This window comes from Mus caroli, unplaced genomic scaffold, assembly GCF_978045245.1.
Source record: "Mus caroli unplaced genomic scaffold, Mus_caroli_1 scaffold_18, whole genome shotgun sequence".
Lineage (NCBI taxonomy): Eukaryota > Metazoa > Chordata > Mammalia > Rodentia > Muridae > Mus > Mus caroli.
The window spans coordinates 59,492,208-59,560,767 of record NW_028227273.1 but is presented as its reverse complement, the minus strand read 5'-3'; the positions used below and the strand labels follow the sequence as shown (position 1 = coordinate 59,560,767).

Below are 68,560 nucleotides of genomic sequence, written 5' to 3'. Positions count from 1 at the left end.
TGACTTACGCTGTAAGGCTGAACAATGATATCTGGCTCTTTTCCGAAATAAGTCAATGCCTGCCTTCTTCCAGTGATAATCATCTGAGCCACTGCTTCGTGATATGGCAAGATATTACGTTTGGGAGAAATCCTTGAATGTATCCACATTATAGGGAATTTTTGCCATAGCAGTCCCGTAGGCACATGAGTTGTATTAAAAATTAACAGGTGCAGCGGCAGGGAGTAATCTATATAGGTAACGAATTGCTCTTCAATAGACTTTTCCACTAGTTGTAAGGCCAGCAATCCTTCTGAGGTTAGGGATCTAGGGGAAGTGGGATCAGAACTCCCTTTAAGAATATCAAATAAAGGTTTTAACTCCCCTGTAGTAAGCTTTAAATAGGGGCGAAGCCAATTAATATCACCCAACAATTTTTGAAAATCATTTAAGGTCTTTAAGTTATCTCTACGAATAACGATCTTTTGGGGAAAAACAGCTTGATCCGTGAGTCTAAAACCCAAATAATTATAAGGATCCTGAGTTTGTACCTTTTCAGAAGCAATTTGCAATCCCTTATCAGCTAGGGCTTTTTGTAAACCTTTATAACACAAAAGCAATTCTTGGGGGTCCTTTCCCGCCATCAAGACATCGTCTGTGAAATGAACGATGTAAATATTTGGCCATTGTTGTCTAACAGGCTGAATTGCTTTCGCCACAAACCTTTGACATAATGTGGGACTATTAGCCATCCCCTGCGGAAGGACTGTCCATTGATATCTTTTCATGGGTTCCTTGAAATTTACAGAAGGAACACTAAAAGCAAACCTCTCACAATCCTTTGGATGCAAAGGGATGGTAAAGAAACAATCTTTCAAATCTATAACAATCTTATAATATCCCTTAGGAATGGCCACTGGGGAGGGGAGCCCTGGTTGTAAGGTTCCCATAAGTACCATGGTCTCATTAACTTTTCTTAAATCTTGTAACAGTCTCCATTTTCCAGACTTCTTTCTGATAATGAAAATGGGTGTATTCCAGGGAGAGTGAGACTCTACCAAATGTCCTGCTTCTAACTGCTCCTGCACTAGCAAAGAAGCGGCCTCTATTTTCTCTTTAGGTAAAGACCACTGATCTACCCACACCGGAATATCATTACGCCATTGAATTTTTTCCGCGTGGGATGCAGGCAAGATAGTGGTCGCTATTGAAAATACTTTAAACCTCTCATGTTAGAGTGGGGTTTAAGATCCTTAAAGGTCTCAATTCCCTGTCCTTTTTTTACTAGTTCACGAGCAGGCAGGTGTCCCTGCCTGAATGTCTGTCCAGTCACCATCTCCTTAGAACTGCACAGAACAACACCCATCTGTGACAACAGATCTCTTCCCCACAGGGTCACAGGCAAATTTGACATAACATACGGCTGAATCTTTCCTGATTTCCCTTCCTCATCTCTCCAGGTTAGCAATTTGGAACTACGTTTTGGGTTACTGGCGTACCCAATTCCTTGAAGATGAGTCAAGGAAGCAGTCAAGGGCCAGTTTGAGGGCCAGTCCTGCCCTCTAATAATTGTTACGTCGGCCCCGGTATCTATTAATCCTTCAAAGCCTTTTCCATCAAGAGTCAATTTAAGGTTAGGTCTCTGATTTGTGATGGATTTCACCCAATTTATGCCAGAGGAGTCAAAATTATTTTGTCCTTCCTCACTTTTAAGGAATCTATACAGTAACTGGCGTAAAGGGATCAAAGTAAGTTGAGCAATTTTTTGATTAGCAGGTATAGTTATAACACCACGAGAGCAAGCGGCTATGATTTTAAGTTCTCCCTCATAATCATTATTTATAACACCTGGAAAAATCTGCAGGCCTTCTACAATAGAACTGCTTCGTCCCAAGAGAAAGCCACAGGTTTCTGTGGGCAGTGGTCCAAAGACTCCGGTAGGCAGAGTTTGGACTCCCATTTCTGGGGTTAATACTGCGTGGACAGTGGAACAGAGGTCCAGTCTTGCATTTCCTGGGTTTGACCTGACAAGTTCAAGAACTGATCTTGTTGGCTGGGCAGCAGATTTATGGCCCCATAAGCTGTCCTCTTTGAGTAACTCGGGGCCTGGGGCTGACCCCTTTCCTCGTTTCCCGGCACCGGGCGGCTCAAAACCCTTGGTTTATGCTTACAATCTTTTGCCCAGTGGCGGCCTTTCCCACACTTGGGACAAATTCCTGGGGTACGGCCTGTTTGTCTACCCTTGGCGCCCTTGTTCTTAGGACAATTACTTCTAAAATGATCCAAACCTCCACAATTAAAGCATGCATTATTTTCTCGTTTCCTCGAGAACATTGCTTGCGCGTGGGTTCCCTGCGAGAACTCGCAGGAAGGCCCGATGTCTGCGCAAAGACGGACATATCCCGCCAAATCTGTCTGTCCCTTATGCGGTTGAATTGCAGCTCGGCAAGCTGCGTTAGCATTCTCATAAGCCAGCTGCATAACAAAGGGACTACCTGTGTCTGGACTTCCAAGGATTCTACTAGCGGAAATCAACAGCCTGTCCACAAAGTCCTGATATGGTTCATCAGAACCCTGCCGAATGCTAGCTAAACTTCCACCAGCATCTCCTTTAACTGGCAACTTTCCCCAAGCACGGCGTGCGGCTGTCGCAACTTGCACGTACACTGCAACGGGAAAATCAATCTGATTTGTCTGTCCCTCATATGGACCCTCTCCTAAAAGCATGTTGGTATCCCAGTCTGGGTTACCAGCGTGAGCATTAGAAGCAGCAGTTTTCTTACTGGCGTCTCGCCATTCAGAATCCCAAAGCAAGAAATCTCCTCCTGACAGGGTAGCCTTGGACAGAGTCTTCCAATCTGAGGGGGTTAAGTTTGACTCCGCCACTGTGTCCAGTAATGCTTGAGTGAATGGGGCTGAAGGACCATATTGCACAACAGCTGCCTTTAACTCTTTTAACAACTTGAAATCCAAGATCTGGTAATGTCTGGTCCTAGCATCTTGCTGATCAACTGCCTCGACCACAGGAAAGGCCAGCGTATTAGACGAATTCTGTCCTTTCCCACGAGTCTGACTAACAACTCTTTCTAGCGGCACCTGGTGAAGTACAGAAGAGTTACTCTTCTCCGCTTCTGAGATCTTTTTTAGTTCCCGAAGCTCATTAGTCAGCCTCTGAAGCTTAATTTCAAATTCTAACTCAATTAGCCGTGTGTCCCTATGCGTAGCACCTCCCGAAGTGGTGACTGTGGGTGGAGCGGGAGATTCGCAAGAGAACCAATTCTCATTAGGGTAATGGGCCATTCCTCTATCTGAGTGATTTTTGTTAAAATTCAGTCCATCATCAGAGTTTCCACAATTATCAATTTTTGAGTTAAGAAGATCTTTTCCTGAGGAGGCCTTCTCTGATAGGCACTCCTCCTGAGATACCACAAGCTCCGCCTGAGGGCAATTTAGCCCTGGGGAAGTTGTATTTTTCATAGCATCATTTACAAGCGCCCAGAGACCTAGGGTAAAATTATCTGTCTGAGCGATATTCAGGGCCTCACCAACTTTTTCCCAGGTTCCACAATCTATCGTTTCTTCTTCTTTGAACCATGGACAACAGCTATCTATCTTATCTAAAAAATTTCTTACTAATTGTACTTCAAGCCTTACTCCTTTTTCCTTAAGCAACTCCTGAAAACTAAACACAATTGCCTGATCCATGTTTTAGAACCCTTCTTTCCTCCACCTAAGCAGTTTTCAAAAAAAACTGCGGCACACCGCCTGTCTCCGTATCTAGTTCCGATTTACGAACTGCTGAACCCAAGCAGAACCAGTGTTGGGTTAGCACTGCTTCAAACTTGCTTCGTATCCTACTGCATCCCCGCAACACTTTCAAAACTGAAATTTTTTTGGGCTAGCGCTAGCATGTGTACCTGTCCGTTGCTCCGATGCTCCTCCTCCGATACGAAGATTCTTTCCTTTCTTGTGGAGCTCCACACAGCAATCGTTTCTCTTAGCATCTCTCTGCCATTCTTCAGGTCCCAGTTCTGGCGCCAACTGTTGCGGCCCGCCCGCGGTCCACAACACGAACGGTTCAACTGAGAATGGCAGTTCCCTGCAAAGAGAGGAATCTAGACGGGGCGGAAGAAAAGAATGAAGCCAGGACAAACAGATTCTGATCGAGGCTCAATTTAATATTTCCAAACACTCAGTTTATAAAGGAAGGGGGAGGGAACCCAATTTCCCGCCAAGTAACTCAGGGTCCAGTAGCAGGACAAACACGTGTGTGCCTCCAGGCAGCAGAGTCAGGTTCCAGCAGTGGGCGTGGCAGGACGAATGAGCCGGTAGCTCCACCCTAGAGCAGGCAGGTTCCAAGCTGGGGGGAAGGGAGACCACACCTAGCAACAGATATCTAACATCTTCATGGTTACCTAGTAACAGATAACTAACATCAGGGCATGTTGCATTTCTGTTGCTGTGGGAAAACTTCTCAGATAAACAGATAGAGGGGGGAAAGATTTGGCTCACAGCTTGAGAGATTCCAGCTGAAGATCAACCATGGCTCTTGGCTTGAGGTGAGGGAGGGCATCATGGTGTGGAAGACATGGTGGGGCAAAACAGTTCCTATCATGGTAGGAGGAAGAGGCAGTCAGGAAGGGTGCCAGAACAAGATGAACCCCTCCGAGGCATGACCCCATGACCTACTCTCTCTAATAAGACCCACCTTCCCCTTTCCAATTAATGATGAGGTTCTGAGTCCATCAATGGATTAGCCCATTGATTAGATGTAATCACTTGTGAGCAATCATCCTTCATTGGATGGACCCAAGCCATCACACAGGGTCTATTTCCGTCAGTGAGGTCATTGAAGGGGGTGTCTGCCCTTCTGTTTGTGTTTCATATCTCAAGACCCAACTCCATCCTAGTAGTTGCCACACTTAGACATCAGAGAGCCTTTGTAAGGTTGTCCAGTCAATGGCTCCACAGCTTCATGGCCCCCAGTAGTAGAGTGAAGACTTGCTCCTCTTCCATGTCTGCGCTGGGTCTTAGGAGAGAAGTTCTCTTTTAAGGTGGATGCAGAAACAGCTACAGAGAAGGGTCAGGAGTTAAGAGTACATAATACTTCTCCAGAGGACCCAGGTTTGGCTCTGAGCACCCACATGGGGTGGCTCACAACTGCCTATCACTCTACCTCCAGGAGACTCAGCACTCTCTTCTGGGCATGCCAGGCACACAGATAAAAATAAGCCTTTAAATGGAAGAGCACCATAGAAACCTTTCATTCGTGTCTTGGGTTCAGATGAAGAACTTTAATCTTATTCCTTGCCTTCTGTTTGCTTTCCAGGGTAGTCAGAAGCAGGCAGAGGTTGGGACAAAACGTTCAACCCACTCACTCAACAGTGGCGTGGTTTCTGTCTCACCTAAGCACCTGTTCTGTCTGCATCCCTTGGATGTAGGAGTCTATCACCTGGGTGGTGATCCAGCTGGTAATACTCAGTTCATTCCTTCCCTTGGTATCTAAGCCATGCTTATCCTGAAGTTTTAGTAGAGCCCTGTGGTGGCTCATTTGGGGTCAGTTTGTCTGGGTCATGGCATTCACTTATTGGGCAATAGTCTAGACGTCTATGTGAAGGTGTGAGGTCTAATCTCAGCTGCCAACCTGGTGAGAACTGGAGTTACCTGGGAGACAGACCTCTAGGCATACTGGGGTGGTTATCCTGAGTTGTTCAGTTAAAGTGGAAATATCTGTTCACTATGGGTGACATCATTCGTAGAGTGGGGTTCTAGACTGTACAAAAACTCTCTTCTAGCTTTTGGAGCCATCTGGACTCACATGAATATAAGTTAAAATAAAATAAATCTTAAAATATAAGGAGAAACAATCTGAGCACAGGAATTCACTGTTCTCTTCTTCCTGACCCTTGGACATTATGTGAGCAGCTGAGTCAAAATTTCTGTTTCTTTGACTTTCCCACCATGACGACACATTACACTGTGAGCCAAAGGGAATGTCCCCACATTACCTCTGTCAGGGTGTCTTATCACAGCATCAGGAAAAGCAACGGAGACAGAAGGTTTTCTTAAAGTTAAAACCAATATTTAAAGCAGAAAATGTTTGAGAAAATCAGTCGCCCTCTTCTGGCTTCCATGGGTACTGCATGCATGTGGTGTACATACATGCAGATACACACATAAATAAAAATATATACATCTTTGGTTTTTAAAAAGGTATGTGGGAAGTGCCCCGCAGTGAGCTTCTGGGTAGGGTGGTAAAAAGGGAGATTATAGAATGAACTAGGGCTCTGGGTCCATCCTGTCCACACTGCCCCCTTTATACCCCCATCATCTCCCCTTTACCCCTGCCCCAGTTCTTTAGAGAAAGATTCTGGAATAGCATATGAAGGTGTTTGGCATGCTTCCTCTTCTGTCATTTCTCCCTTGTCCTAAGATGGTTTTTCTTAGCAAGGTCAATTGAAAGTTTTTGCTATCTCGACCAGTTCCCACTGGTCTGTAACTCATGGACTTATGCAAGATCATGGGGGGGGGGGGTGTCAGTGATCATGAGGGTGGAAGGAGGGGGAAAGAGTCTTTTCAAAGGTTTCTTTAAAAACCCTGGCAACAGTAAAGTTTATTAAGAAGCCTGGAGGCCCAGAAGGTTACAGTTGAGGGCCATGGCAGAAACAATAGGAATCCAGTTCCAATCGTGGAGAACTAAGGAGTCCTGGACCCCTCCTGTCAAGGGAACAGCGACCTTTGTGCACAAAGCCCTAAAGCAGATGAAACCCCTTAGTGGATTTACTTCATGATCCAGTAAAGGGCTGAAGTTAAACTTGTACACCAGGCCATGTACTGCCTGGTGTGGGTACAGAGAACTGAACTCCAATCCTTGGTGACAGTAGTCTGTGGTCTTCTTCTTCTTCTTCTTTTTTTTTAAGATTTATTAATTTTATGTGGATGAGTGTTTTGCCTGTTTGAATATATGTGCATCATGTGCATGCAGTGCCCGAGGAAGCCAAAGAGGGTGCAGGATCCCCTGGAACTGGAGTCACAGATGGTTGTAAGCCATCATGCGGGTGCTGGGAATTGAACGTGGATCCTCTGCAAAAGCAAGATGTGCTTTTAACGTCTGAGCCATCTGTCCAGCACTTGCCCCAAGTGTTTGTTTTGCTTTTTGAGACAAGGTCTGACTATGTAACCTTGGCTAGCCTGGAACTCACTATGTAGACCAGGCTAGCCTTGAACTCAGATAGCTCCTCCTCTTGCCATTACCTCCCAAGTGCTGGAATTAAAGGTCTATATCACCAGCCCCGGCTCTTTCGTGGATTTTTGAGAATTTTTAGGTCATTTGCTTTTAATTTCTCCTGTTATAACAAAAATTGTATTTTTTCCTTAAATTTATTTGCATTGGAAGTAGTGGTGGTGGTGGTGGTGGTGGTGGTGGTGGTGGGGTGTGTGTGTGTGTGTGTGTGGTGTGTGCACGCACTGTAGGGCTGTCTAGAGGTCAGAGGACAACTTTCAGGAGTCAGCCCTCTCCTTCCACAGTAGGATCTGGGATTTGCACTCAAGATCAGACTCAGTCAACAAGTGCTTTTACCCACTGCAATATCTTGAGGGCCCAAATAACTGTATTTGAAGGAATTTAATTCTTTCAAAGTGTATATTTATCTACATCCTACAGAAGTTGACATATGATTTTTTTGTTTTGCATAGTATCGTATCGGGTCTCATGAAGACATTATCATATAAGTACTGTGCTGGGTAGTTTTGGGCTAACTTGACATAAGTTAAAGTCATCTTGAGAGGATGGCTTAAGAAAACGTCTGGAACAACTTTCTAAATTAGTGATTGATAGGGGAGGGCCAAGCCCATTGTGGGTGGTGCCATTCCTGGGCTGGCAGTCCTGGCTTCTATAAGAAAGCAGGTTGAGCAAGTGATGAGGACACCCCTCCATGGCCTCTGCATCAGCTCCTGCCTCCAGATTCCTGTCCTGATTTCCTTCAGTGATTAACAGCTATGTGGAAGTGTAAACAGGATGAACTCTTTCCTTCCCAGGTAGCTTTGGTCCTGGGGTTTCATTGCAGTAATAGTAACCCTAGATGGGACAAGACTTTGATCAAGCGTTCCCTGTCATTGTCCCCTTCCTGTAGACATGACTTCTCTTCCTATAGACAGTCTCCCCTCTGCTTTTCTGGACATGTAATTTTTTTTTTTTGAGACAAGGTCTTTCTTGTTGTCTATTCTCGACTGGCTTTGAATTCAGAATCTGCAGGCTCTGCCTCTCTAGTAACATGTAGCATTTTCCATATGTAACATTTTTACCAGCCATTTCCCAGTAAATGAGTTACTTCATTTGAGGTTTTGTCTTAAATCCCTGTGAGCAATGTTTTGTTAGTTTCCAAAGCATGAGGATTCTAAGTGTCTATTTGTTGCCAAGTTGCCAGGCTGTTACAGAGTACAGTTTCTGGGACCCTGGCTCTCTGAAACTGACTAGGGATTGCTTTAGTTCAAGTATAAACCACTCAGTCCTGGTCCTACTTGGCTTCAAAAGTTGAATATCGCTTTTGGTATTTGAGATGGAGATTTAAAGACAGTATTTTATTAGTCTTCTGCCTGGTTTTCTTTCTTTCTTTGCTCTTACTGCCTTGTGGCTCAGAACCAGCTGTTGCCTGTTTGATAGTTTGTGACCAATACCTGTACTGTTAAATTGACCATTTGAGAACTCAAAAAGTCCCAACTTGTAGTGTTTTCGGTTTCCATAGTCTTAAGATATTTCCACTGCAGACAACATCAAGTTGCCAGTGGTTAACAACTGTCTTTCAGAACTCTCAAGTATTTCGGTGGGTCTGCCAACCCTTGTAAGCTAGCGCCACGTGGTATATGCTTATTTGTCTGTCTGCCTGTTGTGCAAGATGCCTGTGTGCCCTGAGGTCAGAGGACAGCTCCAAGGGCTCTGCGTTCTTCCCTGACCACGTGGATCCAGGGAATAGAACTTTGACCATTACCCACGGGCCATATTATTTCTTGACAGTTCTGTTGTACATTTGTTTTAGTCTTTGGCTTTATTTATTTTTCTCATCCTTTGTCTCAGATGCTTTTTTTTTTTTTAAATCTTGCCTCTGGGAGATGTTTCAAACTCTTGGAACGAATGATACAGTTGTTTGATTGATAGAACGAAGCCTTCCAGTGTGAATGCGTTTGCGTTTCAGCTTGTTGCTGGCTGGCTATGTGGTGCTGGTTCAGACATGTCACACGCTTGAGGTGTCAAGGCTAACTGAGTTCGGAGAGTCCCCACCTGACCCCTTCTCCCTTCCCCTCACCAGGGAGACCTCCCTCCTGGCTGCAGTTGAGCAGGGTGCACCGGGGCTGGTTTCAGGGCAGGCTGGGAGTTCTGACTCTGCTCACTGGTCACTTTCAGTTCTTGCTTTCTGAATCCTATCCAGAGTTCTCAGTGGCCATCATACTCTGGAGAGACGAGGGGAAGGGGGGGGGCTCTTAAACTATCATTTATATTAAAAAAAATAATTAAACAACAGAGTTAGAAGCAGATCCAGGCATTGAGTTTAGATGACCCACCACAAGCACCCGGTTTCAAAGGAGCGGGACCATACAGAGCACATTGAATCTGTGTGCTCAGATTCACACTCAAGGTTCAGTTGACTACGCCTGCTCATTTAGTTATTAGCAAAATGGCCCTGAGCTCTGAAGACACAAACTACCTCAGGGTGACTGAGCCTTCATTTGATAGGAGGATGAAGGGAATGATTGGCCCTGCCTAAGGACATGAAACCATGGGGTTTGAGAGCTGTTTAACATGGCTCCTGGGACACCCATGAGCTGCTTGTCAGGGGCAATGGTTTGTACCCTCCTCTGTGAGCCCCAAAGTGAAACCATATCTTTTTTTTTTTTATCTTTACCTTTGAACTGTGTTCAGCTGTCCTGTGCAATTTTTATGGTTTGAATTATTTTAAAGCATTATTTATCTTGTGTGGCATGTGGAGGCCACAGGTCATTAGCAGGTGACTTCTTCAGTCTCTCTCTACCTTACTTTTTGGGACAGGGTTTCTAACTGAACTTGGAACTCATTGATTTTGTTGGTCAATGTGTTCCACGGGTCTGTGTTTCTGCCTCCCCAGTCCTGAGGTTCTAGGTAGGTGCCACTGTGCCTGGTTTTTAAGTAAGTGCTAGCAATCTGGTCCCAAGTTTTTGTGCACAGCCAGCCCTTTACTGACTGAGCCATCTCCTCAGCACAGGATCTACAATATTACAACCCATCCAGGGGCAGGAGAGATGGCACAGTGGTTAAGCACCTGACTGTTCTTGCAGAGGGCCCGGGTTCAGTTCCCAGCACCCACAGGGCAGCTTGCAAGCAGACTCCAGTTCCAGTGTCCTTCTTCTGGCCTCTACAGGGACCTGCACACATCCATGCAGGAAGAAAAAAAAAAGCACATACAATGAAAGTAAACAAATCTATAAAATTAAAAAGAAGTCAACCCACAGTGACCTCTCACATCTGAGGGCTTTTCTCCCAGGGTGCTCCGCTCTCTTTCTCCGGAGAAAGTGTTTGGCATGGGGATAAAGAACAAGAAGGTGTTCAATTTAATGTCGAACTTCACAGCTTCCATTTTAAATCTCAGTTCTTACTGTCTAGAAGTTCACTGCGTCGTGCAGACTTTGCATGTGGTTAATTTTAGTGTGGATGCTCTTTTATTTATTTGCAACTTATGATTTATTTATTTATTTATTTTTTAATAATAAAGTTTATTTTTAAAAAAGAATGGAAGGGCATGCTGATCTGGGCCAGGGAGGACGCTTCCCTCCACACACCGTGTCTCTCTGATACACATATTTCACCTTTGCCCATCGCACCGGCCTTCTGGTTCCAGAAAGTTTATTACAAACACGGAAGGGACGTCTGGGGATCAGTCACTCATCGTAGAATTTTGGCAGCTCATCTCCCAGGATGACTCGATGGTCCACACCAGCAGCTGTGATGGTGACCAGGTAGATGACACCCCCACTAGAGCCATCTCGGTTCATGGCCAGAGTAATGGCTGTAGAGGATTCACGTTGGAGAGAGGAGCAAAAAAAAAAAAAAAAAAAAATGACTTAAATACTCGTTTCTTTCCCTTTCCAACTACATGCTACTTCCCTCCAGAACACATCATAATGTCCAGCAAACCAGCACCTGCCCATGTCCCTACCGTAAACGTTCAAGTTACCTATAGGCTAGCACACATTGTCCAAATCCTTGAATGCTGAGCCATCAAGTTGGTGTGAGCTAGCTGGGGGCGGGGTTTGGAGGGTGGAGGGGAGAGCTCAATTCACTGCTGGTTCCCATAGTAACTTCATACCCTTGATGTGCTTAAGACAGTCCTGCTCCATCCCTACTGCCCCAACCCCAGCCCCATCTCTTCTACCATTTGTCTTGTCTGTCCCCTCCCACTCAAATGTCTCCCAGTTCCAAAAGATGGAGATGGAGAGGCTCAGTGGTTAAGAGCACCTATTACTTTTACAGAGTTTGGTTCCCAGCACCCACATAGGGTGCCTTACAAACACCTGTAACTCCAGCTCCAGAGGACCCAGCATCCTCTTCTGGCTTCCACATACACATGCACAAACCCATACAGAGACACACTCATGTACACATGCATAATTAAAAGTAAATATTTCTTTTTAAAAGCTTCGACACGGAATGGCCACTCTTGTATTTCTTTTCTTACTCTTTACAATCTAATTTCTTTCCACATCCACAAACCCTCCCCCAAGTCACCCCTCAGTTGGCTAGTTACCATTTGTGGTGAAACGCCGGCACTCCTCAGGGGTCATGCCTGGTTTATAAGCTGCGTCCACATAACCATAAATGTAAGAGCTTCCGGAACCGCCGATGGTAAAGGGCTGTCGAATTAGCATTCCTCCCATGGTTCCATACACCTAGAGAGAGGGTCCCCCAGGTCAGGTCAGGATCATCTCACGGCTCCTTCATGTGATATGAGCTGTTGTGAAGACCTGGGACGCCCACACTTGAGCCTACAGTATGCTTTTATCATTTATTTTTGCTTGTTTTGAAACAGGGTCTCACTAATGTAGCCCTGGCTTGCCTGGAACTCTCTCTAGAGAGCAGGTTCTTCACACCCACAGAGAGCCATATGCCCCTGCCTCCCGAGTGCCGAGACTGAAGATGTGTACCACCATAATCGTGGCTGTAGTATGTCTTTAGAGGAACTGTCTCTGGACCACAAAGCTAGAAAGACACGCAACTTTCATCTCTCTGAAGAGAGGAGTGGGGAACCCTGAGACCTGGAATGGACATACTCACCTGTCCCCCCTCACGTTGGTCCCAGCCAGCTACTATGAGATGCGCTAACAAGTCCTCACGGTACTTGTAGGAGATGTTCTTCACCACGTTTGCAGCAGCCAGAACGAGGGGCGGCTCCTCCAGCTCCAACCTGAAGCGGATGTTGGAAGGGAGGGTCAACAGCACTCTGCTGAGTCTCACTCTTGTCACCCCATTGCCCTCTCTGCCAAGTCACGCTTGAACCAGCGGCTGCACAGATACCAGCTTCCCTCCCATGTGCCTAGGGGGGCCGGAGCTCCACAATGGAGGTCGTTGGTTCTTCACCTGCTTTTCTCTGCTCCACCTTCCCACTCCCAATGATAAACCCCTCCCTTGCCTCTAAGGGCCCTGCCCTCGTCGGTTAAAGGAGATGATAAGCTTGCTTCCGTCCCAGTGACCTTGATTTCTCCTGGCAACTGCCTGATATTAGGAGTGGGCCAAATGGCTGTCTTCTTCCTGAGTTCCTACATCAGGGCAGTGATGTGCACTTTTCAAGTCAGCACAGGGGAGGTGGAGTCACTACCGTGATTTCCTCTTCACAGACGCAGAACACTGGCTCCCAGATACTCCAGTGGGAGCTCAAAGCTGGCAGAGCCATGCAGTTGGGGAGTTTTAGCGGGAGGGGAGTCAGGACCCCAGGGCTTTGTACCCGTGTAGCTCCAGCTGGTAGGCGGCCATGTCAGCTATGGCTTGGGCATCAGCAGCGGAACCCGAGAGGGCACAGAAGATGCGCTGGTGCAGAGGGGAGAGCTTGTCGAACACGCGGTTCACTACTGCTGCACTGTAAGGAAGGAGCCAAACCTTCAAGTTGGTTTAAAAAGATAATTGTAGAGATTGCAATGCTTAGGTTAAAGCAGGAAAATTAAAAAAAAAAAAAAAAGACATCTCAGATCAGTAAGTCACTATAGTAATCAAAGTTAGATGTGCTTGGCTGCGTGTGTGTGTGTGTGAGTGTGTGTGCATATGTGTGTGTGTGTGTGAGTGAGTGTGTGAGTGTGTGTGCGAGTGTGTGTGGGGGGGGCGAGGGGAGGTGTAGCCCAGGTGGTAGAGTACCCACCTGGCATGCACAAAGCCCAGCATAGCATGAGGTGGGCATGGCGGCCATATTTGTACTCCTAGCACTCAGGAGGTAGAGTCAGGAGGAACAGGAGTTCAAGGCCAGCCTTGACTACATAGCAAGTTTGAGGTCAACCTGGGCTACAGGAGAGATCCTATTTTAGAGACTATACTCCCAAAACACTAGACTTTTAAAAATAGATTTATTTATCTTTATTTCATGTCCATTGGTGTTTTGACGGCATGTTTGCCTGTGTGAGGGTGTCAGCTTCCCTGGAGCTGGAGTTGCAGACAGTTGTGAGATGCCATGTGGGTGCTGGAAATTGAACCGGCTGGTAAAGAAGAGCAGTGCTCTTAACCACTGAGCCATCTCTCCAGACCCAAAATATTAGACTTTTAAAGACTTATTTTTTTTTTTAATAACAAAACAACAAAAAAACACCTAGGTAAGAAAAGTGTGCTTCTATGGCAGGCAGTGGTGGTGCACACTTTTAATCCCAGCACTTGGGAGGCAGAGGCAGGTGGATTTCTGAGTTTGAGGCCAGCCTGGTCTACAAAGTGAGTTCCAGGACAGCCAGGGCTACACAGAGAAACCCTGTCTCTAAAAACAAAAACAAAACAAAAAGTGAAACAAGAGAAAAAAATTGCCTCTTTCCAGAATTTCTTTGCAGTTCATCACTTTGAGGGGCAATGGTGGTTCTATGGAACATGGCAGAAACAGCATGGACGTCATCCCAGTCTGACTTGTGTGTGAGCAAACTAGCCAGGACAGGAGACCAATCAAACTTACTTCAAACTCAGGCAAATGAGTGAGATAACTGCTTCGGAAAACCACCATTTATGTTTTATCCCAACTGCAGATAACACAGTCCATCTACAACCTACCTGTGTCCCTCCGAGATACTATTTCTTTACGTCCATCAAGCTACAAAATATTCACGAATGCCGTGGATTCAGAGACCCAAACGCCTCTCCATCAGTGCATTATGATACTTTTTTGGAAAGTTCAGCTTCATTTCTTGGAAGGTTACCATACTCCTCAGAAGTGGGCAAGGAAAATGTGCACTTAGGGCCACCAGCTTCCCTCCAACACACGGGCCTTTGACACTACTCACCCTGCTGACACCCGGGAATCAGAGCCCACTACGACACCCCCGTCAAACTCCACTGCCATGATGGTTGTCTGCAGAGAGACAGTACGAAAAGTCAGGGCTAGGAGCGTCTTGAGCCTCCATCTTAAGGAGGAGAAAATGTCCATGCAGGAGGTGACCGACTCAAGGTCACCCTGAAAAGCAAGGATGGTTCCTGGAGGCAGACGCAATCTGCATGAGGAGAGCAAGAACTGAGAGGAAGGCCCAGGAAATCGGCCCTGCTGCTTGTGAATTGCGTACCACATGCATCATTACTGTGAATTACTGTGACACGAGACCAGGTCTTTCCTGGTCCTGGATCCCCCACCTGCAACCTTACTTTATCAGAATGGGAGCCTTAGTGTTACTGAACAAGGGACACAGAGGCCGGGGGGTTAACATGGCCAGAAGTCGAGACACAGAAGCAGCAAGGATCCTTCAGGTAGGGCACAAATTTCACTTAAGCGAAGTCTCTGCAGCCAGGGGAAAGGACTTCTGGATAGCAGAGTTTTTCCAGGTCAAGGAAAGAATTACGGATAAGTGAAGGAGGGTAGACATATCTACTTCCCCCACACCTTCTAGGTTAAAAGGCACCTTAGAGATCCTTGGTTGCACTGAGAAAACTGACTTATGGAGACGAATGAGCTTTCCAATTTGACTCAGGTCTCACTCTGAACCCTTGATTGATTTGATTTCTAAGTCCCACAGCTCCGTGGCAGCGAGGGAGACTTTTTCCAACCTTTCTGTCCACTCCACGTCGTTCTGATCTCCGGGGACCCTGCCCATGAGTGTGCTTTCTGAGCACAAAAGGCCAGAAATGTCCACTTTGTTCCTCCACACCATATTAAGAGTGTGGTTAGCCGGGCGTGGTGGCGCACGCCTTTAATCCCAGCACTTGGGAGGCAGAGGCAGGCGGATTTCTGAGTTCGAGGCCAGCCTGGTCTACAAAGTGAGTGCCAGGACAGCCAGGGCTACACAGAGAAACCCTGTCTCGAAAAACCAAAAAAAAAAAAAAAAAAAAGTGTGGTTGGTGGCTTTTAGAGAGCAGAAACCAGCTGCCATCTCCTTCCCAGCTCCTAGGTCTGGGCAAAGTTCTCAGGCAAGCATGGGAATGACTGTGTTGGGGACAGGGTGGGGTGGAGTGTGCTGCAGGGCAGCACCTGGAACAAGGAGGACCACCGATCATTCCCATCTCCCCCCCTCCCCCCGCAATCCTGGCGCCAGAGAGCTTGTCCTCACTCAGGGGGGGCTGTCTGGGGCTAGGTTAAGCAAAGATCTGTATGCTGTGTAGGTAGGTCCTTTTCAATGAGCCTCCATATTACCTTCTCTCAGGTGCTTCATCCAGGACACCTCAGCACCTCTTTTGTAGGGGTCCCCAAGCCCCTCACTTGATTTAGCCAGTAACCCCAACTGCGCAGTCCAGAGTGAAAGCGAAAGCGCTTTGGAGCAACTTCCCTTAGACGCTTCCAGCTCAAGCCAAAGAACGCACCTTCTTACCAGCTTCGCATGCGGATCCCTCCACAGACCCCTGGACACCACACTTCTGAGCAGGGATACCCTACGTTCACTGTGGAGCGCAAGCGCTGGGCGCTACAAGCTTCCTAAGTCTCTTGGTTTACTTCCAGAGCTTTAGGGGTCCCTGGTCACTCCACCCACTGACTCTCACCCCCAGACCCATTACCCCGGTGTGGACTTCTTCCGTCCGGAACGAGCCGGCGGTAGGTGCTCCTGCCCGCAGCATCTCAGCAGAGCGGGGCTCGGCTTTCCAATCAGCGGCTGCGCGCGGTGCAGGCAACTTGCAGACTGAGGCCCCGCCCCATCATCGCGCAAGGGGCGTGCCGTTCTACCGGGCTTTTGGCGCCCAGAGCAAACCTGAGCAGGGCAAATCTGCACAGAGACAGGTGACGACAGAGGGTCCCGCCCTCAATCTGGGGTGGGGCCTGGGATGGGAAAATTCACGCAGGCAAATTAAGGAGGCTGGGGAAGGAGAGGAGAATGAGATTCATGGAGAAGAACACGACAGGCCAGGGCTGCTAGGCAGAACTCCAACTACAGTTTCAGTGGCAGCTTCCAGAGCAAGCCAGTCTCAGCAGGAGGCGTGTCTAGTGATTCGGCGTCGGCTTTCGGTTTCTTCTTCCTCTAAACGCCGGCACTTCTAGTCAGCGCCACCAGCTCGAGCGGGTTCCGGGGACTTTACGCGCACGCCCTCGGACCCGCCCTTCTTCCCTCCCCACGGAGACTCCTGTGCAGCGAGGACGTCGAGAGTCCCAGGCTAGGACCAGACTCCGGACAGCTCAGGCTCGATGGCTGCGCACGCCTGGCTGGCGGCCGCCCTGCTCCTGCTGGTGGACTGGCTGCTGCTGTGGCCCACGCTCCCGGGAATCTTCTCCCTGTTGGTTCCCGAGGTGCCGCTGCTCCGGGTCTGGGTGGTGGGCCTGAGTCGCTGGGCCATCCTAGGACTAGGGGTCCGCGGGGTCCTCGGGGTCACCGCAGGAGCCCATGGCTGGCTGGCTGCTTTACAGCCGCTGGTGGCCGCACTGAGTTTGGCCCTGCCTGGACTTGCCTTGTTCAGAGAGCTGGCCGCCTGGGGAGCACTCCGGGAGGGTGACAGAGCAGGATTACTGTACTGGAACAGTCGTCCAGATGCCTTCGCTATCAGTTATGTGGCAGCATTGCCCGCAGCCGCCCTGTGGCACAAGTTGGGGAGCCTCTGGGCGCCCAGCGGCAACAGGGACGCTGGAGACATGCTGTGTCGGATGCTGGGCTTCCTGGGCCCTAAGAAGAGACGTCTCTACCTGGTTCTGGTTCTCTTGATTCTCTCTTGCCTTGGTAAGGGAGACTGGGTGAAAGAGCAGGCCACAGGGGACAGGGCAATGGGCATTCCAGGATAATAGGCAGAAAGGGAGAGTAAAGTAGTCCCGGGAAGCGTCAGAGACACTAAGGAGGCAACTTAGGCCGAAAGAGAAGGACCCAGGCCCGAGAAGGGGTCCAGACAAGGGCGTTGGGGTCAGGGTCTTCTGGGAGCAGAACTTCACATCATAGCCCAAATGTGAAGGTTTCTTTCCACACCGCCATCTTCTCTCTTCTCTTCTCTTCTCTTCTCTTCTCTTCTCTTCTCTTCTCTTCTCTTCTCTTCTCTTCTCTTCTCTTCTCTTCTCTTCTCTTCTCTTCTCTTCTCTTCTCTTCTCCTCTCCCCTCCCCTCCCCTCCCCTCCCCTCCCCTCCCCTCCCCTCCCCTCCCCTCCCCTCCCCTCCCCTCCCCTCCCCTCTTTTCTTTCCTCTTTGAGATAGGGTCTTTCTATGTAGCTTTGGCTCTTCTGGAATTCATTATGTAGCCCAGGCTGGTCTCAAACCCAGAGAGATCTGCTCGCTTCTACTTGGAGTGCTGGGATTAACAGCCTGTGCCACCAAGGTCTGCTAACTGCCCTCAAGTAGCCCTTGAGAAGTTTGATGTAGCCGGAGCAGGCTTGGGTCTGGGAGCTCAGCTTCTTGGATAGTGGTGAAGGGAGGGGGCAGAAGTTGCAGGTGATTTGCTGCTCATAATGTTTGTGACTGAGGTGTCTCTCCTTTCTCCCCAGGGGAAATGGCCATTCCCTTCTTCACGGGCCGCATCACTGACTGGATTCTTCAGGATAAGACAGTTCCTAGCTTCACCCGCAACATATGGCTCATGTCCATTCTCACCATAGCCAGGTGTGGAGGATGGGAATGGGGGTCCCAGAGCAGAGGGGACTGGCTGTTGGGACTGTCATTTAAGTTACACTTCTGTGGGGATCTGGGACTCTGTCTCAGGAAGGAGACAACTGATCCTCCCATGTCTCTGACTCTAGCACAGCGCTGGAGTTTGCAAGTGATGGAATCTACAACATCACCATGGGACACATGCATGGCCGTGTGCACAGAGAGGTGTTTCGGGCCGTCCTTCGCCAGGAGACAGGGTTTTTCCTGAAGAACCCAGCAGGTCTCTCATGAAGCCTTTTCACTTGTATGCTATAATCTCTATACCGCCACACACGCTCTCGACTGCCCCCCCCCAAACATGTACACACACACATGCCCAGGCTGGATCCCCAGAACCATATGGATGGGGTGTGGTAATTCCAACACTTGGGGTTTGGAGGCAGGACCTAGAGGTCGAAGTTCAAAGTCTTTCAGCTACATAGTCAATCTGAGTCCCCCCTAGGCTACACGAGATCCTTTCTCTATATCCAAGATTTCCTGTATGTTAGGCAAAAGCTCTACCAACTGAGTGACCCCAAGCCTTCTTATTCATGGTATATCTCAAATGTAGCAAAACATTGCCTTTTTTACCCTAAGGAAAACCGTATTTGCATTCATCATTCCCCATAGATATGAAACAGCAGACTTACAGCCCTGGAAAGCCAGAGACCCTCAACTCCAACGGCCTCATTTTAAATGGAGGAAACTGAATTCTAGACACTAGATGCTGAAACCTACCTAGGCAGATGCACCGAGGTTAGACCTGAGGGTCTCCATTTCCTAAAGGACCCTGGACCTGCCTCTCTGGTTGCTACCTCCCTTCTCTCCACGGCTACTGGAGGGAGGGCCAGCGGCAGGCAACTGACAGGAGTTAAAGTAACTGAAGAGCTGAAAGCTTTCAGGGAACTGGAAGTTCATTTCATATTACAGGGCATCACTGTGTAGCCTTAGCTGGCCTAGAATTCACTAGGTAGGCCAGAGTGGCCTTTGCTGCCTTTGCCCCCAGTCTGTTGGGATTAAAGGTGTGTGCCACCACACCCAGCGACAACTCCTTTACTGGCAAGCACAGGCCTAACCAGATCTTTCCTTTCTTTTCCCCTGCACTGAAGTTCCTGCACCTCCCCAGTCTCCCACCCGTTACCCCCCTCAGGATGCTGTGCTGACGGGCCCACCCTGGCCCCAACTGTCAGCTCCTCTTGTCTCTGTGAACCGCTTGCTCACTGTCTCTCTTCTTCTCAATCTGGGCAGGTTCCATCACATCTCGGGTGACTGAGGACACAGCCAACGTGTGCGAGTCCATTAGTGACAAGCTGAGCCTGCTGCTGTGGTACCTGGGGCGAGCCCTGTGTCTCTTGGTGTTCATGTTTTGGGGGTCACCGTACCTCACTCTGGTCACCCTGACCACCCTGCCCCTGCTTTTTCTTTTGCCTAAGAAGCTGGGAAAAGTGCACCAGGTAAGTCCCCAGATCGTCAGCTCCCACGTTCAGTTTCTCCTAGACTGCTCTCAGTGTGGCTTTCCAGTCCTCCATCATCCTGAACCTCTGACCTGTTACCTCTGGCCCCACACTGCCCTGCACCCACATCTCTGTACTCTGCCTTCTTGTCTAACTTATGGTCATAATCTGTCCTTAAAGAATAGGCTCTTAGGCTGGAGAGATGGCTCGGGGTTAAGAGTGCTGACTGTTCCTCAGAGGACCTGAGTTTGATTCCCAGTGCACACTAGGCAGTTAGTTCTCTGTGGTCTGTAGTTCCAGCTTCAGGGGATCTAACTCCCTCTTCTGGTCTCCATGGAGATCTATACACACGATGCACACACATACACGATAAAATAAATCTTACAAAAATTGGATTCATTTCCTCCACGCCTCTTCTACCTAGAAGTATGGCTTTAGACCTTTCTCTTCCCTCTGTCCCTCTGACTCTTGACTCTAATCTCCACGTAGGTAACCTAGGTGTCCGTATTCTTTCTCATTTGCACACCCCGTGTGATGTCTCTGGTCCTTGTCTTCCATAGTCACTGGCAGTGAAGGTGCAGGAGTCTCTAGCAAAGTCCACGCAGGTGGCCCTTGAGGCCTTATCGGCGATGCCTACTGTACGGAGCTTTGCCAACGAGGAGGGAGAGGCCCAGAAGTTCAGGCAGAAGTTGGAAGAAATGAAGACGCTAAACAAGAAGGAGGCCTTGGCTTACGTCGCTGAAGTCTGGACCACGAGTGTGAGTACAGGAGGTGGATGTCCCGTTCTTTGTGTGAACATGTCTTGATTCTGCTGTTTCCCAACCCCCCTGCTCCTCCTCCAGTGGGAAGTGATTGGCTTCGGCTCTCGATTACTCAATTAAGGACTCTCTGCCCTTAATTCTCTCAGTGTTTTGTGGTGTTAAGAATCAGCCTTCCACATTGGCACACAAAGCCCACTTGACCTGTGTGCTAAGGAGATACCACTCTCCCAACTCCGGCACTTCCTTGGCCTCTCAGAAAGCCACACATTTCCTGCATGGTGTGCGCTTCATGTTGGCACTGTGTGGGCAAGCTAGTGGGAGCTATGAGAAGTGCCAGAGGCCAGCGGCCAGGGGCAGCTGGAACTAAAGCTGTAACTGAGATTCCAGGATCCTTCCTGCCACCCACCAGTTCTGTATCCAGCACATATTACCTTTTTCTGAGGCTGTTGCCCTGATTTGAAAAATGGGAGTAAAACCTGATGTGGTGGTTCACATCTGTAATCCCAGGACTCATGTGGAGGCAGGAGGATTGCTGTGAGTTTCCAGCCATCATGAGCTATGATGTGAGACTTGTCTCAGTAAAAGGTGTGGGGGAGTGAGATGGCTCCGGAGGTAAGGGTGCCCGCTGTCGTGCTGCTGAGCCTGGTGACCTGAGATCCATCTCAGAAACCCACATGGAGGACAGGAGAACTGACTCCTGAAAGTTGTCCTCTTACCTCCACAAGGTGCACCGTGGTGCCTACTCACATACAAAAATAAGTAAACAAACAATAAATAAATGTAGTTAAAAAGTAATATTAAACAGCAGCAAGAAAGGTATAACATAACCTCCTTTACAGAGGCTCATGATGTGAGCACTTATGAAGGGCAGCTCACAACTGCCTGTGGCTGTAGCTCTAGGGGTTCTGACGCCCTCTTCTGACCTCTGTGGGTGCCTACACTCATATGCCTGTACCCGCAGACAGACAGACACACAGACATAATTTAGAACTATAAAAATCTTTTTAAAAAGTGTCAAATGCTCCTGAAACAAGGAGCCAGCAGCCATGAGGAGGAGGACATGGAAGATGTGAGCTGTGTTTGAGTCTGACCATTGACCCCTCCTTCCCCCTATCTTACGTGTCTGGGAGAAAAGACCTTCCATGTGACCACTGCAGTTCGTTTCATCCCATGTTTTCCCTGTAGGTCTCAGGAATGCTGCTGAAGGTGGGAATTCTGTACCTGGGCGGGCAGCTGGTGATCAGAGGGGCTGTCAGCAGCGGCAACCTTGTCTCATTCGTTCTCTACCAGCTTCAGTTCACCCACGCTGTTCAGGTGAGCCCCGCCCCCACAGTCGGCGGTCTCAGCCTGTCCATTGCCTTCTCTGCCGCTTTGGGCATCCTCCGCCTGTTTCCTGAATGCTGTCAAGCAGGTTAGATGGCTCACTTGCTTTCGTGGTCCATCCCAGGCTCACACACACACCCCGCTCTGCGATGCAGGTCCTGCTCTCCATCTACCCCTCCATGCAGAAGGCTGTGGGCTCCTCAGAGAAAATATTCGAATACTTGGACCGGACTCCTTGCTCTCCACTCAGTGGCTCATTGGCACCCTTAAACATGAAAGGCCTTGTGGAGTTCCAAGATGTCTCCTTTGCCTACCCAAACCAGCCCAAAGTCCAGGTGCTTCAGGTACTGTCTACCCATCCCTTTTAAGTCTTTCTTCTTCTTCTTCCTCCTTCCTCCTTCCTCCTCTTCCTCCTCCTCTTCCTCCTCCTCTTCCTCCTCCTCTTCCCCCTCCTCCTCCTCTTCCTCCTCCTCCTCCTTCTTTTTCTTCTTCTCCCTCCTCCTCCTCCTCCTCTTCCTCTTCCTCCTCCTCCTTCTTTTCTTTTCTTTTCTTTTTTTTTTTTTTTTTTTGAGACAGGGCTTCTCTGTGTAGCCCTGGCTGTCCAGGAACTCACACTGAGTGACAGAGGCCTTCAAATGCCATGTGTTTCTCTGGCCTCTAGGGGCTGACGTTCACCCTGCGTCCTGGGACAGTGACAGCGTTGGTGGGACCCAATGGGTCAGGGAAGAGCACCGTGGCCGCCCTGCTGCAGAACCTGTACCAGCCCACTGGGGGCCAGCTGCTGCTGGATGGCGAGCCCCTGGTCCAGTATGATCACCACTACCTGCACACTCAGGTGAGCAAGAAGGAGGTGTGGGGGAGGGGAGGAGATCAAGCCAAGAGACAATTCTCCACGAAAGCTCTTGCAGAGAGTTAGGGGATGCAGGCAGCCATGGGCAGAGTTGGGGCTGTGGACAGAAGTCACGTGACTGTATGGTATGCACAAGATTGTGAATCTTCAGTACCTGGACAATAACACTTCGGTGTTTCTTGCCTGTGGCTCTTCACATTTGACCTCAGGTGGCCGCAGTGGGACAAGAGCCGCTGCTATTTGGAAGAAGTTTTCGAGAAAATATTGCGTATGGCCTGAACCAGACTCCAACCATGGAGGAAATCACAGCTGTGGCCGTGGAGTCTGGAGCCCACGATTTCATCTCTGGGTTCCCTCAGGGCTATGACACAGGTATCTACGCTCTCCCATCCAGATTCCAACAATCCCGCCTTTATTATTCAATCCTTCTTGTCCCTTGGATGTCAATTTGTAGTTGAAACTCAAATTCACATCCTCAGACTCCATCTGCCTTCATAGAGCCTCCATTTCCACTGCCCCTGTCAGCTGCGCCCATGCCCTTGTGTGTGTGTGTGAGAGTGTGTATGTGTGTGTATGTGAGTGTGTATGTGTGTCCGTGTATGTGAGTGTGTATCATACCCTGAGGGAATGTATGTGTGTATTTATGTGAGTGTGTATGTGTATGAGAGTGTATACATGTACGCATGTGTATGTGTGTATGTGAGTCTGTATGTCTATATGTGTGTGTGAGTGTGTATGTATGTGTGTCTGTGTATGTGTGTATGTGTGAGTGTATATGTGTCTGTGTATGTGAGTGTGTATGTGTGTGTATTTGAGTGAGTCTGTGTGTGTTTATGTGTCTGTGTATGTGTATATGTGTGTAAGTGTGTGAGTAGGTATGTGTGCCTATGTGAATGTATATTTATGTGTGTGTATATGCCTATGTGAGTACATATGTGTGTGCCTGTGTATGTATGTGTGTATTTATGTGTCTGTGTTATGTGAGTGTGTATGTATGTGTGTATGTATGTGAGTATATATATATATATATATATATATATATATATATATATATGTGTGCCTGTGTATGTATGTGAGTATATATATGTGTGTGTGGCTGTGTATGTATATGAGTGTGTATGTGTGCTGTGTATGTGTACACAACTATCTACATCTCAGCTGGACTCTTGTCTCTGCAGAGGTAGGTGAGACTGGGAACCAGCTGTCAGGAGGTCAGCGACAGGCAGTGGCCTTGGCCCGAGCCTTGATCCGGAAGCCACGCCTGCTTATCTTGGACGATGCCACCAGTGCCCTGGATGCTGGCAACCAGCTACGGGTAAGGCTCTGGCTCTCACCCTTTGTCTTTTTGAGCCATCTTGCTATGTGGTCTTGGCTGGCCTGGACCTCACTTTGAAGACAATGCTGGCCTCAGACCCTTGGTAGTCTTCCTGCTGCTACCTCTGGAGGGCTGGGTCACCCTGCTGTGTCTTCTCCCTGAAGTCTCATTTCCGTGGGAGCTTTGCTTCTGTCACTCCTCCTGTGTTAGTTATACCAACAACAGAACTGTTCAAACCTGTCCTTGGAATTCTTGGTCCCATTAGCTTTTCTTCCGGACACGGGAACCAGTGAGCAGAGCTACTGTCCTAACATTCTGTGTGGGCTAAGCTTGCTTTGTGTCGTAGACGTTCTATCCCACCCTTTGTACTAATTTGTCCATCAGAGTCTTTTGCGGTGCTTATTCTGTAGATGACAAAATAGAGGCTAGGAGAGGTTGATTAACCTTCTAAAAGTCACACAGCTTTTGAGCAGTGGAGCCTGGGTCCAGACACAAATCATCCAAACACTTGTGTTCTTTGTTACTGTTACTTTTTTTTTTTAAATTAAGATTAATTTATTTTATGTGTATGAGTGTTTAGCCTGAATGTATGTATGTGCCCAGTGTCTCTGAAAGTCAGAAGAAGGTGTGGATCCCCTGGAACTAGAGTTATGGATGGTTGTGAACCACTATGTGGGTACTGGAAGTCAAGCCCTGGTCTGCTGGAAGAACAGCCAGTGCTCTTAACTGCTGAGCTGACTCTCTAGCCCCTGCATTACATTTCTTTAGATTGACTATAAAAAATTCTCATTTTAGCGGCTGAGGGGTGGCTCAGCAGTTTAGAGCATTAGTTTTAAGAGCATTAGCTGCTCTTCCAGAGGACCTGGGTTCAATTCCCAGCACCCACATGGCAGCTCACAACCATCTGCAGCTCCAGCTCCAGGGCTTCTGACACCTGCACACAAGCAAAACGTCAATGAATGTAAAATAAAAACACATTACAAAATGTTTTCTCAGCTTATTAGTGGGTTATTAAAAATATGTATGACATAGGAATGGTGACATGTGGGGTGGGTCCTGGGGGGGTGAAGAGGAGGGAAATGGGAGGTGGTATGGTTATATTTCATTATATTCACATATGAAATTCTCAAAGCATAAATTAATATATGTTTTTTTTTGGAACTTAAAAAGTTCCCACATATTAAGGCTGGACGAGGAGACCCTAGTCACTTCAACTTAGTGTGCCATCTCCCAAGACAGCTGATGTCCTTGGGAGGCCTGCTTTTTTCTGAAGGGCAATCGAGGAGAGGTAGGGGGTTGAGTAGGAGGGACTGGGAGGAGAGGAGGGGGAAACAGCAGTCGGGATGTAATATATGGGAGAAGAATAATTTTCTTTTCAAATTTCCCAGCTTATGGGTAGAGATGAGAGACTGTTCAGTCCCCTCCCCCCTCATGCTTCTGCTCTTTCTCTCTCTGTACCCTCTCTTGTGAAGACACCTTAACAAGTCATAGGTTTGGAGAGGCGCTGCAGACCAGGGATATCGACAATGTGTCCCAGCCCTGGAAGCACAGGGGTCTCCTGGACTGTAATGTCTGTGTGTTTCTCCAGGTCCAGCGGCTCCTGTATGAGAGCCCCAAGCGGACTTCTCGGACGGTTCTTCTAATTACCCAGCAGCTCAGCCTGGCAGAGCAGGCCCACCACATCCTCTTTCTCAGAGAAGGCTCTGTCGCCGAGCAGGGCACCCACCTGCAGCTCATGAAGAGAGGAGGGTGCTACCGGGCCATGGTAGAGGCTCTTGCGGCTCCTGCAGACTGACGGGGCCTCTGGACTGCACACTGCGCGCTGCCCCCCTCCTGTCCTCTACTCTGTGTGACAGAGAACCTGGGAGCAAAGATATTACCACACCCACGGAGACAGTTGAGGAGCGGAGGTGCTAGTTACATGAGAAAATGTAAACTCTAGGAGATGCCCGGAATTTACCACGAATGTGTTTCCCCGACCCGCTCCCTATTAGACGGGGTTTAAGGTACCTCAGGCCAATACTGAGCTGCTAAATCTCCGGGTCTCCACCCTCCCGGTGCTGAGCTTGTATCACAGCATGCACACACAAACCTGGTTTATGTGGCGTTGTGATAGAATGAGAAGAAACGCCCAAAGTGTACAGAGAGAAAGGACAAGCAGCTTACAATTAACCAAAGGCCTAGGCTGGCCGATGGGTGTTCTGTGGGTGTTTGATATTTGTAATAAAACTGGTGTTTTGTACTGTGGCTTCTCCCGTTTCTTAGCTCCCGCAAAGTCCTAGCTGAGTTAGCCAGCACCCCCCCCCCAAGCCCAGTGTCCCGTTCTTCTTCAGAATTCTGTTTTACTGCTGGGTCCATCAGCTTTTATTTCCTGGGGCTCTCATTTCTCTCTACTGCTCACCCACGGACTCCTAGTGCTGAGCTGGACCGGACGGCAGCCCCTCCCTCTCCGCACCCCAAGGCAGCAGCAACTGCATCTTGGAGTCCTTCTCTTCCTCGCTGAGGCTGGAGGAAGCGCGGCAGCGCCGCGGGTGGGGACCCCAGAAAACCAGACTGGATAACCTCGCCCGTTCAGATTCTTTCTGAACCGCTCACCTTCTCAGCGGCACACGCCGGGATAATCTCAATGAAATGGATAGGATTAGCCAGTAAATCTCTTCCATTCAGGGAGGGCCCGGTGTGTGACGTTAGCAGTTGCTGGGCAGATAATGTCCGCAAAGGTTGCAAAGAAGAGGTGGGGTTGAGGATTCAAGGAAGGAGCGCGCAGCCCTGACTTGCGCGACGTGAGCAGCCCCGGGCAGAAGGGCGCATCCTCGTGGGTGGCTCAGGGTAGTGAGACTGTTGAACCAAGAGGGGCCCTAGGAGGGACACCTGAAAAGGCCCGACTGAGTCCTCTCCTTGGTTCGTCTTTCTCCGTTTTTTTCCTGGTCGTCCCAGGACCTAAAGACCCCTGTGCATCCATTTATCGCATTTTCCAGTTTCTATAAAATGATGCTCATTTATTTGAGTGCTGCCCCCATCCCCAGGACGCACGCCTAGGTGGATCTGCTCAATACTCCTCTCAGGTTCCAACGTTCTAGACCACCTCTTTAGGAGATAGGACCCTATCCAGTTCTCCGCTGTTCCCAGAAGATGCCCCCCCCCCGCCTGTGGGTCTTCACGTACCCCACTGCTAGGCGGCCTCCGAAGGCGCACCTCTTCTTCCACCCCACAGCCCATTCTCTAGCTGGTTTCACTGATGTGGCAGCAGGAAAACTCGTCCCCAACACATTGTTTTAGTTCAGACACCCATTAACTGGGCTCTACTCGGAAAGGGCAGGGGGTGGGGGTGGGGGACTGGTTCCCTCCCCTTGGCACTGTGGCTTTCGCTTTCACTTCCTTCTCGGAGAGTCGACGGATCTCCGGGGCCAAGTGGTCATGGCGTTACTGGATCTGTGCGGTGCCAATCGGGGACAGCGGCCCGAGTGGGCTGCCCTGGATGCGGGAAGCGGGGGTCGCTCGGACCCCGGACACTACAGTTTCTCCGCGCAAGCTCCGGAGCTCGCACTTCCCCGGGGAATGCAGGTGAGGACTGTAGGGCGTTCTGGAGAGATGCATGGGGTGGGTGGTGGTGGGTGGCACAGAGGAAGGAGTGTCTGCCTGGGTCTGAGGAGGTGAGGACGCCAGGAGGGGCTGTCCAGGAGAGCAGCATCGAGGCTAGCCCTGAAGAACCAACGTGGAGATTAAGGCATGGGAAGGCGGGAGAAAGGGGTGGGGGAGGGACAGAAAGAGAGAGAGTCACGCACGGAGTTGAGACAGCAAGACTGAGAAGATGGTTGGTGCCAATCCCAAGACACAGTGCACAGACCACCATGCCTTCCACAGACCCACTGCTAACTACTACAGGGGCTGTACAGTTGTCTTGGAAGACCTATGAACTTTGGTGGCCTTACCTGGTCTCAGCAACCCACCCTGTGTGTCCTAGGACACATTAGAAGGCCTAGGTCTCAAGCCCCTCTACTGTAAAATGAGAGTAAGTTATTAAAATGTGCCTTCGAGAACCGAAGGAGCCACGGATCAGGAAACACCTTGAAGTCGCCTACCATGACCTTTGTTCCCACGTGCTGGAAAGCAGAAAGCTGGTGGGCTTAAATCCTGCTTTTCTTTCTTCGGAGCTACTGACATCTAGAGTCTGCAGACCCCTCCTCACCCTGCCACCCTGCCAGGAGCTTCCTAGCACTGAGGTGCGCCTCTGTTTCTTGCATCTCTTAGCCCACCGCATTCCTGAGGTCCTTTGGTGGTGACCAGGAAAGGAATGTTCAAATTGAGATGGCCCACGGCACAACCACACTCGCCTTCAAGTTCCAGCATGGCGTCATCGTGGCGGTGGACTCCAGGGCCACTTCAGGGAGTTACATTAGTGAGTATGTGTGCTCCATGTGTGCTCCAGTGGTCCGACTCGTGGAGCTGTTCTCTCAGTAGAGCGGAAGGCCTGGGCCGAAGTTCAGACAGAGCTGGCATTATAGCACACTGGGGGTGGGGGTGGGGGTGGGGGTGGGGTGGGGGGAGAGGGGTGGGTGGGGAGCTGTGGGCTCATTTCTTTGATCTCAAAACTCTTCCAGGCTCCATAAGGATGAACAAAGTGATCGAGATTAACCCTTACCTGCTTGGCACCATGTCCGGTTGTGCAGCCGACTGTCAGTACTGGGAGAGGCTGTTGGCCAAGGAGTGCAGGTAGGCCGATTTTATCATCTCATTTGTTCAGACCCTCCCCCCTGCCCCCACCACGTCCTAGGTCACTTACACCCATCCAGTGATCCATTTTAGCAACCATAAGGGATATATATATATATATATATATATATATATATATATATACATATATATACATACATATATATATACACATATATATACATATATATCCTTCATGTGATTAAAAATCTCCCAAATCCTAGCCTGGGTCCCTGCTTATAAACCAGATAATCTGGCAGTCACTTAACCTGCAGGGTGGTATCATTTACTAGGCTTTTAAAATGCGGATCAGAGATTTTAAATTCCAAAACTCTCCTTTACTCTTATGTCCCACAAGTTCATACCTTCCAAACACTCATCTCTACAATCCCTGCTCCCTCGTGCTATGGGAGAAAATGAATGCAGGTGTAGCTGCCGCCCCTGAGGCCTCCTTCTCTCTCCTCCTCCTCGCTCGATTGTACAGGCTGTATTATCTTCGGAATGGGGAACGCATCTCCGTGTCTGCAGCATCCAAGCTGCTTTCCAACATGATGCTGCAGTACCGGGGGATGGGCCTCTCCATGGGCAGCATGATCTGTGGCTGGGACAAGAAGGTGGGTGGCCTATGTCTGTGCTCCCCCCCCCCGACCCCCAGAGGTGTCTTACCCATTGAACCCTCCCCTCCCCCATGCTTGATCCAGGTTTTGATGTTTACCAAAGTGTGCTGTCTTTTGTTTTTGTTTTTTAAATTCATTTATTTATTTTATGTGAGTACACTCTTGTTGTCTTCAGACACACCAGAAGAGGGCACTGGATCCCGTTACAGATGGTCGTGAACTCAGGTTGCCGTTACAGATGGCAATTGAACTCAGGACCTCTGGAAGAGCAGTCAGGGCTCTTAACCGCTGAGCCATCTCTCCAGCCCCCTAAAGTGTGCTGTCTGAACTCAAATGTTTCTATGGTGGCATCACTATGTTGCTTGCTCTCCACAAGTCACACTTGCGTCTTGATATGATCAATAAACCAAGTTCAACTCGGGACGGTTTCCCATCTTCTAGGGACCAGGACTTTACTACGTAGATGACAATGGGACTCGGCTCTCGGGACAGATGTTTTCCACTGGCAGCGGGAACACCTATGCCTACGGGGTGATGGACAGTGGTTACCGGCAGGACCTCAGACCTGAAGAGGCCTACGACCTTGGCCGCAGAGCTATTGCTTACGCTACTCACAGAGACAACTATTCTGGAGGAGTCGTCAACAGTAAGAGACCAATGCGCCCCACAACACCTGGGGAGACCACTGCTCCCCAGCACCTGGGAGGAGGGGGGCGTGGGGGGAGCTTAGATTAGGAGTCTCGGGGGAGATGAGTGGAGATGTCAGGTCTGAGAACACTGAAGTTCCTGACAAAGGTTTTCAGTGTGTGTGCTTAATGCTCATGAAAGCTGCTTATGCCACACCATTCTGGCAGAGACTTGCCCAAGAAAGACCTGACGCCATGTCCTTTTCTCCATCGCCCACAGTGTACCACATGAAGGAAGACGGTTGGGTGAAAGTGGAGAGTTCCGATGTCAGTGATCTGCTGTACAAGTACCGAGAGGCCGCTCTGTGATGGCTGCTGGGCAGGCCTCCCCCAGCATTGGTGGCACTGGCTGGCAGAGTCAGGGACCTGGGACTACTTCAGTCTTAGGAAAAAGAAGGGCTCAACCTGGGCTGGAGACAAGGCTCTGTTTACCCTCTCGGTACTCACGGGTACCTTCTAAGTACAATAAAAGGAAAACGGTTATACACGTCTCTGGGTTGTGGCTGAATGGGGTCAGACTGTGGGGCTCTTTAGAGGGAGAGCTAGGGCACAAACAGGAAATCAGGCGAGGCTTCCATTGAGAAGGTGTTCGCCGGGTTCTTCTTGGACATCCTTCCCCTGCATCTCTCGGGAGGACTGTCACCCATCACTTTTCTCTTTGGAGAGGCGTTTTCATTTGGCCCTTCCTGGAGTGTCATGGTCTCGGGGGACTCCAGTGTGGCCCTTCATGTATGTTTTGGGGCGACTGGGAAGACTTTGTGATGTCAATAAACACGGATGCTCAAGTAACACCTGGGTGACATTGGATAGCGAATGTAAAGTTTGTTGAGGTTCAGTTTCATGTTTCACCCCTGGCTGCAAGGTGCAAGCACAATAGAGAGAGATGAGCAAGACTCTCTGGGGTGGGGGAAGCAGAGGAGAAAGTGAAAGAAAAAATGGAACCCTTGGGTCTTGTGTAAGTGCAGGAGTGCTCAGCACAGGAGTGCTCAGGACAGGAGTGCTCAGCGCAGGAGTGTTCAGGACAGGAGTACTCAGCGCAGGAGTGCTCAGGACAGGAGAGCTCAGGACAGGAGTGATCAGCACAAGAGTGCTCAGGACAGGAGTGCTCAGGACAGGAGTAATCTGCACAGGAGTGCTCAGGACAGGAGTAATCTGCACAGGAGTGCTCAGTGCAGGAGTACTTGGTGCAGGAGTGCTCAAAATAGGAGTACTCAACACAGGCATGCTCAGGGCAGGAGTACTCAGTGCAGGAGTGCTCCGGGCAGGATTACTCAGCACAGGAGTGCTCAGTGCAGGAGTGCTTGGTGCAGGAGTGCTCAGCTCAGGAGTGTTCAGGACAGGAGTGCTCGGGATAGGAGTGCTCAGGGCAGGAGTACTCAGGGCAGAAATGCTCAGCACAGGAGTACTCAGCACAGGCATGCTCAGGGCAGGAGTACTCAGGGCAGAAATGCTCAGCACAGGAGTACTCAGTAGAGGCGTGCTCAGGGCAGGAGTACTCAACATAGGCATGCTCAGGACAGGAGTACTCAGGACAAGAGTGCTCAGAGCAGGAGTACTCAGGATAGGAGTGCTCAGGGCAGGAGTGTTCAGGGCACAGCACAGGAGTACTCAGCACAGGCGTGCTCAGGGCAGGAGTACTCAGTAGAGGTATGCTCAGGACAGGAGTACTCAACACAGGCGTGCTCAGTACAGGCATGCTCAGTGCAGGAGCCTCAGGACAAGAGTGCTCAGTACAGGAGTGCTTGGTGTAGGAGTGCTGAGTGCAGGAGTGCTCAGGGCAGGAGAGTTCAGCGCATGAGTGCTCGGTGCAGGAGTGGTCAAGAGCCAGGTCAGGGGTTAGAGGACTCTGAGATCCAGAACAGCCAGATGGGAGCCTTCTCCACCTGGGGTAGCCCTAAAGTCCAGAGAGATAGGCATAGCCATGCAGGCCTGCTTTAAGGCCACCCCCAGCCCCCCGCCCTCAACATTTGACCTTCAAGTGACTCATGGGTAGTCACACCAGCATGTCTAAGGGGATTTTTTTCCTTTATAGGTAGTTTCAGCCCGCAGAGTCATTTCTGCTTGTAGCGCCCTGGTGGAGGGGCGTGGTGATGAGCAGCATGGTTGATTTTCATGTCTGAGAAAGGAACCTGGTGCCTCACCATGCTCTGTGAGGGCTCTTCCCTGGAGCCCAGAAGGGTGATTTCCGCAATGAACTGGGCTCTGGGGAGGAGGCCGGGTCCCTCTTTGATGGTGTTAGCCTACTCTGACTACCTCACAAGCAGCAGGCCCTGGCACTGACTCAGGGCCCTCACCGCAAGTGCGGCGTGCTGCGAAGAAAGTCTGAGGACAAAGGGCCAGAGCCTCTGGGTTCAAAATCTGTGAAAGGGAACCTTTGGCCTGCTGATAGGAGCTGAGGCCTTCATGTAAGCCCTAGTTTTACCCCAGACCCCAACTCTTAAGCTTACCTGGAAAAACAAACAAGGCCTCAAACCTCTCTTCTCTTCCACCCTCCATCCTTCTCTCTCCTCTCTTCCTTTTTCCAAAGCGATTCGAGTCTGCTGACTGGGAGGGACCTGAAGTCACTCTTTCCTCCATTTTCCTCCCTCCCCTTCCTTCCACCCACGACCATTCTCTTCCCTCGCCTTTCTCCTTCTCCTATACTCTTTTCTGTCCTTTCCTCCTCCTCCTCTTTCCCCTTCCTCAAACCTACTGGACAGCGAACCTTGGGCTCAGGCAAGTTTTCTCAACCTCTGAACTATAGTCCCAGTTTAACCGGCGCTTCTTAAAACATGCTCGGAGGTCGGAGAAATGCAGGGGCTTTTTGTTTTTTGTTTATTGTTTTCGTTTTATTCCCCCCCCCCTTTTCAAAGCATCTCAGACCCTCAGTTTTGCTAGTAGCGGCCTTGGAGGGCGAGCCTTCTTGGGAACCTGGGGCGCTCAACCCACCCGCAAATTGACAGGCGCCACCTGCTGGCGGCTGTGCGCAGCACCGCGACCACGGCAGTGAAGTGAAAGCGAAAGCCGCGGGACCCAGGCGCGCTCCCCGCGAGGGCGTCGCTGCGCACCCCGGAGATCCAGTTTGAGAAGAAGCAGATTCCAGAAGCTCTCCTGAGCTGCCGCTCCGCAGCCGCAGGTGAGTTCTTTTGGATAGAACCCGAGAGTTAGCAGGAGTGCGGTCCATTCCCAAACCCTTGGCGTCCTCATCCGGTTCCCCACTCCTCGTCCCCTGTCTTGGGTCTTCTGCCGCTTACTCCCTGCCCCGTGTCCTCTGCTCCGTGTCCCTGCCCCACCCAGTGTCCCAGGTCCCCTGTCCCTCACGCCTTCCCAAGGTCCTCTGCCCCACCTCCTTGCCCTGCATCCCCGGTCTTCCGTCGGGCGCCGCCGGCCCAGCGCCCCTGCTCAGAACCTTCTGTCCCAAGCCATCTAAGGCTACCGAACCCACCCGCAACCCGCCCCCGCACTGGGGTCTCCTGGCTCTTAAGGACCCGAGGAATGGGGGCAGTGTGTCTTCTTGGACTAACACCAACAAACTTCAGGGAGATTTGGTGGCAGCAGACCTCCCCCGCCCCCACCCCCATCCCCACCCTCGTGCTGTGTGTCTGAGTGTCTGTGTGTCTTTGTGACTGTGTGTGAGAATGGTGCGGCCTTCCAGCTCTGTCAGACAGTCAGCATGGGCGTCAGTCCTAGGAGAGACTTATCTAGGAGGGGGTCTGGATTTGGGGCAGGAGGCTTCGTGACCAGGGTTGGAACTCCACAGACCTCATTTCTCCCTTTCTTTCCGCAGAACCCACCATGGCGCTGTCCCACCTGAGGCCCTGGGTCTCTCTGCTGCTGGTGGACATGGCTTTACTTGGGTTGCTACAAGGATCTCTGGGAAATCTGCTTCCCCAGGGGCTGCCAGGACTCTGGCTAGAGGGCACCCTGCGACTTGGAGTGCTGTGGGGACTGCTAAAAGTGGGAGGGCTGCTGGGACTTGTGGGGACCCTTCTGCCCTTGCTCTGCCTGGCCACTCCCCTGTTTTTCTCGCTAAGAGCCCTGGTGGGAGGCACCGTGAGCACCTCAGTAGTCCGAGTGGCTTCTGCCTCTTGGGGCTGGCTGCTGGCTGGCTATGGGGCTGCCGCGCTGAGCTGGGCCGTGTGGGCTGTACTGAGCCCGGCTGGAGTCCAGGAGAAGGAACCAGGCCAGGAGAACAGAACACTGATGAAGCGGTTGCTGAAGCTGTCCAGGCCGGACCTGCCTTTCCTCATAGCTGCCTTCTTCTTCCTTGTGTTGGCTGTGTGGGGTGAGAGGGAGAGACCACTGTGAGAGGGAGGTGGGAGAAGGGCCTGGCCAGGGCCCAGCCTCCTTATCTTTCTTGCCTCTTTCAGGGGAGACGTTAATCCCTCGCTATTCGGGTCGTGTGATTGACATCCTGGGAGGTGATTTCGACCCCGACGCCTTTGCAAGCGCCATCTTTTTCATGTGCCTGTTCTCTGTTGGGAGGTGAGAGATGATTGGCTTCAGGTCCCTGTAGTAGATGCGACTGGACAGGAACTGACTTTGCACAAGGCACAAATTATGTATACAGAGTTCTGCCTGCATGTACACCTGCAGGCCAGAAGAGGGCACCATATTCCAGTATAGATGACGGTGAGCCACCAGGAGGTCGCTGGGAATTAAACTCAGGACCTAGCCGGGCGTGGTGGCGCACGCCTTTAATCCCAGCACTCGGGAGGCAGAGGCAGGCGGATTTCTGAGTTCGAGGCCAGCCTGGTCTACAAAATGAGTGCCAGGACAGCCAGGGCTACACAGAGAAACCCTGTCTCGAAAAAACCAAAAAAAAAAAAAATAAATAAAAATAAACTCAGGACCTATAGGAAGAGTAGCCAGCGCTCTTAACCTCTGAGTCATCTCTCCAGCCTGCCTTTGACTCTTTTTATTCGGACCCAGGAGCCTGCAATCTAAAGTAAACAAATAAAAATGGGGCTGCTTGGCTAGGCTTTGACTAGGATGAGAGGACCCAGATACAGAGAGAGAGTGCAGGATCTCTCTCTTTCCCTCCCTCCCTCTCTCCCTTGTCCTTCATTAGGCCTCCATTCTAGTTTTGCTGGTTGTGTTTCATCTTTTCTCTTGTGGACTCCTTATGGGTCACTGGCTCTCCCGACTCAGGCTTTATGTCTCTTAGGTATCCCTGTAGCTTTGACTATTGTGGTTCATACTGATCTCTTTCTGCAATTAGCATCTATGAACCTCCCTTCTACCTTTGGATCTACTCTGTCTTCTTTGGAGGATTTTCCTGTTGTAGATCCTTAGGTGTGGCCCGTTCTCAGGTATGTCCTGTTCTAAACTATGCACTGTCTTTTTTTTGTGGTCAAGGGTAGGCATGTGCACTAGAGGCCCGAGGACAGCTTGCAGGAGTCAGCCCTGTCCTTCCACTGTGTGGGGTGCAGAGATGGAACTCAGGCACGGTGGCAAGTGCCTTTATCACCTGAGATGCACCACACAGTGCACTTTGATTTCTTAAAAATATTCTTCCTTCTGTGGAGGGAGCAACAGTGTCAATTGGCCAGAACCCCCCCCCCCCAAGCTCCCGGGGACTGGACCACCAATCAAAGAATACCCATGGCTCCGGCCTCATATGTGGCAGAGGATAGCCTTGTTGGACATCAGTAGGAGGAGAGGCCCTTGGGCCTGAGGGTGTTCAGTGCCCCAGTGTAGGGGAATGCCAGGAAGGGAAAGACAGGAGTAGGTGGGTGGGGGAGCACCCTCATAGAGGCAGGGGGACGGGGGATGAGATGGTGGGTTCTGAAGGGGAGACCTGGAAATGTAAATAAAGAAAATATCCACTAAAAAAAAAGAAGCAAACAAGAAGAAAAGAGAAAAAAAAAAGTAAAGACAAAAAAAAAAAAAAAAAAAAAAGGAAAACCTATTCTTCCCTCTGCTGGATCAGGTTCTCATGGCAGATGATTTTCAGATGCGGTTTCACACCTGGCTCTGTTTTATAAACCCACCCGGTTGTTCCAGGGGCACTGCTGCTGGTTAGGGACCCTCACCTGCCATGTTGTGTGCTCATGCCTCAGTGCCTCACACTCCCTCCTGGTCCTTCCTAAAGATGCCCCCACCTTTCCTGTCCCCACCCACAACATCAGTACTGCGCTCTGGGCCTCAGCCTGATGCCCAGGCAGCGTCCTGCTGCTTTTCGCTTCCAGAACTATCTCTTCTGGATTAGGGAGCTGGCTCAGTGAATTCCATGTTTACTGTGCAAACACGGGGACCTGGGTTTGAATCTCCAGCACCCAGGCACTGTGAGTCTCAGGGTGCGCGGTGAACACATGTGGATCTCATGGTAATGGTGCATGGGCAATCTAGCAGAAATGGGGCTCTAGGTTCAGACCGGGTCTTCAAAAAATAAGGTGGAGAGTGATCTAGGAAGGCATCTGATGTCAACCTTTGAACACACACACACACACATGCATGTACACACACATGGACACATACATGCACACAACACACTGCATACACACATGTACATGCATGAATGAACCCATATGCAAACCACACACATGCACCTGGATGTGCATACACACATGCACATGCACAGAGCAGTACACCTAGATGTTCATGTGCACCCTCATGCAAAACACACACACACACACACACACACACACACACACACACACACACACACACACCATTTCTTCCATCGGTGGCTCCTTTTCATTCTTACTGTGCCCATCTAAGGCCCACTGATTCATGTCTGCTTATTCAATATGGTAACCAAATTTGCAATTGAAACCCATATATTTTTGTTTGTTTGTTTGTTTTCTTGTTTTCCGAGACAGGGTTTCTCTGTGTAGCCCTGGCTGTCCTGGAACTCACTCTGTAGACCAGGCTGGCCTCGAACTCTGCCTTTGTGCATTTAGAAAATACGTCTTAGAGTTTTTATTGTAAGAATTTGGCTGACTTAAGAGGCTCTCCCAAGGATTAAAGATGAGATTGGTGGCTGGGTATCCACAGAATGGGAGGGAGCGACTTACTGCTGCTTCCTTTGGAATCACGGTGGTCAGTGAGCCTTGGGCACGCGGGGATTTGTATGGGTTGTGAGAGTGAGCCCACATCTAGCTCCCGTGTCTGCCCTTACCAATTGTTCGTCTGTTCTCACTGCTGTCTTCCCTCCCCCTTCTCTCCACCTCTCTTTCCACCTTGCCCTTCCTTTGCCCCTTCCCCCTCCCACTTCCCCCATCCCGCCCCCAGCTCCTTCTCTGCAGGCTGTAGAGGAGGCTCCTTCCTCTTCACCATGTCCAGGATCAACCTGCGGATACGAGAGCAGCTTTTCTCATCTTTGTTGCGCCAAGACCTTGGATTCTTCCAGGAGACCAAGACAGGTGAACTTAGCATCTGGGTCTTGGGTGCTCAGCCCTTCTTGGAGTCCTCAGGTCTCCTGTCTGCCTCCCTGCTGGAGCCTGGCGGTTTTCTTTTAGAGCAGGGTAGAGGTCTAGCCCAGTCACTTTGTGAGGGGATGAGTCAGCAGGAAGACCCAGAGGGAGTTTTTGGGTTCCCATCATCCTTTCTGCCCTCCCCAGGGGAGCTGAACTCGAGGCTGAGCTCTGACACCTCTCTGATGAGCCGCTGGCTCCCTTTCAATGCCAATATCCTGTTGCGGAGCCTGGTGAAGGTGGTGGGGCTCTACTTCTTCATGCTCCAGGTATCGCCCCGACTCACCTTCATCTCCCTGCTGGACCTGCCCCTCTCGATAGCAGCTGAGAAGGTGTACAACCCCCGCCATCAGGTATGTGTGCATGTCACAGTGCCCTGAGAGAAGGCAAACAGACAAACAGACAGACAAATAAGTAGATAGATAGGTAGGTAGGTAGATAGATGGGTGGATGGATAGGTAGGTAGTAGATAGACAGACAGACAGACAAATAAGTAGATAGGTAGGTAGGTAGATAGATAAATAGGTAGGTAGGTAGGTAGGTAGGTAGGTAGGTAGGTAGGTAGGTAGATAGATTGATAGACAGATAAATAGATAGATAGATGATAGATAAATGACAGATAGATAGATTGATTGATAGACAGATAATAGGTAGACAGACAGAACACCTCTTTTCAGTCCCTACAGTTCATTCTATGCTTGCACAACATTTTGCTAGTTCAGTCATTCACTGATGGACATTTGAGTTGAGGAGGTTGGTGGCCCACTGGATCTATAAACAGAAGTGGTTCAAGTGCTAGCTGTGGTGGAGAGCGAGGTGAGCCCCGGGGTGTCTTTCTGCCTTCCAGTGAGCTTCTTAGAGTCTGTCTATGCCCTTCCCACAAATGGCTGTGAATCAGAGTGAAGGACATCTCAGGAGGTTTACACTCATTTATTTGTTTTTATTTTATGTGTGTGATGTTTTGCTTGCATGCATATCATTTGTGTGCATTGCCTGAGGAGGCCAGAAGAGGGCGCCAGATCCCCTGGGACTGGAGTTACAGACAGTTGTGAGCCACCACGTAGGTGCTGGAGCAGCCAATGCTCTTACCCACGGAGGCATCTCTCCAGCCCTGGGAAGTTTTCTCTTTCCCCTCAGCATACACAACTGGATGTGTGTGTGTGTGTGTGTAGTAAACCACACAGATGTGAAACTCACTGTATTGCTCACTTTTGGGTCATAGTTCTAAGCACAGCCTTCTGATTTCTCCATGTTTCCCCCCCAAACTTATTGTCATTTTATTTTATTTTATTTTATTTTATTTTATTTGGAATAAAAGCCACTATCCCCTGCAACACGATGTGGTGCAGTGGCTCATTGTGGCTTCGATGTGCATTTTTCTAACCATTAACGATGTTTTCATGTGCTTATGGGACATTTGCCACATTCTTTATATTTTTAAAACTGTATTTTAAAAAATGTATTCCACGTATATCCCAGATGTTACTTGACATGCTGGTGACACATGGGTAGGCTGGTGACACATGGGTAGACATGTGGACAGAGTCCTATGCTGGTGACACATGGGCTCTGATGGAACTCACCAAGACAGGAAAAGGCTTCAGGAGAGGGCTGATTAACCGAGTATGGCTGCAGCAGAGATGGCAGAGAAGCTGAGCACAGGGGCTGCCGTTGTGGGGATGTTTCTGCACGCACAGTCAGGCTGTGTTCAGTGTCAAAGTGTCCCAGAGCACTTAGTCATGCTGTGCTCAGTGTCACTGTGTCCCAGAGTAGTCAGTTTGTGGTTATCTTGGCCTTGAGGCACTGGCAGACTCACCACAAGTCAGAAACGGCTCAACCCAGAACACGGGTCTTAAGATGGCGCCCACACTTGGCAGCTGGGACTTGTGGTTAACTCTGAGGAGATAACGGTTATGCTCAGAGGCAAAGGATCTGCTAAGCCCAGCCTTCCTGAGGCAAAACAGTCTTGTGTGAAGTTGGGGTGACTCAGGCCAGCTGCCATCCCAGAACAGCAGCTGCTTACCATGACCTTGAGGGCTTTCTCATTGTGAACAGGGTCCTATGCATATCTGTCTTTGTTGCCTGCACTTTTGGTGTCAAATCCAAGAATTCATTGTCAAATCTTAGCTAATTGGGGCTGAAGAGCTGGCTCAGTGGTTCAGAGCCCGTACTGCACTTGCAGAGGGTTGGGATTTGGCCCCCAACTCCCGTATGCCAGCTATTCAGCGGCCTTTTTGGGACTCACCTGCACTCATGTACACACACACACACACACACACACTAAATCTTTATAAAAAGAGTTTTTACAGTTTTAATTTTTACATTTATGTCTTTGATGCATTTTGAATTACCTCTCCATCTTTTTAAACCATAATGATTTATTTTATTTACACATTTCTGTGTGTGTGTGTGTGTTCCTGCAGAGGCCAGACGACAGCCCCTGATTCTCTGGAGCTGCAGTCACAGATATTTGTGTGGCATGGTTTGTGTGCTAGGGATTATACCCTGGTCATCTGGAAGAGACGCAAGCTCTCTGAACAGCTGAGCCACTTTGACAGCCACATCTCCATCTTTCTTACTTACTGTCTCTCTCCTCATCTGACATCAGATGCAAGAATTCACTTCAAATGAAAGCTAAACAGAATAGCCGCACAGTGCTTAACAGAGAGAGCTCAGCAATTCACATATGTTTCCTACTTTCTGTGCTCTGTGAGTGTGTGTGATACACTGGGGCAAGCACTTTTCCCACGGAGCCATCTCCCCAGCACCTCCCCTCCCCTCCCCTCCCCTCCCCTCCCCTCCCCTCCCCTCCCCTCCCCTCCCCTCCCCTCCCCCTCCAAAAATATTCCTTCTGGAAAGAAAGGCACGGGGCAATGACGAATTGCTGGAGGGAAGCCCCTGCCTTTTGTGTTCTGCCTCATTCACTGGTTTATCCATTGACCTGTTTCCAGGCGGTGCTAAAGGAGATCCAGGATGCAGTGGCCAAGGCAGGGCAGGTGGTGCGCGAGGCGGTAGGAGGGCTGCAGACTGTGCGAAGCTTTGGGGCCGAGGAGCAGGAAGTCAGCCGCTACAAGGAGGCCCTGGAGCGATGTAGACAGCTGTGGTGGCGCCGAGACCTGGAAAAAGACGTGTATCTAGTCATACGGAGGGTGAGGTGACCTGTGCAGGGTGCAGGGTGCAGGGAGAGGGCCCGTGGAGGGAGCGGGAGGGATGAGGAGCTAGACCACCAAGGCTTAGGGGACCAGTGCTGCGCAGGGACTGGGGACTCGCTCACCTCTCTCCTTCTGTCCAGGTGATGGCCTTGGGCATGCAGGTGCTGATTCTGAACTGCGGCGTGCAGCAGATTCTGGCTGGGGAGGTCACCCGGGGCGGCCTGCTCTCCTTCCTGCTGTACCAGGAGGAAGTGGGACAATATGTCCGGGTGAGTGAGGTGCACTCATGAGATGCTCTGTGTTTCCATCTGGGCTTCTGGGCCATGAGTTAATTTTCTCATGGATAATTTTAAACATGCTTTTAAAAAGCCATTATTGTGATACGTCTTCAGGTAACTTGTATCAGCTTTGACAATGATCATAACCCTAACCTTAACCCAAACCCACCCCTAACTCCAGCCATAACCAACTCTAACCCTAGCCTGACTCCATCCTAAATTCATACTAACTCTAACCTCATCTAAACAACTTCAATTCTAAATAGCCATAATGATATCTTACCCCCACCCTGGCTAATCTTATCCCTAACTGCAATCTAAACAGAACCCTACCCCACACCTTAATCTAACCTTAATTCTAACCTACCCCAACAGCCTGCAGTGTTTGATCTGCCTTCATTTTAAAACAAATTCAAGATATCAAATCTCATCTGTAGGAATTTCAGTGTGCACCTCTAGAACATAGATATCTTAAGTATGCAGTCTGAGTGCCATTGTCATACCTAAAAATAACGATTCCTTACGTTCATCCAGTACACTCAGTGCACAGAGCTCCACAGGTATACACGCTGTGATTGGCTGACGCCCTTCCAATCTCTGTGTCTACTGATTTAAAATTCCCACCTTGCTATCGGCCTAAGGAATGGATATTTTTGTCCTGTGCTGTTCCCTATGGCCTGGGTGCTGTGTCTTCTTATCTGTAGTATTATTCTGCAGTAGCATTCCAGTGTGTTCTTCTGAGTGTTTCCTATCCATTGCTAGATAAATCCGTAAACTTTAAAATCCAGTGCTTCCCTCTTTCTAATCATGGCTGTGTTCTTTCTCCGGGAGAGACAACATATCCGGTTCTCTTGGTGTTGGTTGGTGTCTGCCTTTGATGCTTAATGCCTGCATTTGTTAAGTTACCAGGGTTGCAAAACAGTGCTGTCTGTACTTATAACTTGGATACATCAATCAAGAGACTTAATCTCATCCACTATTGGGGTACCCAGTAGTATACTTTGATTAGAAAAGGTATTTAACTATTTCTTTCTAATTGGTCACTTAAAAAAAAAGTTACTGTGCTTTGGGCATTGAACGTAATTTTCCCGGTTACTTCTTTACCATCTTTCACGTGTGGAGAGCTGGGCCAAGCTCTCTGATGATTTTAAAGGCGAGCTGGCCATGATGATTGCTTTATAAAGGATTCCCTGTCTGGAGCACACAGGGTGCAGAGCAGTGAACGAAAGCTGTGGCTCTTGACATGCTGTGTGGATCCCACAGCTTTTCATCGCAAATCAGAACACTGAAATACTTCTGCGTCTTTTAAAAATCCACCAAACTTACTCTGGGGACAGTGGCACAAGTCTGTAATGCTGAGGGAATACGTGACATTCGAGGTTAGCCTGGGCTAAGTAGCCAAAACTGTTTCAGATGAACAGAGACAAAGCCACCCTCCACTCCTAACTAAAACAATCCCTCCAAGGTACCCTCTCTGAGTTTATCTGAATCATTCATTAAAAGGTAGAGGTTCTTTTTTTGGGGGTAAGGAGCAGGAGAGGAGGACCGGCTGAGGTCAGGGTGTGAGTAGAGTGTGTGAGGGTCTTGGCTTGCTGACGTGTCCGTTCCTGATTTCCAGAACCTGGTTTACATGTATGGAGATATGCTGAGCAACGTGGGTGCTGCTGAAAAGGTGTTTTCCTACCTGGACCGAAGGCCGAATCTGCCCCAGCCTGGGATCCTGGCCCCTCCCTGGCTGGAGGGGCGCGTGGAATTCCAAGACGTCTCCTTTTCGTATCCCAGGCGCCCCGAGAAGCCTGTGCTCCAGGTGTCTGAGGGAGACCCCGTGGGAACGGAACCTTTCTCTCTGCTGCGGAGGTCGGGCTCCCGCAGCCTGAACATCCTTTTCTCTAGGAAGCTGCTCTGAACTCTTCCCTGTTTTCCTAGGGGCTGACGTTCACCCTGCATCCTGGAACGGTGACAGCGTTGGTGGGACCCAATGGATCAGGGAAGAGCACCGTGGCCGCCCTGCTGCAGAACCTGTACCAGCCCACTGGGGGCCAGCTGCTGCTGGATGGCCAGCCCCTGGCCGAGTACGATCACCACTACCTGCACCGCCAGGTGGGAGGGGCACCAGAGAGGGAGGGGCAGGAGGGAGGAGGAGCAAGCATGAAGGGGAGGTGGGGCAGCCCCTGGGAAGGAAGGCTGAGGTCCATCATGAGGAAAGAAGCGGAGGAACAAAGGAGGTACTAGTTCTTTGCTCCTGTCCGCTCTGCGCAGGTGGTTCTGGTGGGGCAGGAGCCTGTGCTGTTCTCGGGTTCTGTCAAGGACAATATTGCCTATGGCCTGAGGGACTGTGAGGACGCTCAAGTGATGGCAGCTGCCCAGGCGGCCTGTGCAGACGACTTCATAGGGGAAATGACTAATGGAATAAACACAGGTACTTACAGGTTCCGAGACCACCCTGGCAGGGGCAGGAGAAAATGGGGCTAGGAGGGAGCTCATTTGACAAAGTGCATCGTTGCAAGCATGAGGGCCTGCGTTTGATCGCTAGAATCTTTTTTTTTTTTTTTAAACGAAAACCAAAACGCAAAACAAAAGCCAGACTAGGAATAACCTCTGCCCTGCACACGTGCCCACACCCACACACATGCACACGCAAGGCTCACACACAGGTTCACTCACACACACACACACGCACCAGATAATGGAATTTATTATTGGGGTGATGCTTGTACCCCCGTTGCTCCTACCTCCGCTCCCGATTTTCATTTTTCTCCACCTCCAGCTCCCCTCCTGCCAGGCTTTCCTACCTTCTGATTGACGGACAGAAGCAGATCGGGGGAACACTTTGTCTTTGCTGCGGGGAGGGGTGTTTTCTGATCACGTGTGTCTCAGGAGGGGATTTTTCTCTGATTTCCTCAGAAATCGGGGAGAAAGGGGGCCAGTTAGCTGTGGGACAGAAGCAACGTCTGGCCATTGCCCGGGCTCTTGTGCGGAACCCACGGGTCCTCATTCTGGATGAGGCTACCAGCGCCCTGGACGCCCAGTGTGAGCAGGCGGTGAGTACCAGCATGGAAGGGCAGGGGACAGTGGAATCTAAGGGATGTGTTTGCAGGGTCAGGTGGCATACAGCTGGGCGGGGCTGATGTTCTACAGACCGGGAGAATGTCTGCACTTTGGCAGGGCTGAGAGCTGTAATGATTACTTTTGTTGCTAGACCAAATCCTCACAGATTGTGCCTTGCCTGCGTCCTGGGCTTTCTCAGGTTGTTGGCAGTGGAGTTAACTCTCTCCAGGGTGAAGAATGGTGGTGGTGGGGTGTCTGGCCCGCCATAGCTGCCTTTCCCAATGACAGCTGTACAGCCATGGTGAAGGGCGGACCCCTATCGCCTGCCCTTTGAGGCCCCCTGCACAGCCCAGACCTTCTTTAGCCTGAGTCACAGGGACAGCCCAGCTGCTGTGTCCCATTCATTGCCTTTGAGTCTGTGATCTGTCCTCTGCAGCTACAGACCTGGAGATTGCAGGGGAACAGGACGATGCTGGTGATTGCCCACAGGCTGCACACGGTTCAGAATGCTGACCAAGTTCTGGTGCTCAAGCAGGGGCGTCTGGTGGAGCATGACCAGCTCAGAGACGGCCAGGATGTCTACGCCCACCTGGTACAGCAGCGGCTGGAGGCGTGAGGCCTCCAGACCCTGAGCCCCTCTCAGGACTGTGGCCAGGATCAGACCCACAGGAACCTTGCCGGAGGAGGCTAGGGTCAGGATAAAGATTGGGACCATTTTGGACTTTGTGTGTTATGGTGGCCTGGATGGGTAAGGGTTGGGGGAGTGGGTGGTTTGTGGTTCTAGAAACATTATTTTTTTGCTGAATATAAAAATAATAAATATATATAAAATGCTTTTCCTTAATGTATGTTATGGTTACTACTGGCTGACATTTTAACAGCATCTAGAATCACGGCCAACATCTGGGCAAACATCTAGGCATGCCCGTGGATGAGGGAGTTCTAGGTTAGGTTAACTGCGATGGGAAGACCCCCCGCCCCCACTGTGTATGGAACCATCTCGAGGATTGAGGTTCCACACTGCATAAAAGAGACCAATATGCATTGGTCTTTCTGCTCCTCCCTGGGTCCTCTCATTCCTGCCTTCCTTGCTATGACAGACTACCCTTAAACCAGGAGCCAAATTAAACCCGTCCTGATTTTTGATATGCAAATCACCATCAACACATGAATAGAGCTGCCTTTCTGTATCCTTTTTTTTGTTCACATCAATATCTGACGAGTGTGTGTGTGTGTGTATGTATTTTTTTTTTCTTTTTTGATAGGGTCTCTGGCTCTCCTGGAACTCACTGTGTAGACCAGGCTAGCCTCAAACTCACAGACGTCCACCTGCCTCTGCCTCTCAGGTGATGGAATTAAAGGTGTGCACCACCAACACTTGGCCTTTGTTAGGTACCTGATATTTTTGTGTGTGTGTGTGTGCATGCATGTGTGTACATGTGCGTGCACGTGCGTGTGTGTGTGTGTGTGTGTGTGTGCGTGTGTGTCGGGAAGACTAAAGGATGGCTGGGCAAAGCTCAGCTCCTAACAGTGTTAATAGTATAACTGTGTTAGAGAGGACCACTTTGTACGGTTCCTGCTTGCACTAGTACAAAGCGGTTCCCATGTGTCGCCTTTATCCTTATTCTGAGCTTTCAGCGGTCTGATACTATCTTCACTTTCCCTATCATTTCTATTTTATGAATGGAGAAACACGGGTTCAACGAGATGAGAGTTCTTTCTCAAGGTGCTTAGCTTCATTTTGGTTACTGTGACGAACACCCTAACCAAAAGAAAGGGTTTACTTGGCTCAGAATTCCAGCTCACAGAATTCCAGTCTGTCGATGAGGGAAGTCGTCTCTAACCAAGGGACTCTTCACAGGCAGAGAAGGGCAGCTGGAAAACAGAGGGGTCGATGCTCATTGGTGCCAGGGAGGCTCATGCTCAGTCAGCTCTCACCAGTTCAAGACCGCCTGCCCAGGGACTGGTGCTGTCCTCCGGGCTGGACTTTCTTACATCAAAAGTCAAGGCAATCCCCCACAGATGCCCACAGGGCAACCTGATGTAAGTTAATTACAGTCAAGATGACCCCCCTCCCCTCCAGACAGACAGACAGACAGACCTGCCCACAGACAAGCCATGTAAGTAACTCCCTTCCCTGGTGTCTTAGCAGTTGCTGTGATAAACACCGCACCCAGAAGCACCTTAGAGGAGGGGAGCGTTTGTCTGGCTTGTGGCTCTAGAGGGAGAGTCTGCCATGGTGGGTGAGGCATGGCAGCAGGTTGTCAGAGCAGGAATCACATCTCTATCCTTAACGCGAGCAGAGAGCAAACTGGAAGTGGAGCAAATCTCCAAACGCTCAGGACCTAACCTCAGTGACATATTCCCTCCAGAGAGGCCACATCACTTCCCCAAATGGTGCCATCAACCAGGGACCACATATTCAAACACTCGGGCCTATGGGTGACATTTCTCATTTAAAGCACCATGCCTGGTAATTTTAGGTAGTGGTAAATTGGCTTTAAAAACCATTTTTTAGAAAAGATTCATTTATTTTATTTTCTGCCTGTGAATGTTTTGTCTGCATATTTATATGTGCACCACACATGAGCCTGGTGCCTGTCGAGGTCAGAAAAGGGCATTGGAACCCCTGACTTGGAGTTAAAGTGACCGTGAGATGGCACGCGGGTGCTGGGTTCAAATCCAGCTTAGGTCCTCTGCAAGAGCAGCAAGTGTTTTTAAACCTCAAGCTATCTCTCCAGACTGCAAGCTGACATTTGAAAGTAACCACCACACAGGGTTATACATTGTTGGAGTTGGTGTTTGGGTATAGGCTTAGAGTCTGAATTCTGAACACAATTATATCTCCTGTCCAGAATCTCTAACTCATATCAGACAGAGCGAATCATTGGCTTTCAGAAGCTCCAAATCCAGTATATTCTCTGCATCCCCCCCCCCTTGGCAGCTGCCATTCACTGCCTTAGAGAGAGGTTTCTGTCATGAGTCCTCCCCCCAGCCCCCAACCCCCACCTCTTGCTGTCCAGGAAGGCACCCTCCCAAGCACACAGGGGTCTTGGTCCAGGCTACAGCGCGCTCCCTGGCCACCCTCCTGCTTTCCCACAAGCACTTCAGGAGTTAACCGAGGAGTCTCCAGGAAACCCTCAGTTGGGAGGTGGCCTCTCCAGGAGGCCAAGTCACACGGGCTTCTGTCTCACCTCCTTTCTGCTCTGCCCACACACTTCTTGTCCTCTAGACCCGGAGTTCCCCAGGGAAAGTTAGGGTTTGTGTCTTTGACCTGGCGCAGAGCCCAGGTTCACAGACCTTGAATAGGGAGCCTGTTGGAGAACTGAGCTCCTGCCACAGAGAGTTAGACGCTGTTCAGCTCACTGGCGCTGGCAGGGCTGGGCTTGGAACAATCCCATTCTAGGAAACAGAAACCTAGCCATTCCTGGAAACAGCAGGTACTTTCCAGCGCTAGCGGAGCCTGCCAGCACAGCTGTCGGCTCCCAGCCTGGCAGCACAGCGCACAGCAGCAGGGTGAGAATTCACAACAGCCTCACACCCATCCACCTCTTAGCCCAGAGAGAAGCCTTACCCAGAGTCCTTCCTTTTCCCTTCTTATAAGAGGAAAGAATTCTTTTGTCTCTTACCATAGGTAAGCTGTAGCCTGTCATGGAAGATGAGCAGTGAGGAGTCTCTGGTATTTTTTTTTTCTTGAGACTTGGGAGAGAATCTTAAAAATAATATAGCAGGGGCTGGAGAGGTGGCTCAGTGGTTAAGGCTGCTCTTCCAACTGTAACTCCAGTTCCAGGGGATCTGGCGCCCTCTTCTGGCCTACATAGGCACTGCGTTCACATGCAACACAGACACACACCCAGGCAAAAACACCCACAGACATAATATAAAAAATTGGGGCAGGCTGGGTAATGATGCTTTCTGCAAAGTCTGATGGCCTGAGCTCACTCCCCTGGACCCACATAATGGAAGGAAAGGACCAAATCCCACAAGCTGTCCTCTGACCTTCATATACGAAAGTTGAGCTACAAGTGCTGTCTCTCTCCTCCTTCACATAAAATAAAATAAAATAAATAAGAAAAAACAATACAATGGTCAAGCCTTCACATATATAGAAACTTCTGGAAGTCTAGGTATACAGCTGGGACAAACAGGAGCCCGGGGCAGTGGGGGTGGGGGTGGGGTGTATAGTGTGTTTTGAACCCTGGTCCTCTGGAAGAACAGCCAGTTTCCCTAACCCCCGAGCCACCTCTCCAGCCCCTGTTATATTATTTTAAAGATGCTCTCCCAGGTTTCAAGAACAACGAATGTTGGTGTTGGGAGACGGAGTCACAGGGGACACAAAAATTGCTCCCCAAACCAAAACCCTCCAGGGTGGCCTGCCAACCACACTGTATCGGTGACTCTCATTCCTTAGCATTTTCGTCACCATGCCTCCTGCTTTCCCCAGCCTGTAATTTCTGCTCCAGTTACCTCCAGTTTGTTTCTCTCTTATCCAGCTTTATTCTAAAACATTACTATATACTAAATTTATCATAGGTGGGTCTTATTGTAACATTTCATTAAAATTTTTTATTACATTTATTTAGGGTATGCGAGCATGTGAGTGTGTGTGTGAACACATAGCAACTTGCTTCAGTTGGTCAGCTTTCTCCTACCTACAGGTCAAACTTGGCAGCAAGTGCCTTTACCCATGGCACTGTCTTGCCAACCCTCATTAGAGATCCAGCTGTGGGGCATTTTCTCAGTTAGTGATCAAGTGGGGAGAGCTCTTTGTGGGTGGTGCCATCTCTGGGCTGGCAGTCTTGGGTTCTATAAGAGAGCAGGCTGAGCAAGCTAGGGGAAGCAAGCCAGTAAGGAACATCTCTCCATGGCCTCTGCATCAGCTCTTGCTTCCTGACCTGCTTCAGTTCCAGGCCTGACTTCCTTGGTGATGAATAGCAGTGTGGAAGTGTGAGCTGAATAAACCCTTTCCTCCCCAACTTGTTTCTTGGTCATGATGTTTGTGCAGGAATAGAAACCCTGACTAAGACTGGCACACAGGTGAAAGGATGTTTGGATATAGTAGACACGTGAAAGAACCCATGATGAAGGAGCATAAATGTGACCCCACAGACAGTGTGTGTGTGGGGGGAACACTGAGCACTGGTTTGTTTTGCTCCGCCTCATTATTCTTCACTAGGGACACGCATGCATTGGTTTACCTTACATAGCATTGTTGAGCTCAACTTATGGTAACGCTGCCATTGAGAGAAACTCATCCAAAAACTTCTCAGGAGGTTCCTGTGACTTCGGCTGCCTCACCTCAGGCTGGCTGGTGAGTCTGGTGGCTTCTTCAGGATTGAACTACAGCTGCTGGTTCATGCCTGGGGTCTGCCTGGGGAAAGGACTGGACTGTAGCTGCTAAGTCGTATTTGGTGTTTGCTATGGGACTGAACTGCTGCTAAAGAAGATGGAGCTCGCCCCGCAAAGAACTACTGCTGAATAGGTCCACTTTCCTGAACAGGTTCACCTCCCCCACATCCTAATAACTTTTCTCTTCACCTCCCTCTGCTGGGTGGTGGCTCGAGGAGAGGTCGAACCCTTATTGAATGTAGGTTGTAAAAGGTTTATGCCTACCAGCGCCTGCCACCCATTTTCCTTCTTCTCCTGTCACGCCTCTGTTCCTTATGCACAGATAAAGCCTCATTGTATATTACACACCCACTCTCTTTCTTCACCAACTGATGCACGTGTGAGTTGTTCCTTAAACAACAACAACAACAACAACAAACCTACTGTGCTGCAATAAAGGTGGTTTGCAGGTGTCTGCTGTACGCTGCCTTCAATCCCTTCCAGGGTACGTTGTGGTGTGGTACAGCTGGGCCATATTGTAGTTTTAATTTTGGCCTTTTAAAGAGCCTCCATACTTACACCATACTCCCTACATCTAATGGCTGGACCAGCTCACATTCCCACCAGCAGTGTACGAACACCTGCTGCCACACACACTTCCTTTTTTCTTCTTGTTTTTTGAGACAGGGTCTCACCATTTAGATCAGGCTGGCCTCGAACTCACAGAGAATCCCCACCCCTGCCCCCTTCTCCTAAGAGCTGCTTTTCCTTCCTTTTTCTTTCTTCAAAAATTAAATCTGTTAATTTTTATTTGATGTGCATGTCTATTGTGTGTGCCTGGTGCCCACAGAGGCCAGAAGGGAGCGTCAGATTCCTGATCGTAGAGTAATAGATGACCGACCGTGAGCTGCCATGTGGGTTCTGGGAACTGAACCCTGGTCCTCTAGGAGAGCAGTAAGCCCTATTCATCCCCGCATCATCTCTCCAGCTCTGTCTACTTTTTTTTTTCTTGGTAGTCAGATTGAGGCAAGATGTAGTCAGTGTCGCTAAAATGTTCTCTTTATCATATTTTATTTATTAATTATTATTTGTGTGTGTGTGCACTCGCATGTGTGTGCACACATCACAGCATGTGTGTGGAGCCAGTAGTATGGAATTGATTCTGTCTATGTGTATTTCTGTGTATTTCTATTTCCTAGGGCAAATGCCTTTACCAGCTTAGCCACCTCTACTCCCCTCGGTGTAGTTTTGGTCACAACTTCCCTAGAGCTAAAAATCTTGAACTTACAACAACAACAACAACAACAACAACAACAAAACTTTAAAGTTAGCACCCGAAGTACCAGGCTTCCTTGTGCTGCATTCAAACATGCTTAGTTTTCGTTGACTAGCCGGCATCCAGGCTTATACAATCCCTTCCATCCCTCTTTAGGTCTCACGTGCTCCGTTAACCTCCCACCCTCCTTCATGAGCTTTCCCCACGTGTTCATTGGCAACCTGTGCTTCTTCAGGGTCTTTTCTGGGCTTCGGGGCGGTAGCAGCGATAGCCTGGCCCATGGGAGGCCCTGGGACTGGTTCCCCGGCATCACAAGTTTTCATCTGCTGGTTGGGTTATTTGTTTTTCAGTGTCTGATGTTCTGAGATTGTTGCGTGTTCTGGGTACTAGTTTTCGGACAGGCAGACAGCTGTCAAAGCTTCCTCTCCCGTTCGGTCCCTCCCATTCTGTCTGTTTCTTTGACTCTTCAGAAACCTCTTCATTTTTATTTATTTATTTTCATGTATATGACCACACTGCAGCTATCTTCGGACACACACCAGAAGAGGGCATCGGATCCCATTACAGATGGTTGTGAGGCACCATGTGGTTGCTGGGATCTGAACTCAGGGCCTCTGGAAGAGCAGTCAGTGCTCTTAACCGATGGGCCATCTCTCCAGCCCCAGAAACTCTTTAATCTAACAAAATCCCACGTTTTAATTCTTACTTTTGTTCCCAGGGCTACAGTAGCCTTTCCAGTTGCCGCTCACAGCTCTCGATCTAAGGCTTTCGGTATTTCCTGTAACTACTTGAAAGTTTCTGATCTATTCTGAGTTGAGCTTTTGGTATGGGATGACAAGTAGGGAAGGCTGTCTTTGCAAAGCTCTGTAGATTTCTCTGGGACATCTAGACAGCTCCCCAGTCTGTTCTATTCTCCGTGAGAACAGCATCGAGCCTCAAGCCTTTTCCGCTTCGAGGTCACAGACTTCACCGATCCCCAGGAGCGCATGTGGAGTAGTCAGTAGCCTGGAGCCCTTCCTTTTTCCGGTACTGAGTGAGCTAGGGCCGCGCAGTGTGAGTCTGGTGCCATCTGGTGGCCGTGTAAAACACTGGGTCATTTGAGCAAGACTGTGGTGTATCTTCTGAATTCATGATTGATGTCAGAGAGCCCAGCCCACTGTAGGAGGTGTCACCGGGGCAGGTGGTCTATGGTTATGTAAAATATAAGAAATCAGTCAGAGGGCTGGAGAGGTGACTCAGCGGTTAAGAGCACTGGCTGCTCTGTGGAAGGTCTTGAGTTCAAATCCCAGCAACCACATGGTGGCACACAACCACCCGTAATGAGATCTGACGCCCTCTTCTGGTGTGTCTGAAGACAGCTACATTGTCGGGGCCAGAGTGAGCAGAAGTCCTGAGTTCAATTCCCAGCAACCACATGATGGCTCAGAACCATCTGCACAGTTACAGTGTACTCATATACATAAAATAAATAAATCTTAAAAAAAAAAAAAGAAATCAGGCAGAGCAAACCATGGGGAGCAAGACAGTAAGCAGCGTTCCTCCACAGCCTCTACTTCAGTCCCTGCCTCCAGGTTCCTGCTTTAAGTTCTTGCCTTGGCTTTCCTAAGAGATGGAAATTTAACGGAGATCTGTAAGCCAAACAACGTGTTCCTTCCCAACTTGCTTTTGGCTCTGCAGCAATAGAGAGATGTGATGTATAAGCTGTGATATATAAATGTATATATTCCCGCTCCACATTTCCCCAAATAACAGTTCTCAAAATCAACTCCTCTGAAACTTACTTTCACAGTCAGTGGTGCAATGCTAGCTACATTGGTAGACTCCAAGGTGCTGCGTACACTTGTCAAAACTCCTGGCCCTGGGTCAGGCTGGCCTCCAAATTGCTACAGGGAGAAAAGAAAACAGAAAATAGCTAAGGATATTAGTGACACAGCATCCTTGAGGACATCCAGAAGGTGAGCTGTTTGTAACCATGGTTTCTATTGCTCATCACATAATGTAAAGATACCTGTGGTGGGGCTAGGAAGTTGAGGGCTCTTCCAGGGAGAGGGTGGACCTTCCACCCTGAGCTCTCTTGACCCAGACTGGCTGCCTCGATGCACTTCCCCAGATGACGTCTCTTGGGAATCCATTCGGTGTGTTCCCTTTCCTTGCTCTCTCTGCTGTGTGTTCTGAGCCCCATGGATGGACTTCTGCTATTACCTGAAGTGGAAACTTGAGGGTTCTTTGGAAAGTCAGTTGTGTTGGATGGTGTTTTGCAAACACGTGAAGGACTGTTTCATTAGAGTGGACATAGGGGTGAAAGGCTAAATCAGACTCATGAAGGAATGTTTCGAGAGGATGTTCTGCTAAAGTAAGTAGATGTAAGGACACATGATGAAGGATTCTTGATTCTTTGCTAGTAACACACATGTATTGGTTCACTTTACATTGTGTAGTTGAGCTGTATTTGTCAGGACTCCATAGAGAGAGATGCACCAAAAATCTCCTGGTGGTGTGCTGCAGGTTCTTGTTGCTTCCAAGGACTTGGGTTGATAGGCAGAGTGATATCAGCTGAGACAGATGCATGTACTAAGGCAAGTCCTGTGGAGGAGACCTAATGTTTGGAGAGAGTATGAAAAGGACTCGACAGACAGCGATGGAGGCTGAGCTTGGCTTGCTGGTAGAGGTAGCTGTGCAACTCTTACTGATTTCGAGTCTTTGCTGACCTTTGCTTCATTGAGAGAGGCACAGCCAAGAACTTTTCCTGGCATTCCTCCCGGTCCCTCCTGCTGACTCAAGTCGAGGCTGAGGCCTGGCTGTTGCTGCTAGAACATATCACCGCTCTTGTTAACCTGACTCAACTGGACTGCTGGTGTATCTGGGAAGTGTTTGTGAGTGGATCAAGCTGCTGCTGCTGACCTGTGAACTGAACTGCTGAGTTCCAGACAACACAGATGGGAGTTGCTCCAAAGAACCTTTCTACACAGGTCCACTTCCCTCGTGTCCTTTCTTTTCCACTACCTCTGGAGGGTGGTGACTATAAGGGAGGTTAAAGCGTTTAAGGACCACCATTAAAAAATAGGATTTGAGGAGGCTGGAGAGATGGCTCAGAGGTTAAGAGCAGTCAGTGCTTTTCCAGAGGTCCTGAGTTCAATTCCCAGCAACTACATGGTGGGGTGGCTCACAACCATCTGTAATGGGATCCGATGCCCTCTTCTGGTGTGTCTGATGACAGCTACAGTGTACTCATAAAAATAAAAAAAAATAGGATTTTAAAAAATTAAAGTTATAATTACCTGCTACCTCTGTCTGCTACCGGCTACTTATTTATTCTATTTATTTGCTTGCTATATATTTAATGAACACATTCATCTTGAATGAAAAGCACAGCTTTCATAGATTATCTTCTGGGCCATACAGAACCAGCAAGTAGCTGGGTGATATTATTACAAATCTTTAGCCATTGCTCACAATGCCTTGTTTAGAGGCTAAAATGCATGTATACAAACATATCAATAGGATAAAATTCCATGCATAATATACACATCATTACATTATCTTGGTAAGTATACTGGCTAATTTTACTTTGTGCATGCGTGTACGTGTGTGTGTGTGTGTGCGCACATATGTGCTTGTCAACTTGACCTAGGCTAGGTCATCTGGGAAGAGGGAACCTCAATTGAGAAAATGTCCCCATCAGAGTGTCTTAGGCAAGTCTATATGACATTTTCTTTTAATTGACTATTTATTGATGAGGAATGGCCCGGCCCACTGTGGGAGGTATAGTCTTGGGCAGTTTAAGAAAGCAGGCTGAGCAAGCCATGTGAAGCAAGCCAGTAAGCAGCTCCCTCCTGCTTCAGTTCCTGCCTCGAGGTTCCTTCCTGACCTCCCCCAGTGATGGAACATAAGCTGCTGTAAGGTGAAATAAGCCCTTTCCTTCAAAGTAGCTTTGGCTGTGGTGGTCATCACAGCAGCAGAAACCTGACCAAGGCAGCAGAGGTCAATTAATCGATTATTTTATACTTCTTTCCCGTGTATTTTCAGCACAGTGTCAATTATCATCATTATTATTATTATTATTATTATTGTTATTTTGAGCCAGGGTCTCACTCTGTAGCTCAGGCTACACTCGTTCTGCCAGCTAATGTGTTCTATAGAATCCCATCCCACCATCTTGCTGACTTAGCCCCCAATGCTTCCTTCCATTCTGTCTTTATGAATATATTTGCGCGATTTTATTCTTTTGAGAATTATGTCTTCCTGTCTGTCTTTCTGTCTTTGTTTTCCTCCTCCCTCCTCTCCTTGCTTGGCATACAAGGCACAGCACAGCCTGTCTCTGCTTTTGCTGACGAGCTGCCATCAACCCCCTTTAAGCTACAATCCACAAAGCTGTTTACATAGTTCAGTACCCTCTGCAGTCAATGTCTAGGAAGGGAGGAGACCTGTTGGTCAGACTAATTCAGGGACCCTACTAAGTGAAGGCAGCAGAATCCACAATAAACAACCTACTTTGTTCTAGGCCCTCGTACTCTGTAGACTCTTCTCTCGCGATGCTGGTCCATTTTCCCACATTTCAACAGCCAACACTGACTCTCCAGGTAACCAGTTCTTGGCTTTTATCACAGTGTTAGCAAAGTGTTCTGCCTAGCAACAAATGATGCAAAGTCTTCGCTCTTGATTGGTTAACAGCGTGAAGGAGGCTGCATAATTACCTATCTATTTTTTTTTTCAGCTGTGTGGAAGACAGCTCTATTCTAAAGAGGTGTATCAGTCTCTTCATTGCCCCTTTGTCCCCTCCAGAATGGGCGCTGGGAGGGCCCCCTGGGTGGTGGCTCTGCTGGTGAACCTCATGAGGCTGGATTCCTTCATGATTGAAGGCAGAGACTCCCCAGGTAAGAAGAGAGGAGTTTGATTCTGGGTGTGGTTTTCTGGAATTGGCACGGGGCTAACTCTCCCCATTCTCTGTGGACCAAAGTCTCAGACTAGAGTGGCTCTGACTTTAAAGAGTCCCCCCCAGCCAGGTGGTGGTGGCGTGCACCTTTAATCCCAGCAGGATTTCTGAGTTTGAGGCCAGCCTGGTCTACAGAGTGAGTTCCAGGACAGCCAAGGCTACACAGAGAAACCCTGTCTTGAACTGCCCCCCCCCCAAGAAAAAGAGCCCCCCCCCCCCCTGACCAGGAAGCTCTCATGCCCTCCTCAGCACCCACAATGAACTGCCTGGAAAGGTCTTCTCACACCCAAGACACAGATACCAGGGGAGTGAGTGAGCGAGGGAGGAAGGAGACATTTTCCCCTGTTGGGCTCCTTGTGCATCAACATCAGACACTAGAACCTTGAAAGCCGGAATCTGAGCAGCTGAGCTTTCTCTACGAGCATCTACTCCTTTTATGGTTTTCTGGTGAAATTGGAAATCACATCTCCCGTCAACTATTAAGCTCCTGGTTAGCATTCAGCATTGTACTGAGAAGTTTTGAGGTGTGAGTGAAGTTGAGAGCTCAGACAAGTTGAGTATGTTAGTTATCTTTGGCCTCAGGTTGCTGTGTACAACTTGTTTTTTCACTGGGGAGACGGGCTATGCAGACACCAGCATTGCTAGACCATGAAAACTCAGGCTTGTGAGCAGAAAACAGGATGTGATATGCTAAGAAAAGACTCCCCTCTAACGCCAGTGTCTCATTAAATAACAGAAGAGGAACAAGCCTAGGAGGGGCATCAGTTTTCTCGGAGAACAAAAACCGCTCTGAGTTTATCAAGTCCATTTGACAAATGGGAAAAAAAATCAGCACAGAATTTTAGATGATGATGAAAACCCCATATACTTTCTCTTTAGTTTGTAAAGAGGGAGCAGAGAAAGGTAGACATACTGAGGGACTGGAGGCTGGCACCTCGTCTGAACTCAGTGGCCCTCAGAGGGGCCTGGATGGTCATGGAAGTCATTTTCAGGGGGTGGCTGAGCACTGCTGGAGGAGACTGGTGAGCTTAGGAATAAACAGACCCACAGCTCAAGCACGAAAGCCATTATCCTTCAAGTCGCAGCTTAGCTGCTTCATGGAGGTCTGCCTGCTTTATCATTCTCTAGCGCACAGAACTGAGCCACACACAGCACGCCGTCATCACAAGAAGTCTTCCTCATCCTGTCCCGCCCCCTTCCTCTTCTTTCCTCCCCATGAATACCATTCCAAGTTTGCCTTCAACATGAGTGTAGTGTTCAGAAACATAGAATGGGCCGCAAGATGGCTCAGTGGCTAAAGCCACTTGCTGCCAAACCTGACAACCTGAGTTCAATCCCCAGGAACCACGTGTTAGATAAGGGGTGGGGGAGAATAACAGGGGAGGGGGAGGGGAGGACAGGGAAGATGGGGATGGGGGAGAAAGGAGGACACAGGGACTGTGGGGGACAGGGACAGGTACGAGGGGAACCAGGGACAGGGAGCACACAGTGGGTGAGGATGGGGAGACAAGGTGAGGGAGGGGGTGGGGGAATAATGGGGAGGAAAGACAAGGGGGTTAGGGGTGGGGATTGGGAAAACTGGGGTGGGGGAGATGGGGGTGGGACATGACATGGGGACTGGGTGGGGTCTGGGCTGTGGGGTAGGGGACAGGACGGAATGGGATAGACTCACTCCTGGAAACTGTTTTCCTTGTTCATATTTTAAATAAATGCCAATAAGCATTAAATGACATTAAGTGACTTTGTCTCTTAATGTCATTTAAGTGACTTTGTCTCTTAATGTTGGGCTTTTGAGCATGTTGCTATCTGACTTAGTGTACCAGGTGCAGGCTTTCCTAGAGGTGCAGCTGGTTCCTAATCCTTTTATGGTTTCCAGAGAATTTTGTGATTCAGGCAAAGGCGGACTGTTACTTCACCAATGGTACAGAAAAGGTTCGCTTGCTGGTCAGGTTCATCTTCAACCTGGAGGAGTATTTACACTTCGACAGTGACCTGGGGATGTTTGTGGCTCTGACGGAGCTGGGGAAACCTGATGCTGACCAGTGGAACAAACGCTTGGATCTCCTGGAGACGAGCAGAGCTGCTGTGAACATGGTCTGCAGGCAGAAGTACAAGCTGGGGGCCCCCTTCACTGTGGAGAGAAATGGTGGGTGACAGTAAGGTCTAGGGGTTCTCCATGAGAACCTTGTAATAGACATTTAAAAGGTTTTAAATTACAGCAATCATCTATCTGTCTGTCTATTATTTATTTGTGTGTGTTCCATGCATGCCATAGTGGAGGTCAGAGGACAATTTGAAGCAGTTGGTTCCCTCCTTCCATCATGAGGGTCCTAGAGATTGAACTCAGGTCATCAGGCTTGGGGGCCTGGGACTATACCCTGTCCTCAGCTGTGAATTGTTGGCTTAGAATTTTCAAAACCTACTTTAATAATGGTTCTTAAATGCTTCAACCTCCCTTCTAGCCCACCATCCACCATAGAGAGTGGAAAGGAAAGGTTGATAGGAAATAGGGGTTGTGGACCTGCTTAGAAATAGTTCTTTAGGGGTGATTCCAATCTTCGTTGTCAGCAGTCCATCCCTCTAGCATAGCATCAACACGAACCAACTGCTGCAGTCCAGTCCACTTGGCAATCACTGCTCATGAATTAGCAATGGCAATTTGATCCAGAAGAAACCGCACGGCTCTGCCAATTGGCCTGAGTCTCCAGAGACAGGAAGAAGCTGTAAGAATATCACAAGTTCTTTACCAAGTTACTCTCTATGCAGTCACGACAAGCGAAGATAAGTCATGCTATGCAAGGCAAACCAATACTAGGGTGTCGTCAGCAAAGACTAGTGAGGCACGGCAAGGCGAACCAATACCAGAGCCTCCTCCCACTGTCACTGGGGTCATATTTATATTTTCTTCCACAAATCATGCTTTCTCTCACTTGTCTGCTTCAGCCAAACATCCTTCCATCTGTCTGCTCTGGCAAAACATCATCTGATATAACGGAGTTTCCAAAGAAACCAGAAATTTCTACTTCCTCCTAAAACCTCAGAGTTCTCAGGGTCTTTGAGGACTGGTGTAGCCTTGAATACAGTGGGTGACTGTGGGGTGACCTGGCAGAGTCTATGCCCTCCTTGTGGACATCCACACATGCTTCTCAACCTATGGTGTTAGGTACCCACACTTCCAGCTTCTACTTGGCTTCTATGGGAGATGGATCACGGTGGTCACAGTCCCTCTAGATGCTCCTGTCCTTGCTGTGCTTTTTGTTTCTTCTCTTGCCAGTGCCTCCAGAGGTGACAGTGTACCCAGAGAGGACCCCGTTGCTGTTGCAGCACAACCTGCTGCTCTGCTCTGTGACAGGCTTCTACCCCGGGGACATAAGTGTCAAGTGGTTCCGGAATGGACAGGAGGAGAGGTCTGGGGTCATGTCCACTGGCCTTGTTAGGAATGGAGACTGGACCTTCCAGACAACAGTAATGCTGGAGATGATCCCAGAGCTTGGTGACATCTACAGCTGCCTCGTGGAGCACCCCGGCCTCCTGAGACCTGTTTCTGTGGCATGGAGTGAGCTTTATCTAGTTTTCTGTATTTCTGGACCTTGACCTGTAGGAGCTGTCATTTCTGTGTTCATCTTGATGACAAGACAAGTTCCCCTGATCTAAGAATCCTAGTGCCAGGGCAGGAGAAAACAGGACAGGCATCCATCCTCTGAATGTCCACGAGATAGATAAGGAGGCTGTTAACCCACAACTTGCCTCTAACCCTGGGACCTAGTATCCTTTAGCACTTTAATCTTTACAGACACTGCCACTGGCTATAAGTCAGGGATCAGCCTGGAGAAGTGGCTTAGCTGGTGAAGGGCTTGTCATATAACTGTGAGGAGCTGAGTTTGACTCCTAGAGTCTATGTAAATAATCCAGGTTCTCTGGTCCATGATTGTAGTCCCAGGGCTTGGGAGGTAGAGACAGGCAGATCCCTGCAGCTCACAGGCTAACCATTAGTGAGTTCTCCGTCAGTGAGGGACATTGAACTACAGCAAAAACAGCAAAGGGAACGGCACCTGAGGAATAACACCAGCCATTGACCTCTGGTCTGTGGGAGTGCACTCGAGCGCGCGTGTGCACACACACACACACAGAATCAGTGACAGATGGGAGACACATATCTAGATTTAACTCTTCCCTGAGCAGTACTGGGCTTTGGGGTTTTAAGAAGTTGGGTCCAGTACTGAGAGCATTGCACTGACTTTAAGTTTCACTTTCCCACAGTGGCTCAGTCTGAATATTCCTGGAAAAAGATACTGAGTGGAGCTGCAGCGTTCCTGCTTGGGCTGATTGTCTTCCTGGTGGGGGTTGTTATCCATCTCAAGGCTCAGAAAGGTAGCAGACCTCTGAAGAGAACCTTCCCACCTGCCCTGTGCCTCTTTATCCACTTCCAGCTTCCTTTACTGTAAAGATCTCAGGGAGGGAGGGAGGAAGGGAAGGAGGGAGGGAGGGAGGGAGGGAGGGAGGGAAGGAGGGAAGGAGGGGGGGAGGGAGGGAGGAAAGGCTGGGCATTCTCAGGCATCCCTGTGATAGGATTTCCTAAAGCCAGGGGGAGTCCAGGGGTATGCAAAGACAAGTGCTGACACTGAGGGCCATAACCCCCACACTTTCCCCAGGAAAACCATATTTGATCTTGACTGGGGATCCCGTTTTCTCTCTTTTCAGCATCTGTGGAGACTCAACCTGGCAATGAGGTAAGCACTCTGGTTCCTTGTCTTTGGCTGGCAGATCATGGCCTTGTTCTTCAGTCAGAGCATGCATCATGGAGTAGGGGAGGCAGAGGTGACTCAGGCTGGGTGATTGTCTCCTGAGTGTCTGGAATTGGAGGGCGTGAGGCCTCCTTACACCCTCCCGCTCTTCTTGCAGGCCTCAAGAGAGCTTCTCCATTCTCAACCCTAGTAAGATCCTAATGGAAGCCTCTCCCTCAGAACCTGAAGAAGTGTGACAAGGCTGCAGATTCGGGTTGGCAAAGGATGCTGGCTTTTCAGTCTGTGAGATGTGGTCATGGACTTTCCCTTTGTCCTGTACCTCAGTAGTCCCTCATTTCCAGGACATGGTCCAGAAACTTCCTTAGGACCTAACTCATTCCACACCCAAGTTGCTTTGGCCCAATCCTAACCCTGTGACTGTGGAGCCCCAAGATTTCTATCTTCCAACCACAGCTTCTAGTCTTCCATACAGTCACCTTAAAAATCCTTATTGTAAAAATAAAACAGCCACAGGCAACCGCAGTGAAGTATAAATCAATGACTTGTTCAAGGCAAAACCCGTGTCATCACTTGCTCAGGTCAAAACACAAACAGTGGTGGTCTCTGTGGAATTCCTTATGTGCCTCAGCCAATAAACACCCACAACACACACTATCCACGTGGGGTGATTAGATACAGCCAAGCATACGCTTCTTTATACAAGAATACATGGTCTTTCTTGTCTCCCAGACTTTCAGATGTTTTATGTCATTTTTTCTTTCTGATAGGATTAAAGCTGTTGAGAAGGCTCGGGCACCAAGGTGAAGGGTTCCCACGCTGAGATGTTGTTGCCTACACACATGGTGCCATCTGACACATGTGGTGCCATCTGACACACGTGGTGCCATCTGACACACTCTTTTACCCTTTTTGTTTCCTGTGAGTTAGCACCTGATGCAGACTCCGGGTGGGACTCTGGTCTGATTGTTTTGGAGTCTGAGGGGGCCATGACGTTTCCTGGAGTCACAGTGTATCTCCTTGTTTTTCTTTTCATGATGTTACAACAAGCATGGATACTAATTGGCCCATCTGCTAATTTACTGGGGATGGCTACATTGTGACGTCTATTTCTAGGATTTTTTATTTATAGCATATTGTTGGCTCTGCTCAATGTTAGCTGCAGTAGAAGTTCAAAGCTAATGGTGGTAAAACTGTTGGCATCTTAAAGTGAGTCTAGCCTGCACAGTGCTACCGTGGTGTCCAGTGCTGCAGGATTCTGAAACAAAGCACTAATTTCACTTAATAGTGACCTTAGTGGAGCAATGGATTCACTGGTTTACAAAGTCTTGACACCTGAGTAACATCTTTTTAATAAGTTGACAGTTGGGAGTGCTTCTGCTGTATGTAGATGGGAAGGCTGTTGTAAAAATTGCTTGAGTTGTGAGTAAAACTGAGCATGCTTCATTCAATACAGCATCATTTTGTCGTTGTAGAAGATATTTCTTATTAACCTTTTATTGTTTGAGAATTTTATACATGAGTATTATGTGTTTTGATCAAATCCACCCCCATTCACTCCCTTCGAATTTTTCCTTTCTCCTGATCACATTTACCTCCCAACTTCATATGCGTTTTTGCTTTAATTCACTAAGTCAATGTAGTTCTGCCAGGATTACATGGGAGTGGGTCCATCTGCACTCAGGAACACATTCTTGAAGAATATGGAGTTTCCCTCTGCCTCAGCCGTCAACTCCTCCTCAGCTAAGGTTGACTGTGAGACGCCTGACTCGCTAGCAAGAAAGACACCACAATAGGATCCTTCTGCACACGTTTATTGGGAGAGCACTGACTGTGTAGGCGAAAGACCCCGAGCCCTGGGCCTCTCACTCTTATATACTCTCAGTTCCCATCCACTCACAGCAGGCCACATCACCTCACCAGGTACGCAGCTTCAGCTAATCAGGGCAGCAGGGGCATATCTCCACCAAAATGGATTCGCCAGTATCCTGGTACACCTGCGCAGCTCTCACGATGTTTGTGGCTTATATTCAGATGTATGAGGAAGTCAGGTGCAAGTCATAAGACTTAGCTGCAGTCCCTGGCACCTTCTTGGGACTGCTGCCACACCTGCTCCCCACAGTTGACACTTCACAAATCCCTCCCACCCATGCTGGGAGTTTGGAATGCTTGATCTTGGACATTTAGGAACATTCTAACTGACTTTTAGCTTGTTTTGCAATAAATTACAGTTTAATTGGTAGTGGATTTTCTGGTGTATTTTCATTGTTTGAAGGGATACTATTTTGTCTTGAATGGTCTCAACATTTGTTCTACAATGTCAATAAAGAACATCACTGTTAGAAGTAGATAAAGCCTGATCCACTCTCTGTTGCTTATTTTTAATGTGCAATTGTTCTTATTGCCTTTTCTGAGGATAGTGTGCTGATGTGCCTCCCGGGTGCTGGCAGGAAGCCCAGAGACACCTGCTCCCCACCAGAGAAACCCGGCTGCTCCCCACCCTCACTTTGACGCTTCCTGTCTACTCTTTCCTGCTTCAGTTTTGATTTTGTTCCCTACAGGTTTTTCTATTTAGATATTTCTGCAGATTTTTCTTCTGAAAGTCTTATGACTTTTATGTTTTCTGATTTAGTCTATAACCTCTACGTTAGTTTTTAAATATACAATGGTATGCTGTTTGCATATAGATTTGTGTGTGTGTGTGTGTGTGTGTGTGTGTGTGTGTGTGAGAGAGAGAGAGAGAGAGAGAGAGAGAGAGAGAGAGAGAGAGAGAGAGAATATATCTCATATAGCCCAAGCTGGTCTCAGCAGCACCGTGTAGCTGGATCTGGCCTTGAACTCCTGATTCTCCCATTTCTGACTCTCACATGCTAGGTTTACCAGCATAAGCCACCGGGTCTGATCCTTTTCTCTACAGACGATTAGTTCCTTCAGTGCCTTTTGTTGAAAACTCTACACTCTCTATAACACATTGCTTTTACTTTTTTTTTCTTGAGACAGGGTTTTTCTGTATAGCCCTGGCTGTCCTGGAACTCACTCTAGACCAGGCTGGCCTCGAACTCAGAAACCTGCCTGCCTCTGCCTCCCAAGTGCTGGGATTAAAGGTGTGTGCCACCACTGCCCGGCTGCTTTTACATTTTTCTCAAAATGAATTTAGGGGCTGCAGGATGGCTTAGTAGGTAAAGCCTGGACACTTGAATTTGATCCCAGGGACCCAAAGAGTGGAAGGAAAGACCTGTCTCCCACAAGTAGTATTCTGGCCTCCGACACAGCATACATATGCCCCTACACGTGTTCATGTGTACACATGCACAATAAACACAATAAAAACCAAAATATTAAACATTTCTCATTGGCCTGCTTCTGAACTTTTTGTTTTGGCCTTATTACTTGGCCAGTGTCACTCATCTTCATTTTGACATGTCTTAAAATTGGCAGATTGACTCCAGTCTCTTCATTCTTTTTCAAGAGAGTGTTAGCCATTCCATGTTCCTGCCCTGTTAGTGACAATGGTGATCTGTTTGCTGAGTGCCTTTCTTTACTGCCCTAACGGGCCTCGCTTACAAGCATGTATCTGCATTCATTTGTGATTTTGTTTAATGGTTAGATTTACTCATTTTATTTTGTTTGTGAGGGTTTTGCCTGCATGAATGTCTGTGTATTGTGTCTGTGTAATGCCTGTAGTGGTCAGAAGAGGGTGACAGGGACCTGGAACTAGAGTTATAGCTCATTGGGAGCCACCATATGGGTTCTGGAATTGAACCTGAGTTCTGTGGAAGAGCAGAGAGGGCTCTTAACCACTGATCCATCTCTCCAATCCCTTTGACTTATTTACTGTGCTCTCTTAGACCCATGCCTAAATATTTCATTTCTGGAACTGGTTGACAAAAGTATCTAAAAGACATCAGTATGATTTCCTACATTTTTCTTTTTCTTCCCTGCTCCTGGTTTGGGTTTCTCTAGCCAGAGCTTCTCTTTAGAGCCTTGGCTGTCCTTCAGCCGGTTGAACTGCTTTCTAGACCAGGATGGCTTCAAACGCAGAGATCCACCGTCCCCTGCCTCCCAGGTGTGGGGATTGAAGGTGTGTGTCACCATGGCCTAGCAGTTTCCTAAACTTTTTCTCTCAGTGCCGAATGGAATCAAGGGACCTTATGAATGCCCACGTTCCAACCCTGAGCTACATCCCAAGCCCTCCTGGCCATTTTATTTGGTTTAAAATTTGAAGTAGGGTCTCACTAAGTTGACTACAGTGGCCTCAATGTCTTTTTGCACCTCAGTTGGCCTTGAACTTGGGATCTTCCTTACCCAGTCTCCCAAGTAGCTGGACTCACTGTCCTGTGCCATCACCCAGAGGATTACCCTCCTGTAATGTTGCCTGTGCCCTGGATAGCTCTCTGCCCGACCCGACCTGCCCTTGGGGGTTGGGGGTGAGTTGGCGCAGAGTCAATGCCACAGACTCTGGGAGCAGGTGAGAAACACTGCAGCAAGCTCTCTGAGCACTGCTGTAAGCTCTGTTAATACCCTCCACCCTCGCCCCCATTGTTTCCAAGAAAGTATCTCTTCTAAACAGCAGTTCCTGATTGGCTGGCATTGTCTGCACCAGCAATCCTTGCTCTCTCAGGCAGTCCTCAATTAGGTCCTCCTGCAGGAGATGCTCTTGCAGTGGCACGGCCCCCAGCGTTTACATAGAGGCCACCCTGCCGTTCCTGCTACACTGTAAGCTTGCTGTTGTCTGTGGGCAGACAGAGGATAGTGTCTCATCTTTCCTCCCCTCTGGAAAGCTACAAGGAGATCTGTTGCAAGGGGCACATTCTTGCAGGGAGGTCACCATAGCCAGAAAGGCACTGTGGGTTCATGGCTGGTATACAGAAATGCAATTTATTTTTTATGCTTATCTTCTGTCATGTATAGGAGACTAAAGATGGTGAAGGTGATCTTTGGCATAGAAATGACCACAACCATGAAGTACTCACCAGTCAGTCAATCTGCAAGATGCTTCTGGAGGTTCTACAACCACAGACAAGCAAATATGTAGCCCGGACCGTCCCGTTCTTCTCTCAGTTAATTTGAAAATCACAAGGAAATGATCTGAACCGAGCTACTGTAGCCATATCTCAATATTCCTGCACCCCCCTCTCTCTGTCCACATCTCTGTCTCTCTGTCTCTGTTTCTGTTTCTGTCTTTCTCTCTTTCTGAAACAGGGTCTTACTACGTAGCCCTGGCTGTCCTGGAACTCACAGAGATCCTGCTGTCTAAGAAGGAAATCTCCTGTGTCACAGAAGCACGCTATTTTCTGTATAGTCTCATGTGGCTTTGAGAATAGTCTATGGCCTTATTTGACCACAGCTGTCCAGGTCTTCATTTCTGTCTCCATTTCCTGTTTAGTTGTTGGCATAAAAATGTTGTAACCCATCTTAGCCACCTGGTGTCTGAGTGACTGTGATGGCTGACCGCCTTCTTCTTTCTCACTGGTAGCATTTGCTCCCTTCTTACGTCATAGGGGTTTATAATGTTTATTATTCTCTTCAAAGAACCACCTCTAGTTTAAACTCTTATTTTTCTATTTGTCAGTTTTCCTTTAAAATGATGCCTGCTCTAATTTTTAATAATTCTTTTTATCTTCTTGTGCCTTCCTTAAGTTTAATTCACTTAATTTTTTAATGATCTCATAGCAAAAGGATGCATTACTATTCTAAATACCTCTCCTGTAACAATATATGCATTTATAGGAACTAATTTCTCATTAAGGACTACTTTAACCAGATTCTGATCATTTTGACTTGTTGTTCACCTAACCTTGTTATCAGTTCCTCTGCACTCTCAGGGCTTATGTTCTGAGGACAGCGTAGGTGGCAGAATATGCTGATGTTTAACAACATATCCCCAAGATGAGAGATACTCAACCTCAGCAAAGCCACACGGATCTGTGATAGAATCTGACTGGAGAAGAGACTGGGGGATCCTGAGATCAATGGGCAGAGAAAATCACCTTTGCAAAAATAACTTTCCAGCCTGTTCTGCTCTGCACAATTTTAATCCCAGAATCTGGGAGGCAAAGGCAGGTAAATGGATCTGTGAGTCTGAGAACAGCTTAGTCTACGTGGTGAATCCCAGGACAGCCAGAGCTGTCCTCCCCCCCATATACACATACACATACACATACACATACACATACACATACACATACACATATACACATACATATATATACACACACATATATACATTCTGTTCTGAGTGAGGTCATTATGGAAGAAGTCTATGGCTTTCCACACAGGGGCACTGTATTCCACTGTTGCTGAGGGGTCTGATTAGGGAAACTGGAGGGGAAGGTCTTAGGGAAGCATTAATGTAGGGAGTGAAGCAATTGCTTCAATGGTGGAAACTCCAAATATCACGGTTTTAGTGAGAAAAAGGAAGTGGGGAAAATTTATTATTTCCAGAAACAGGAGTCATAAAATCAGATATCAACTCCATAACCACATTGTTAATGAAACAGCGCTGTGCTGTGTTAACACTAGAGGGCGACTTTGAGCTTAGAAATCCAGACCGTCTTCAAGGTTCTCATCCTGATGCGCTCACCTGTCCTGGGTAGGAGCAGAAAAATAGAAACAAACGAACACAAAGCTGCAGATGTGGTCCTCAAAACTGATATTAATGAGCGCATATTGTCTCCAGACTAAGGACCAGGACAAGAGCCAGGGCAACAGCTGTGAGGACCGAGTGAATTATGCATTTACCACATGAAGGAAAATCCAAATTAAGACATAGGAACCCAGCAATTGAATGGATAGGAAACAAGAAGATGCAGAATGAGGGCTAACTGAAGTCAGAGGAAAAGAAAAGGACAGAATTGTAAGTGAAAACTAAGTTGCAAATGGTTGATGTAACAAAGTGTATTTCCACACCAAAGGGCATTGCAAAACGGCACCAAACAGTCAGGACAATGACTGTGGGACAAAATATCCCTCCACTGGCTTTCAAGAACCTGGGACACACCACCCTTTCAAGGTCACAAGCCTGACAGGCAGAGTCCAGCCCTCTCTCCACATAGCACAGCCCAGCCAGGTCTCCTCCTTCTACTCCTGGGTAGGCTTGGTTCTGCTCTGGGGAATCTCAGGTCTGCTCCTGAGCTGTCTTTCTTCACGTGAGGAAGCTTGCCTGTCTGCAGATGGCAGCTTCATCTGTTTTCTTCCTCTCCCTGGGAGATGACAGTTGATGGCTCCTGTTGTTTCATTTCCTCAGTTACTGTTAGAAAGTTTGCTTTCTTTAGAAATACTGTTTCCATTTTCCCCCCAGTGTTGGGCATTGTCTTAGATAGGGTTAGTATTGCTATAGTGAAACACCATGACCAAGCAATTTGGGGAGAAAAAGGTTTATTTAGCAGGCGCTTCTACATCACTGTTCATCAAAGGAAATTGGGACAGGAATCCAAACAGCGCAGGGACCTGGAAGAAGGAGCTGATGCAGAGGCCATGGAGGAGAGCTGCTTACTGGCTTTCTCCCTAAGGCTTGCTCAGACTGCTTTCTTATAGAACCCATGACCACCAGCCAGGGTTGGCCCCACCTACAATGAGCTGGGCCATCTCCCATCAATTACTAAGTAGGAAAATGCCTTACAGCCAGATCTTAGGAAGGCATTTTATAACTTGAGGTTCCCTCCTCTCAAATGACTCCAGCCTGTGTCAAGTCAACACAAAATTAACCAGCACAGGAATCAAACTCCAGGCCTTGTGCGTGTGCTCTGCCTAGGCAAGCTCTGGGTAGAGCTGAGCCACATTCACAGCTGGGGCATAGGTGGGTGAAGAAACAAAGAACAGCAAAATGCTAGCAGGCCTTGGTGGAGCTTGCCTTTAATCCTTGCCAATTTTAGGTAGAGGCAGGCATATTTATAAGTTTGAAATTAGCTTGGTCTACAGAGTGAATTCCAAGACAGCCAAGAGAAATCAGGTTCTGAGGGGGGGAAAATAAAGAAAGAGAAAACAAAATTGTGGGTGTTTAGTGGATGTTATATTTTCATGGGGAGACAGAAGGGATGAGACAGAGATAACACTGAACAGAAGCTGTGGAAGGCAGGCATGGAGGACAGAGCCCCCAATGAGATGCTTTCCTAACCTCCAGAATCCTCACTGCCACAGGGTCAGAGGCACGAGGTCTTTGTTTTCATGTCCAGCTTTGACAAAGTGCATTGCCCCAGGACAGTACAGCTTTGAGTGTGAGGTGGGACACACACCAGCAGGTGGCCACAGAGAACTTTCTGCAGTCAGGGGAAGTTCTATCCCTGGGTCACAGGTCTGGACTGGGAAAGGTCAGTGATCCTATCCAGAGGGTGGAGGCCAAGTGCCTCTCATCTTACCCAGTGCTCCCTCAGGGTTCAGTGGGAGATGCTTCCCACCAGGGAGGAGGTTTGGGATGCCAGAGAAGCAAAGAAGCGTGAGATGGAGGAGCTTGAGTCTGCTTCAGCGTGACAGCACAGAGTAAAG

General features: G+C 48.9%; 5 protein-coding genes across 6 annotated transcripts; 4 read left to right on the top strand and 1 right to left on the bottom strand.

Annotated features, from left to right (window-relative positions):
- Positions 1-10,835: 10,835 nt before the first annotated feature.
- On the bottom strand, positions 10,836-16,313 carry Psmb9 (proteasome 20S subunit beta 9). 2 transcript variants are annotated; one of them, XM_021185939.3, is made up of 6 exons: positions 16,166-16,313; positions 14,470-14,537; positions 12,948-13,079; positions 12,281-12,410; positions 11,754-11,895; positions 10,836-11,015 (listed from the first exon to the last, which is right to left on the bottom strand). In XM_021185939.3, exons 1-6 carry the CDS (start codon positions 16,223-16,225, stop codon positions 10,888-10,890), a joined length of 660 nt encoding a protein of 219 aa, XP_021041598.1. In that variant the 5' UTR covers positions 16,226-16,313; the 3' UTR covers positions 10,836-10,887. The 2 variants fall into 2 exon arrangements, with proteins under 2 accessions (XP_021041598.1, XP_021041600.1); XM_021185941.3 differs by lacking the exon at positions 16,166-16,313 and adding an exon at positions 15,974-16,115.
- A 94-nt stretch (positions 16,314-16,407) lies between these two features.
- Tap1 (transporter 1, ATP binding cassette subfamily B member) lies at positions 16,408-26,148 on the top strand. The gene is made up of 11 exons (XM_021185938.3): positions 16,408-17,313; positions 18,062-18,176; positions 18,314-18,444; positions 19,452-19,657; positions 20,218-20,415; positions 21,604-21,732; positions 21,897-22,085; positions 22,403-22,576; positions 22,801-22,963; positions 23,770-23,906; positions 25,495-26,148. The coding sequence occupies exons 1-11, from the start codon at positions 16,788-16,790 to the stop codon at positions 25,699-25,701; spliced, it is 2,175 nt and encodes a 724-aa protein (XP_021041597.1). The 5' UTR covers positions 16,408-16,787; the 3' UTR covers positions 25,702-26,148.
- A 1,115-nt stretch (positions 26,149-27,263) lies between these two features.
- On the top strand, positions 27,264-30,405 carry Psmb8 (proteasome 20S subunit beta 8). Its single transcript, XM_021186515.3, has 6 exons — positions 27,264-27,470; positions 28,158-28,305; positions 28,508-28,619; positions 29,104-29,233; positions 29,678-29,882; positions 30,143-30,405. Exons 1-6 carry the CDS (start codon positions 27,324-27,326, stop codon positions 30,229-30,231), a joined length of 831 nt encoding a protein of 276 aa, XP_021042174.1. The 5' UTR covers positions 27,264-27,323; the 3' UTR covers positions 30,232-30,405.
- A 2,497-nt stretch (positions 30,406-32,902) lies between these two features.
- Tap2 (transporter 2, ATP binding cassette subfamily B member) lies at positions 32,903-44,641 on the top strand. The gene is made up of 12 exons (XM_021186045.2): positions 32,903-33,037; positions 33,689-34,186; positions 34,272-34,386; positions 37,138-37,268; positions 37,467-37,672; positions 40,271-40,468; positions 40,612-40,740; positions 42,368-42,556; positions 42,676-42,849; positions 43,009-43,168; positions 43,654-43,790; positions 44,234-44,641. The coding sequence occupies exons 2-12, from the start codon at positions 33,697-33,699 to the stop codon at positions 44,411-44,413; spliced, it is 2,109 nt and encodes a 702-aa protein (XP_021041704.1). The 5' UTR covers positions 32,903-33,037; positions 33,689-33,696; the 3' UTR covers positions 44,414-44,641.
- Positions 44,642-55,125: 10,484 nt separating this feature from the next.
- Positions 55,126-60,633, top strand: LOC110284034 (HLA class II histocompatibility antigen, DO beta chain). Its single transcript, XM_021149600.2, has 6 exons — positions 55,126-55,275; positions 57,211-57,480; positions 58,609-58,890; positions 59,595-59,705; positions 60,036-60,064; positions 60,237-60,633. Exons 1-6 carry the CDS (start codon positions 55,185-55,187, stop codon positions 60,267-60,269), a joined length of 816 nt encoding a protein of 271 aa, XP_021005259.1. The 5' UTR covers positions 55,126-55,184; the 3' UTR covers positions 60,270-60,633.
- Positions 60,634-68,560: the final 7,927 nt, after the last annotated feature.

Excerpts from the sequence above, each read along its gene's own strand:
- Psmb9 (XM_021185939.3), bottom strand. The coding sequence starts at position 16,225 with ATGCTGCGGGCAGGAGCACCTACCGCCGGCTCGTTCCGGACGGAAGAA. Across the intron at positions 12,411-12,947 it reads TACCAGCTGGAGCTACACGG|GTTGGAGCTGGAGGAGCCGC; the intron begins GTACAAAGCCCT and ends CATCCGCTTCAG. Across the intron at positions 11,896-12,280 it reads ACCAACGTGAGGGGGGACAG|GTGTATGGAACCATGGGAGG; the intron begins GTGAGTATGTCC and ends CCCTCTCTCTAG.
- Tap1 (XM_021185938.3), top strand. The coding sequence starts at position 16,788 with ATGGCTGCGCACGCCTGGCTGGCGGCCGCCCTGCTCCTGCTGGTGGAC. Across the intron at positions 20,416-21,603 it reads CTGAAGTCTGGACCACGAGT|GTCTCAGGAATGCTGCTGAA; the intron begins GTGAGTACAGGA and ends TTTTCCCTGTAG. Across the intron at positions 23,907-25,494 it reads ATGCTGGCAACCAGCTACGG|GTCCAGCGGCTCCTGTATGA; the intron begins GTAAGGCTCTGG and ends GTGTTTCTCCAG.
- Psmb8 (XM_021186515.3), top strand. The coding sequence starts at position 27,324 with ATGGCGTTACTGGATCTGTGCGGTGCCAATCGGGGACAGCGGCCCGAG. Across the intron at positions 27,471-28,157 it reads CACTTCCCCGGGGAATGCAG|CCCACCGCATTCCTGAGGTC; the intron begins GTGAGGACTGTA and ends TGCATCTCTTAG. Across the intron at positions 29,883-30,142 it reads TTCTGGAGGAGTCGTCAACA|TGTACCACATGAAGGAAGAC; the intron begins GTAAGAGACCAA and ends CATCGCCCACAG.
- Tap2 (XM_021186045.2), top strand. The coding sequence starts at position 33,697 with ATGGCGCTGTCCCACCTGAGGCCCTGGGTCTCTCTGCTGCTGGTGGAC. Across the intron at positions 34,187-34,271 it reads CCTTGTGTTGGCTGTGTGGG|GGGAGACGTTAATCCCTCGC; the intron begins GTGAGAGGGAGA and ends TGCCTCTTTCAG. Across the intron at positions 43,791-44,233 it reads ACGCCCAGTGTGAGCAGGCG|CTACAGACCTGGAGATTGCA; the intron begins GTGAGTACCAGC and ends TGTCCTCTGCAG.
- LOC110284034 (XM_021149600.2), top strand. The coding sequence starts at position 55,185 with ATGGGCGCTGGGAGGGCCCCCTGGGTGGTGGCTCTGCTGGTGAACCTC. Across the intron at positions 57,481-58,608 it reads CTTCACTGTGGAGAGAAATG|TGCCTCCAGAGGTGACAGTG; the intron begins GTGGGTGACAGT and ends TTCTCTTGCCAG. Across the intron at positions 60,065-60,236 it reads AGACTCAACCTGGCAATGAG|GCCTCAAGAGAGCTTCTCCA; the intron begins GTAAGCACTCTG and ends CTCTTCTTGCAG.